Here is a 72,089-nt window from a genome sequence, read left to right on the forward strand (position 1 = left end):
GCAATTCCTGACTTTGTCTGGTTGTTTTTACTTGTGCAATGTCGTCGTCAGTCAGATTTACTTTTATTGATAATTATTGATAATTATTATTGATAATTATTGTTGATAAATGCCAAAAAAAAATTTCATAATTATTATCGAAAATTTCGGTTGACAAAAGTGACAAAATCATATATGTTACCAGGTCTCAAAGTCAGAAGTATCGTCTGTCGTTATTTGTCAGATTTACTTTTACTGATAATTATTGATAAAAAAATTATTGATAAATCCTGCATTTTTCCGCATTTTGATTGATAATTATCGATAAAAATTTTGCAGGTGTTCTTCCGGGTGAGGAAAGTAGCAAAATCATATATAATATTTGTAATTTTTGCTACTTTCCACTAAAAGCATACAGGTCTCAGATTAGCAATCCGAAGTATCATATCGACTAATACTCGTTATAAATGAAATTTCAGTCATCACTGGTCTCTATGTCCATTTGTGGAAAGTAGCAAAAATTACAAATATTATATATGATTTTGCTACTTTCCACAACACTGATACAGGTCTTAGATTAGCAATCTGAAGTATCGTATCGACTAAACCATTTATTAATGCTCCATATATGAAATTTTAACCATGTAGTATGATCATCAACTGCGGCTATATCACTGTCATCATCTTGATCAGTTCTCCATTTTTGATCGTCGAAACAATCTGGCTTAGGCCAACATGGATAGTATAATGTGTAATCGTTTCTACTAGCATTTCTTTTGTCATTATGTTTTAATTCTGCACCAAATCCCTTATATATCAATTTGATCTTTTCAATGATATTTTTCACAGTTAATGTTTTTGATTGCAGTCGCCGCGCGTCTGGAAATATATGGCTGAAATGTTTCACTAACAGATCATACTTTTCGCGTTGATTTTGCAACATCATGTCGATATTTTTCAAGAGATCATCTCTGATTACCGGTATTGTTAACTTACTCAAGTCGTCAGGAACTATATCAGGAAGCGCTAACACTTCAAGGACATCATTGGTTATTTTCAGTTGTTGCCGTGGAGGTAATTTATCAGATCTAAAAGATTGTACTTCTATTGTTTTACTGCCAGTGAATTTGTCCATGATGCTTCGCTGTGCTCGCTGTAATTGTAATGACTTCTTGTGCAGTTGTTCAATCTCTTCTGTGTCAAGTTTACTAATATCACACTGAAACACATGACTGAGGTATTTTAACTTCTGCTGATATGGTGGTAATATTTCCTCCGAATCGTATTTGTAGTATTTCAGATCACCGTCTTGGTTAGTCTCACCTAGAATGTTCTGCAAAATCTCAGACAGATCATCATCTATGACACTTGAATCATCAACTTGTCCAGCTTGTTTTATCCGCGTGCCAACACTTGTCTTTAAGAACTCATCAACGGCCGGATTCTGATTTATTTCTGCAGGCTCAGTTTTCACGATCTTTTTTTTATTTTCCAAATTTCATACTCGTCGGGAACAGTCTGAATGATTTCATAACCAGTGTTTCGCATCATTGTGATCAATCTTGGAGTAAAGTAACATTTGGAATCGTTCTCATCGATAACATGGCTGATAAATGCGTGTCCGCACGTGGTATTAATCTCACCCAGGCTCGGTGTCCTGAATAGTTTCTCATTCGTGTTTAAGTCACGTTTGTTTTCGATAATCCTTGCTATGATATCATCCCTGGTTAATGGTAAACAAGTATTTGATGCTCGCTGTGCTGCCGAGTAGTGAATTTCAGTAATATTTCTGAATCTATGGATCGCCTGCTTAGTGGCCTCGACTGATCCTACTTCCTCTTAAATCACAAATAAATGTCGAAATCGGTCATTGACAATACTAACACCTGCTTCTAACGTCAGATTAAAGATCACTGCGTCAACGTCATTGAATGCGTTATCAGCGTCAGAAAAGTCTTCTCATTTCTGTTCTGAGTCAGTATCCGCGTGATAATATTTTACATGATATTTCATGTGTTGTAATTGCCGTACCAAATTCTCGACAGAATAACTGCCGTTAATTTTATTATGAGTGAATACCGTGACACAATTTCCCGCCGCTAGACAATCTAACAATTTAGCGTGATTGTCCTTGTGAGAAACCTCGACTATAAATTTCTTATCATGATCAGGTTTAAAATCATCAATGACAAATTTCATGTCAGGTTGTGCTAAGTGATCTCGAAATAAAGCCAAATCATCATTGTCCGCGTCTGCATCAAGAACAATAACTCATGAAGCCACCATAACAAGACCAGCAAATTTATCCCATTGTGCTCGACTGTGTTTCAACGAGTAACATTGTCGCCAATTACCGTGCCACTCATCAATAATGACAACATCAGGAATTCCTCGTACTCGCCACAGTGATTCCCATTGCACGACAACTCTTCTATTATTTTTAAATACAATTTCACCTGAAATATCCTGGTATGATTCAATGTGGTAATCTGATTTTATTTTCGCGGTTAATGTTTTTCGGTATGAAATATACAGCACAGATTGTTCTTCTCTGATGGATCTCCAACACGCAATAGATTTTCCCATTCCACAAGCTCATCCATCAATATAATCTTCATCTGAAATTACTCTGCAACCAGGACCAGATTCATGTAATGGTAACTCTGTATAATATTCGTCTGCGTGCTTGTCAGAAAACTCTCCCGGATAAGTGCTACGGCGATAATTCGAAGACGTCAAATATTTTATGTACTCAGGATCTCTTTGACTCTCCGGCAAACTTTCAACAACGCTAGCAATCACATTGTTAGTTGATTTTCCATTCAAGCAATCGTCGATTTGCTCATCGATGTCACTGCGATCGATTCTTATTTTTCCACGACCTCTCGGACAGACAACATCAAAATGATCCGCGTACTTGTACACAATACAATTATCACATTTTTCCTCAATATACTCACTGATATAATTGTATCTGTGTCTCTGTTCACAGATATTACAATAATGTCCTGGTTGCCGCTGAATAGTCAGTCTGTTTCCAACGGTGCTGACCACGTGAGTAACCTGGTCAGGTTCTCCAGTTAGCGCCATATAAATCTTTGTCAGAACATCATCAGAAATATCGTCACTGAAATAATAACAGCGGTAATTATTGTTGTTAATCTTGACCATACAAAACTGGATTACAATCGGACAAACGAACAATTGTGATCTGCAAGTTTGTTCTTGTGAGATAAGTGTCTTGCAAAGACTATTTTTATTCGATCGCGTCCCAGCAAGTTTAAGACTGTGTAATCCAGCTTGCCTATCAACATTCCAATCAAGATTGTCATCCGCGGCAACTTTTATCAGTTCACGATGTTGCTCTAAAGTCACAGGCGCAGTTTTGCACAACACATGATAACCATTTGTCGTTTCAAACAAGTGAACTTTGCTACAATCACATATCGTTGAAAAGTAGTCAATGATTTCCTCAGTGTTGATTTTACAACCATCGCCAGTGATTTTTGTATCCAGGTCAAACACTGGATATCTCAATCTTTCCCTTGGAATAATTTCAGTGACCACAGATTCTCCTGCAAAGTTTACTCATGAGAAATCCTCATCAGACAAAAATACGTAAAATTTCCCAAAATGTTGAATTATGATTCCCCGTAACAGAAAATCTTCAACTCTCGAACAATCAATCGCATCACTCTTTTTATCAAAAAAAAAAATCACATCGCTGAGAGATTTCACGACAACACGATTATAATATTCTCCAAACAGTTATAGGTAATTTTGTCATCCTCTAGGAGGTTCAATTTTTCTTGTGTCTTTGACTGAGACATCATTATATTATTTGGTTCATCTTTAATTGATATTTGGCGCACATTTAAGACAAAAACAAAATTAAATAAAAACATAATGTACAACCTAAATAAATGTCACTGGTTGTTGTCATCGAGAACTGATTTTTTTTGGAAAAGATTGCGTCAGAGATTTCTGTGCCACTCATGCCTATTTACTCAGAAAAAGTCCAAATGCCGGCACTAAACCCTGTCTCGGCTGTGGTGTCGACATTCACGGCAAAACACAAATTTGCAACAATTGTGGCGCACATGCTTATCATGAATTGGTTTATTATTATCAAAAAAAATCAGTCCGCAAGCCGACTCCACAAGAATTCCTTCGCGGATACAAAAAAACGTCTCCAGTGATGGCATTTTCGATGCCATCTTATTTTTGTCGATTTCAGTCTTATTTTGGTACCCCTTTTTGAATCGAGTTCTAGGTGGCCATTTGTAAAACGGCCGATATCGAAGTGAGCCAGTAAAAAAACATTAGAATTTCTCAAAATTGCTAAAAACTCATTGTACATATGGTGAGCCAGAAATTCATTCTATCTATACTACTCCACCTTATTGCCTTGGATGAGATAAATGGGTGTAGATAAATATTAATTTACCATATAAATGTATAATTAGAAAAGTATTTCTTCATAAGTTTGATGATCAGAGATGTATTATACAGCAGGCAGGACTCATTTTGTTATTGGGTATGACTTATTCAAGCTTTGTTCATATATCACTAATTTGAACAGTGAAGGAAAATGTACATTTATTTAACAGCTGTAGAGTGTATAGTAACATAGTAAGTAATTGTGATGAAATAATCAAGCACATTAGTACATTCTTCACAAAGAAAGGACATTATTATGATATACATATATACATGACGTTTATATTGTTAACATACATTATCATAATATCAGTAGTGATTGATAGCTATGGTGCTTGCACATGATTGAGGTTTTAAAGCAGATAATACTGTATTATTTGTAATAATACATGTAATTTCCTTCATGCCTATGGCTTAGTTTGCTGGTTTTTAACAGAACTTTCAACACATTAATGGCTATATCATGTTTAGAAAATGGAAGCAAAGTGCCTTTTCCAAGGGTACGCCAAGGCTGCTGACCAGAGTACTGAACCTGTAACCCTAGGATGCTCTCCCATCCGAGGTATTGCAGCTCATTTTTTGCCTAATGGAGTAGTGTCCATTCTCTTTTACCATATATAATTTATTTAATTAACAATAACAACAAACTTGATCATTTTATTAAAATTAGTAACAAACTATAAATCCGCTCGACTGTCTTGTAAATTGTATACATCAAATAAGGCAACTCAAGTAGAGGTAAATAATTATGCCATGTATTGGTTACCTCCCTTGTATATTGATTCTATGATTGTTGTTGTTGTTGTAGGGTTTAACGCCATTTTTCAGCACACGATAGGCTATACATGGTGGCCAGTATTAATGGTGGAGGAAGAACCTGGGAAAACCCCGGAAAGAACCACCGACCCACAAGAAGCTACTGGCAAGCTTTCTCACATACCCACATTAGCAGAATCCGAGACTCGAACCAATGCAGACAGAAGTGAGATGGCAGTGATCCGTAACGGAGAGTACTTTAGACCACTTGGCAACTTGGGGCCCCGATTCTATGATGGAAAGATGTGAGTAATAATAATAATAATAATGAGGACTTTATATAGCGCCTAATCTTTAGAAGCTCTAAGCTCTTTACAACATTAGACATCACCTATAAGATAAAAAACATATAATGATATGATTACAAAAACAAACACCATGAAATTAGAAAACATAAAAAAACATGCTGAGAATATTTAAGGTAGGAAACATTATTAGGTCTTTAAGTTTGTTCTTGCAGTTGAAATAAGTGAGTTTTGAGAGCACTCTTGAATGGGATCACTGTGTTTTTGTGTCTAAGTTCAGTGGGCAATTCATTCCACATTGCTGGGCCCTGGTATGCAAAAGAGTAGTAGAAAATACTTGTAAAAGGAAATCATGATACTTTCCAAATAGTAACATAAATTTCAGACTTTATATCAAGAAGAAATTTAGGACAGAAACAAGCACCATAAATAGCCTTGAGTTATGTTCTTCCAGCTGATCATGCATCAATTAGTATCACATTATCTCTCTATTCCATCAGTATTGTCAATACTTAATTTTTTCAGGTGTATAAAATATCACAGGTGTTAAAAGATCAATCATCACTTTCTAAAGTACTTAAGTTTTACAAAACATTAACAAAAATGTTCTCAGTATCAGAGAACAAAAAATAATTTATGATGATTGATGGTTTATGAAAATTAGAGCATGCAACAAAAAAGAAACAACACAATAGCTATTGTATTTGTTCTAATACAAATCAATCAAAGTTGAGAAGGATTCATATGAGCTATAAATTACTACAGTATGGGAGTATGGGAATTAAATAACAAGACAAATTAGCTGATCTAAAACATCCTGAATTTCAAGGCACTACACTTGCACTGTAAAATTATAATGTGTGTGGGCTTATATTTCTGTGGTTTTACAAAATGTTTATTTTTATTGGCACTTATGAGTTGAGGAAAGGGTTTTGCACGTTACACAGAAGGATCTTTGGTGGTACAGAAAGTTACAAGAAACTGTGCAATTGTACTTGACTGTTAGAGGAGTGATCAGATAAAAAATAGTACTTGAGTAGTACCTAATGTTAGGTAATGGGTCATTTTCATGCACAGCTCCCATTCATGGATCCCGTGCAGCTTTTAATTAACTAATTAATGACCTGACCCCATGTTATTGACACATTTAATTATTAATTTTGCAATTACAAACATTCAGTTTTAGGATTTTGAGCAAAAGCTTCATGTCAAGTATTTCTGAACATATAAGGCTAGTCCCACTTTCATTTGTTCAGCTCATTACTTGCTGTTAAATTTACACAGTGGCAAATTGAATATCAATATTTCTATTATACCCACAAGAACCAGCTTTTACCAAATTCAGGTTTAATGTAATTGTCCTATTATAACTTACAAATATACATTATGCAGAATTAGAGCAAAGCTTTTGCTCAATGTTATGCAAGTGGAATCTGGTTTGTAATTACAAATCTCTTATGGTAGAGTTTGTGCTTAACAAGTTGTAAGTAACTTGGCTTTTTAGCATCATTTTTGATTCGATGATTATAAAGCAGCTTAAACACCTGCCTGAATCTTTTATAAACTCCAGGTCTTTTCAAGTTTTGAAAAAAGGCTCAAGACACTTACTAAATATACTTGCATGCAAGTCCAACGGCAAACAACGTAGACCCTGATCTGCTACCCATGTTGTTTGTTCTACCAGTTGCTCCGAACTGACTGCAAAGAACTGGAGCTGCCAGCACAATATGAAATGACAAGTCTGGGTCATAGTACTCTGACATTAGAATATATGCAGTAGATCAAACCAGTACAAGTATGCAGTTTTGTAGTGTAACATCAAACCAGTATATGTATGCAGTTTTGTTGTATAACATCAAGCCAGTACATGTATAGAGATTTGTTGTATACACTGTAGTATTTTTTTACAGCAGTTCAGGTACTACAAGTATTTTAACACCAAGTATGCTTCAGACTTGTGGATGGTTATTCCTAATGCTTGTACTAATTTTGATGTAATTTATGGACATGCATCACTATTTTAAAATGTTGACAAGTTTACCTGAAATTTAATGTGGAAACAACACTTGCAGATGAAATAAAATCGGGGAAAAGAAACATCTGGAGAGAAAATAATAACAAAACATGTCAATGACTGTTGTTAGATATGATTTATTTCATTGGCGAAGCAGACTACATATATTTGTCAAAATATTCTAAAATATAGGCTGTAACAAAAATAAGACAATAATAATAAGTCATATAGAATAATAATAGACCAGCCAGCCTAGTCAAGCTAAATTGGTAAATGCATGGACTAATGATTAATCTTGATCCTGACCAGACATATCTATCTTTTTATCATGCACTCGACTGTGAACCTGATAAACCTGGAGCAGACATTACATATTGAGCCACTGAATCCGGGTCTATGCCGTTTATATGAAATCAAGAGTTAAATGAACACCGACATGTCAGCACATTATGTAATGACAAATCTGAGTCTACACTGTTCACAGTTGGGTCAGCATCATATGCTGGTAAATATGGTAATCAAGCCAATTATGGATTTATATCTGGATAAAAAGAAATATATTACAAAGTGATCAATCATTTTAATAAAGTAACAATTCTGCCGATTTTAAATATACATATTATGGAATCTACAAGATCAGCATTGCCTTGAATCGTCTGCTAATAAAACTGAGAAGACTGATGCCAACAAAATGTGTCATCAATGAGAAAATAGTTTTTTTAATGAAGCATTTTCATGTTACTATAACTGTAATGTGCATCATATCTAAGAAATGTTTTTAACGTATGAAACACAGACATCTGGTATGCTGATTATACCATTACAATTTATAGTTCTTGCAGGACCTCAACCACTTTTTCTGTTTTTTTTTTTGTATGTTTTTTTTTTTTACAACTGTGCACATTTTCAGAAAGGTTTATGATTCTGTAATATAATGGATGTGCTACTTGGGTATTATTAACATGTGGAAATAATAATCTTAACATGTGGAAACAATAACCAGTGTCTTCAGGTATATTTTCATGCAATAATAGGACAAGCATATTACTCCGTTTTCTTTGAATGAATGTAAGCATAACCACAAAATGTCCTTGGAAAAACAACATAATTGTTCGCTTTTTTATATAGAAAAGTGGGAGAGGAAATGTTGTACATTAGTCCTAATCTGCAAATACATAAAATAAGAATTACATTTCATGAGATCTATAACTGGTCACTGCTATAAAAATCAAACAGCCCCATATATCTAAAACATTTTAAAATCCCATTTTTTTTCTTCAAACTCTTATACTATTGAAAATATTAGAAACTGAGGTTGAACATTTTTTCAAACTATGTATCAATACCTGTAATTAATATAATTGGACAAGTAGTCAATGGTTCATTCAAGCAATGTAAAAAAAGTTCTCACACAAAACAATGCTTAAACATGGAAATTTCCTACTTTTTCAGAATATTTATCATAACTTGCCAACGGTACATTATTCTGTAGCTACATTTTCTAGATTGGAACTTGTAAATTATATCACACATATGTCTGTTGTGAATTTCTAAAACAACAAAAGCCCACACTTCATGACATTAGGGCCCTTATCTTTATTAGATTCAGCGCAGTTATCTCCCAGATGAAAGGCCCTGAAGATCTTACTAAAACTTGTTCTAATTGATCAATATTTAAATACTGGATTCTTTCCTTTTCTTTAATTTAATGGATGTCATTGGTTATTCTGTGCTCTGGTGCCTGACAAAAACTGACAATGCTGAATGATGCAACATCAGCCTGGTTAAAGAAGTGAATCAAAGATATCTCTAACCAGGCACATTTCAACTGTAGTAAAATCCTTATTTTATGGAATCATTAAAATTTTACACATTAAATACTTAATGCTGTTACCTTTTGTATTTAAATTCTTGTTCTTTTTTAAAAAAAAAACAATTATGTCTCAAATAAGATAGTAAATATGAACATATTAAATGTCCAAGATTTGAAAATCTAAGTAAAATGTTTGTGTGGACTGTGATCTACCAGCACATTATGCAATTATACATATGTACTTGAAGAAAAAAAGTGGAGAGAAATACAGAGTCTGGCTAGTAATAGGTTGTGAACTGCTTGCATGAACCATTTTCCACAACTTGAATCATATTATGCAAAGATTAATTTATTCACAGATTCAACAATCTTAATATATGCCTGCACAGTTTGTTACAAACTTTAATGTTTTTGATCAACATTCTTGAAATATACAATTCTTGCTTCTCAAATGGAAATTTGTCAAGATCAAAGTTTTATTTCTTATTAGAAGCCTCTATATTACATAGAAAAGCTATTTAAAGATTAATACGTATGACCTTTTTAACAATAATTTGAAGAAAAAAAATTTACGATATTCAACTGACCTAACAGAATGGCAGAAAATGGTTAGATTTTCAACCTGTCAGAATATGACGATCTCGTTGGCCTTAAATATGGAAGACATTTTTCGAAGTTGTGAATTTGTGGCAATTCTTTGGTATAATGGTCAAATCGTTGCTACAGTACTCATAATACTTATATAAATTTACAACCTAAGCTAAACAATTGCTAACATCAGACAACACTCATTCATTTCATCCATTAAGATATCTACATGATGAAAAATTCAAACTAAACGTATCTGACGTAAACCGGTCTCTTAGACTGACAAAGAGTTAAATGCAAACAGAGTTAATCCATGTCTACCAGGAGAGAACATGCTAAATTACAATCAACTTGCTTAAACACTAACTTTATAAAATTCACTGATTGAGAATAAATAAATTTATACAAGCGTATATCTGCAAAGACCGAAAATGAGCATCTGTAAAAGGGAAAGAAGCAAGAGTGCTTGTGATTCTAAAGAATTAATAAATAAAAAGTCACTCAAATGGAATGGCAAACTGAATTGCAACACAAAATTTTGACTGTTTAGACAGATGCATTTCTGATCTGAGAGCTAGAGAAAGTGCCAGGCTGCAATCATGATAAATAATGGACACACTTGCTTCTTGAAAGAAACAAGCCAGAGTTCCACATTTGATTTATCCATGATGTTTTTACTCTTTCACTTTATCTGGGTTTTATCACCTTTACTGCCGTCCCAAAGCTCTTCAGCACTTTTCTAGGAATCACAATAAAAATTCAACTGATTTTGTTTTGCCAAACTGTTTGACCAACATGGACAGCTTCCATTTGTTATGATGGGGAACTGGTTAAAATGTCTATATAAATTATTTGTTTAGACTGGAATTGGAATTGTCAGAACTGAAAGTGTACTTTATATCACATTTTCTTTAGAACACAATTTCTCACCCCAAAAATATGAAGCTCACCCATGCAGCTATTACTTTAAAAATAGCCTCACCATAACCCTCCCATTTTTTAACATATAGTATGTCTACTTATTAAAATGTTACTTGGAGAAGAAAAATAAGGAATGTCAGGGCTTCTGCTTCTCTCTGTGCATATTATTACAATATCTGATTGATTAAACTTTTAGGTATATTTACCATGTTTTTTGTGTTGAATAAAGTAGTCGTTTTCTTTTACATGGTACATAGAGATCACAATTTTTTAATCATTGCCCTCATTGTTACCATAAACAAACATTAGCTTGCAATTTATTTTACTTATATATTCTCCAAATGGTCAGACTATTAGTTCCAGTGGGTGGTACCAAATGACAATAATTTTATTTTGTTCATACAGGTGTGAACCAATGAAATTAAAAAAGACCTGACCAATCAAAATGCTGGAAATCTTAATGAAAAGAGGTCAAATATAATTATTGCAAATTATACTATAATGTTTGCAATCTGTGGTTCACTTTTTATTACTTGCAACATTTTGTAATTTTTGTATGGGGGTTAGAATATTTAAAGGTGAAAACACTCATTATAATGTTCTGAAGTACCTAAAATTTTCAATGTTTTGATAACAGAGCTCAAACACTTATTTCTGTTGGTTGATGGAAGATGAATTGACCTGCTGTCCAGCACAGTATCATGTGCCAGTCAACAACTAAGATGACCACTTGAGATCAGATAGAATGAAGAGGGCAGATATGATGGAGAATTATGTCATAACAAATTGGAATTGACGTTGTTCAATGTTTGGCAAACATTATCAATAAGAAACTATGGTAATTGGTGAAATCTGAGATGGAGATTACCAGGATGGCTTTTTGTACTAGTCATCCAAAAGGTAATTTCTAACCCTATTTTCTTTGAAAGAAGATCCTGATAAACCAGTCTCAAAGAAACTCACTACCCTGAATTAAATTGTGTATTGGAGATTAGTTAACATGAAGAAATCTCATCGATTCTGAATCTCTGGCACAATGGTTAATGTGCTTTTTTTTAAGGTTTATTTTCTGGTGATAAAGGGCATGCTGTTTTCCGTTATCAAAAACCTGGGTGCCAAATTTGAATAGGAGTGTACATAGGTACTGTTCCCGTTTTTCTTATCAATGAGGATTTTGTGCTATATGTTACTATCTATAACATGTGCACACCAGAAAAATAAAATGTATAATCTGAGCCAAGAACAGAAGCAATCAGTGCTTTCTACAAACAAAACATCTCTGGCAACATGCATGTATGAAAACAATAATCAGTCGTCCCTCAGAAAGTTCTTTTGAACTTGTAAACTTAATTTTGCCAGATAGAATAATCAGCAATATTAGAGGTAAAATGTGAATATTGCCATGGGGAACATCACTGTGCAAGCATTTGTCACAATTATTATCATTCTAAATAAAATCAGAAGGGTTGAAGATGATAAGGATTATAAAGTTACCATCTATACTCACTTGTAAGTCAAGCTGCAAACAACAAAGATCCTGATCTGCCATAGCATAATGCACCTGCAAATCAGGGTCTGTGTTGTTTGTTCTACTGATTACTCTTAACAAACAGCACAGACCCAGATTTGCCCACACATTATGTGATGGCAGATCTGGGTGTGTGCAGTTTGCAGTTGGACTTGTCTTATAAGTGAGTATATATGGTGGAATTAACAAATTTCATACTGGGCACAAAGCAATAGAATCTCTTACATAATGGAGAACTGACAAGCACCAATAAAAATTCATGTTCTGGTGTCCTTAGAATTCCCAGTTCCCATTATTTTTGAAGGTCTATCAAAACAAAATGTATTTCATATGTGGAATAGTTATCGTTGGTACCAATATATTCCAAATGATGTTTTTCACTTTCTAAAATATGAAAAAAGCAGTCTGCTTTATGAGTGAACCTGAAAGATAAAAAGAAAATGACTTAGTGCCCATCTGATGCACTTAGGTTAAGTAGGTCTTGATTTTAATTTGAAATGAACACACACAATGTTGCTTTTCTTAGTGTTAATTTTTTAAACAATGCATTTACTGTTACTGTTTCAATTTTAGACAAATACTAGATGTAGCCTCAATGTCAAGTAGCACCTATGTTTAAAGTAACAGTCATATTCGTTCTTGAAATATAAATAAAGCATCAACAATGAATAGTCTATCAAATAAATAGTCAAATTCATTGAAAAGATTGGCTGCTTAAAATGAAAGCAAAATGATGGGATGATTACAAACATGCCAGGCATGGAAGTGTAACCATTGCAACTTTGAACAAATTTATACCTTTTTACTGCTTTAAAATTCGTATAAAACCGAGATTTAAAAAGACACCACTCACAATGAATCTAATGAAGAGGAATATTTAAAATGAAGAAAACTAATTACACTAAAGTGTTTCACCTTAACCAAAATAAAACCTTCAAATATTAATTTGTATCCTGTGACATATTTAAAAGACTTATTTAAAAAAAAAAGACATTTGAATGGATTTCACTGAAAATTCTGCCATCTGGTTGAAAAAGACATTCTGTAAAAATTATGCATCATTTTAATACAGTCCAAAATTTTTACTGACAAAGTAAAAATTACATGATATACAAAATGTTTTGTCTCAGTTTTCAATCCTTCCAATACAACTGAAAATGTGTGCCTAAAACAAAAATAATAAATAAATAAAAAGAAAAAAAGTTGAACCAAGCTTCTGCCATGCACGTAAATGCACTTTTAAAACTAAAATTTACAACAGGTTTATCATTGATACTCTGAGATCCAAACAAATTTCAAAAATGCAATAACTATAGATGGGTTGGTAAATTTCAAGCACAAAAAAATTCATCAAAAATGGTTTTAAAAGTTAGGATACAAGTTTTAACAAGTAAATATGTGACAATCAGTTTTTTAGATGAAGTCTGCCATTTTTTCTTCTTCTGATTTTCTGAAGAAAAAAAAAAAATCTACAAAGGCTGTACAAGAATGAAGAACAATGCAGAATAAAAAAGTAGACTAGAAGTGAAATTAAAGAAACAATGTAGGTGACTTTAAAATATTTTTTAAAAAACCAACTACTTAAGCACCTTACACGAGAGATCAATTGCAGCTACATAAAAATATATGCATTATATTGTTGAAGAATTTATTTAACAAAACGTCTTGATTAAAATATACGTTTTGAAAAAAGGGCTGGACTATAATTAAGATGGTGCTTCAAATGTTTCAACAACAATTCAGTATTAAAAAAATTAGTCTATTTTCACAAGGTAGTATAAACTGTATGGCTAAGCAGATCATTTTACAATGATGATTCACTTTATTTCTTCCAAAAACCATTAGATTCAAAAATCTGCAAAAATATTTCATTTCATTTTGGTGATAGTGAAACGCAATATAGTTTCATTAATTTAATATCACTAATTCGTACTATCTTGCAGTTTTTGATTACAAAGCAATTTATTTTCTTGGAATAAAAATTGTGATTAACAGTTAAAATAAACATAAAGACAACTGCTGTTTTTATATAATTTAGAGGTATTTATGCTGTTTTACATGTTATCTTTCCAATTAAAGAAGCTTTTCATAGTAATAGAGCCCTGTAGAAACTTAATAACTATAAACAACTGAAATAAATCTACATAATTGGTACAAAGTGAAACTATAAGGAAAGTTCACAAACATTAACACTTCTTACTGCTCATAAACTGTTTGTTCTTCAAAGCCAAAAAAGTGGGGGCTTGGTCAATGCATGCTGTGGCACAAAAAACTATTGTTGGATTTGGTAACATGGCATTTTATGGGTAAGACTGCTGTAATGTTATTGAAAATTTGTAACTAAAACATTTATAAAAGTTCCAAACAGAAAAAAATTACAACATTTAAATTACAGGTAAAACAAAAAACCAAGTCAACCAGTTGTTGCATCTAATGACTGTATGTATATGTATGCCAAGTAATAGGTTATATTTACTGCTTCAATTTTCAGTGAAACTGCACTAAAAATAAATACATTTTATTTTAGGTTTCAACATCTTTTGGGTTATGAAACCATGTAATAATGTACCACAACTGATCTAAATGCTTGCTTTTCATGGAGGGATGCGTGAAGATTTTAACAAAAAAGGTAGTGCATAAAAGATACAGTTTATATTGCAATTTCCATCTATATATGTATCACAAGACTATATGCTATAGAAATTTTAAATAGATTACAAACCAGAATGTAATCAATGGTCACATAGCTCACCTCAATTAAACTTTTAAGTCTCAAGTAGCCATTGTAAACATTATCATGCAGAAAACAAATTCCATCTAAAGTGATCTCGTCAATAAAGTTTACCATTTCTCAACTTAAGCTTTTCTACAAAATTTTCATTGCTACATTTTAATTTTTGATCTTTTTAAAAATGTAACATTTAATCAGTACTATATAGCCTGTATTGTACTGACATACTGTTATGATCTATAAAAAAAGGTGCATTTCTGGTTTCAACACTAAATAAAACTCAGTTGGGGAAAACAAGATTTTTCTTTTAATTCACTTTTTGCCTTTAACTAAAACTGCATGACCTAACTATTTCTTTGAGAAACAATTATCAGAATATACATTTTATATAATTACCTATTAAACTGCTTTTGATATGACTTGCTATAAATCAAATTTTTGTATGATAGGCTATATATATAGTTGCCAGCATATCTCATGGAGGAAGAACGTGGGAAAACCCTGACCAGTAAACAGCACACAAAGGGCACCCATTAATGAATCATTATTTTCAGTCTATGTCTAGTAGGTGCATAACAATGTAGACAAAAATAGTAAGCATCATAATGAGTGTAATGCCAAATCATCTGTGAATGAATAATAGTCAAAAGACTAAAACAAAAATCTGGTGTTTGTTTCTTTAAAATTTCTGTTCTTATGATCAGAAAATCTATATGGTCTTGCAAGCTAGAATTAGGGCCAGTCAGGAAACTGGAAACAAGTTATCCATCCTTTAAGCCAAATCATAAATATTATCAACCTCAGATTAATTTAGTTTGGGTATTTTGTTTTAAAATATCATTGTTCTTTATTTTAAAAAATCTGCTTCAAAAGCTATTATCACTTTTCCATCCCATTGATGATAGATTTTACCGAGTGAAAGTCACAGGCTTTGAGTAACCTTGGAACTGCAGTCTGCAGTACAAGTAATTATCCATATTAGGTATTACAGTTCAGGCCTCATATGGTAAGTCCACTCATCTTTTTAATACACTTTACATCCTGCTGATCATCTTTTGTTGTATGGGTATAGTACCAACAGTGACACATCCAATTACAAAGTTTCAGGATTCTAACATAAGCAGCACCCATTAAGTGACCTTTAAATCTAACACTCCAACAAAGTCTCTGATACATGGATGTATGTCACAAAGAGCTTTTTTGCCAAATACGGCTGTACTACCCATCAAGATAATTCCCTGACAAGTTTCAAGATTTTATGTATAACTATGTATACAGCCGGTAAAAGTCCCAACTGGCCATAAGCTAAAGGACAGTGTATAATTTAGTAAATGTAGGTTACAAAGACCATTACTGGTAAGTGTGCTACTGACAGATATGCATATTATCACCAAGTTTTATGATTCTAGCATGTACAGTGACTGACAAATAAACCTGAGTTTGAGAACCAAAGTCAGTCAAACATGTAACTATAGTCACAGTCCTACTTTTGTGACAAATGTGCGGTACTCAGCAATACGCATCCCTCACTGCGTTTTATGACTCCAGGTATGTATTACATTGTATACAAAAATTGGAGTTAAATGCAAAAACTTAACCCAGGATGTACAACAAAATTGACATGAATAAGTTCTCTTGTAGTCTCTCTCCTGGTCATGGGTGCTATGAAATCTATTTAATCCACCCAGTTACCTAGCACTTAGGAAGAAAGAATGGTTGAGATGCAGCGAGACTGTACTTACTGTATGTATATGACTTAATCTGTGAAAACACCAATGATGACTCTGGAAGTAGTACAACAGCTCTCCTCTACTTTGTAGAGGTGAGCTAAAAATGTAAATTATTAACAAAATGAATTACTTCATAATTTTTTAATTCTGGCCACTTTTGGCTGAGAGAAGTTAAACTTTATGGACCCATGTTTTTGTTGAAATCAGTTTCTTTGTTAAATGCTACATTTCAATGAATCTTGTCAGTCAATCAAAAACAGATGACCAGAACTGTTATTTCTTCATGCCAATGCTTAAAAAAGTTCTTCTAAATATATGAGCAGTACAGATAAATGCCAGTCTGACAGCAAAAATATACAATAAAACTGACTAAACAATGAGTGTCACTGACACACTGAATAAAACTGACCATACTTCTGTACTTGATCAACCCCTTAAGTGTTATAAACAGCATAAAGAATATGGACCTAGAAGCAGAGATATACATAGAAGTCAATATATATAGATACTGAAAGATAATTAAAACTAAAATTACTTATCAAATGTATAATACAAAATCAAGTCAAACTTTAGACTGAGGTATTGAACATTTTAAAAGACTAAAAAAAATCACCTGAATTAACTGCATCAACAATGAAATGCAAATTTCACAATATGATTGGGCAACCATGCTATCACATATACAATTATCTGCATGCATTTAAAAGCGATACTAAACACTCTAAACAAAACTGGTCTATTAGAATTACTTGTACTAGGGAATTTACTGGTTATTATGTAACTGTATCAATATTAATAATATGGCAAACAGATGACAATTTCATTCAAATGAACTGATCATCATTCTTCCATGGCAGAATCTACACAGAAATGACAAAGGGCATAGCTAATGCCCATATAAAATTGTATATATATGTGTGTATGTTGGGAACTTTTACTGTTAACTCCTGTAATGTCTGTAATTTGTATACACTTTTTTCTGCATACAAATAAATATTGGTCAAAATAATAATTTTCACTTTCATTCCTTTGATATCAATTAAAATTTCACTTTTTTTAGTTTTCAAAATATGCAAAGTTTTGACAAGAAAAAATTTCTTTGTACCAAAATGCACAGGACAAAAAATAAAAAATTTCTTTTTAAATTTGATGGTGCTTGAAATATTAGTGTAGGAAGAATGACATACATTGAAGTGTATCAACTAATATTGTAAATAGGTTGTGAACTTTAATATTCTCACATTTTAATGTGGTCTCTTTTTATGAAAATGATGATGTGAATGGCAAAATTTATTTCTGTAAAGCTACCATACAATGGGCCATATTATAAAAGAGTACATGTACTAGTATGCTACATGATCTTAAGCCTACTGTTATACTATGACCTTTGACCTTTACACTAATGACTAAAATGATAACTGATAGTATCAAAATGATAAATGAATTTAGTTCATCATATCGTTATGTATAATGTGCTAATTACAGATAAAATGTCCATATCTCATATGGTAATGTATGTACCATATTTTATATGGTAATATACTCAATATAACGAAATATAGGCAACAAGAACTGTACACAAAAATCTGAACTAAACAGGTGGCATTCCCATATGAATGCTAAAAGATATGTACTCAAAAAGTGCAACATTAATGACATAACAGTTGCTAAACACATAAAAAGAACAAATTATCTTCGAACAAAATTCTGTGCATGCAAACCAATGTCAATCACACACTGTCATAGTTCAAATACAACAGAATCACTCTTTGTGTCAGCATTATGTATATATGCATATGTATATATATTCCTCCTATGAATATGGGACTCTAAATCTGAAAATGAACAAGAAAATCTACCATTTTCCAGATGTGTATGTTGTTTGAAATGAAATAAAACAATGAGACTATATACATTTTAACACATAAATGAACTTGTCTTGAATGGTCCACAGCTGGAATCTATAGCTCTTTCTACAGCATCAGAACTGAAAACTGACTTTATCAAATGAAAAGTAAATTAGTAACCATGAATAATGGCCTGAGTTATTTCACATTCTTATAATCAAATTCTCCTGTCAATGAGCAAACATTGCAAGAACAGTCTATAATGAATTACACATATCCTCATTACAAATTCTGTCAACATATATTGAAATTCTGAAGCTGTCGATACTTATTTAAAAAAATCTATGCACATGAATCTATCCTATCCTCAAAATATGTGGTTAATCCCCATTGGATTTGTTTTCCTTTTTTTCAGAATCTGTCGCTTTAGGTACATCCACTGAGCTGGATCTCACTGTCAAACTCTGCTGACCTTCAGAACTTTCACTTATGGCATTCTGGGATGCCTTGGTGGGTGTTGTAAGGCCCTTACCAGGCGTGGTTGGCAGACAGCCTACTGTAAATGTAATTGGCTTTTGAGCACTAGCAGTGCTTGTTGCAGTCACAGTAGCTTTCTGATGTTGGTATTTTTGAACTCTGACCTTGTGGGTTTCCTGTTGACAGTGAATTTTAAACTCCTGAACAGTTGACATTTTCTCTGTGCACAATTTGCACTCATATTGAATTTGCTCAAGTTTCAGGATTGGGTTCAAGTTGTCTGGTGTTTTTGTTCCCATGAAACACATAAATCTTTGATGAGTGATACAAGCCTCTTTCACTGGGTAAACCATCTGACATTTTTTACAGATGTAGCCAACATCAACAGTTGCCTCCCTTACACAGCTATAATCCGTGGTTCCAACTAAAGAGCGCAAACTCGAGATTGACTTGCAATCTTGTGTATACTGTCCTACTACAGCTTTGGGATCAGAGAGCTTAGTACTGACATCCTTGATGGCTTGTTGAGGTATCTGTAATAAAGGTAAAGGGGTTCCAAATGTCATAGGGTCGTACGCTAGTAACTGTTCAGCTCCTGAAACAAGGTAGAAGAAAAAGCAACATTTTAGATGGTCAAATATATTTGCATATTGAATACAATTAAGTATTATTAAATATAAAGGCATACTTAATAATTTCTTCTACATTCTGGACATACTGGTTCAATTATTTATATTTATTTATAATTTATATATACTGGTATAATCTGACATCATTGCTTCCAAGTATAACATTTTTTAACAATTGAAATTACATTTTAAAAAATCATCTGCAATGATCACTGTACTGTGATATTTTGTTTTTATAGATGTAATTTGTGCTAAAAGAAAATGTCTTCCTGATACAGCAAACAGCAAAACAAATGAGGACATATGGTGTCAGATGTCAGGCAGAGACAGGTGGACTGACAAGTAGGCAGAAAGAAAACACAAAAAGACAGAAGATCTTACCTGACAGAAAGCCACCAGGCTGAAGAAATGGCATTCCCATCCCTGGAAAAAACCCTGACATGCCTGGGTACATGAAGGGTAAAATATTTGGGTCCATCCCAGGTAGACAGGCGCCTAAGGGTGGGAAGAAACCCCCTGTCTGCATATGCATGAAGTCTGCTGGAGCCATGTCACCCCCCTTTCTCTTACTTGAATCTGAAGAAATAGATGAAATACAAACCTGTGACTCTAATACAGAGAATTACAACAAAAGCTACATATTACCAGTTTTTCCATTCCTTAATAAATGTGAACTAAAATTATGACTATTTTAAAACTGATAGAGGAGCAACAATATTTTTGTTCATTATGGTGAAGACTGCATGGCTGTGGTCCACCATGCAATCTTGCTGACAAGACAAGTCCAACTGCAAACATGGACCCATACCCAAGTAATTTCTTTTCACTTAAATAGAAGTTTGACTATATGACTAAAAGCTTTTACTTACTAATAATTATTTTATATTTTATTGCTTACTTTAACATATTGATTCTTAAGTGTGAATTACTTACATGTTCTACTTGACAAAGATAGTCTTCTAAAAACAGTAAAAGAAATTACTTGACAATTTTCTTACTTAATTCTCGTAAAAGTTTTACAACTGGATTACTAAATTTGACTTAATCTTTACTGAGTTAAACATGGCTATTTTCAACAAACTGAAGTTAATAAAATCAATGACTGGAAACTATTAATAAGTAATCAAATTACTTTATTTTGGGAATAAATGACAAAATTTATTTGAAAAGACATATTACTTAAAGGAATATAAAAAAATGTATTAGACTCAACTACTCAGAAATTTTTAAATTATTACCTTACAACAATACAACAATTCGATGCCCTGAATAGCATAAATGGTGCTATTGGCTTGGGACTCTTGCTTTAGCATCTATATAAATAATGAAGGCTTATACCTGCAGCTTGCCACTTTTAGCATGGTATATCCCCCCTTACAGAAATACAGTATGCACTAGAAGTGCAGTCACACTGTACTTATGCTGGTCAAACGCTGCATCACATTTTTAGCATAAACATGTACCGATGCTATAATCCAGCATGATGCAGTCATACTAAACTGATTAAAATATATCACAATTCTGCTTTCAAGGAAGAACTGCTGTCATGTTAAAGTTGCAAGCTGCAGTCATGCGGAACAACTTTTATAATTTCAATAATTCGGTGTTCCATTATGTACTTATTTAATAACAAATGTTCAACAAAATTAAATGCACATTTTTTTTGCCATAAAGGTGTATAGTAAAAGATTTTGTTCTAGCAAGTACACGTTGCTGTGATCTATTTCAGTGGATGGCCTCTGAACCATAAAAGCAGGGGAGGATGCAGGTTTTTATTCTGAGAGGATTTGTTGAGAAGAGGTCACTGATTGTACTTCAAATGGCCAACAATTTTTCACCTATGTGGTATACTGAATCTAATCATCTGAAAACATACCTGCTGATGAAGAAATGAATTTTCATACTGAAGTGAAATAAAATGAACATAATGTCACTTGAGAAATGATGTGAAGAGTTTTCCTCATACTGTGAAAATGGATGTAGAAGTTTCTGCCAGTGTTTCTAAAGAACCATTGGTGACAATGATTCTTTCTTCAGCAATGCTGAATGAGGCTGCTGAAAAATGTCAGTATGCAAGGCTATGGTTACTACTGACATAGCTTTCTGTGCAAAAGATTCCAGTGTTTTCACTGGAAGGTGAGCCCAGGTCCCCAGAGAAATACCCACCTGAGCTGCCTCAGTGTCCTAAGTGGGAGGTGTAGAAGGCCAAAAGGTACGAACCTTATTGTTAGAAGCAGCTACCAAAGGTCACAACATGGAGGTGGAGTTGGGGTGAAGACAGACAATCCCCCATATTTTCAAGTAAAACTTTGACCCTTGCTAAATATTTGAAAGAACTCCTTGACAATACCTGATTGAGAAAGGAGCAAGAGATCTGGTTGACAGTTGGCCCTGGAAAGATCTTCCAAACTGGCAAGAATCTGAAGTCACCAGAACATGAAGGCATGGGACACAGATTGCAAGCGAACAGGTAGTAAACTTCATTTACCACCTTATCGAACAACCAGGATTTCTCCTTCTGTCTCCTTAACTGAAAAGAAGGGGCGAGGACCAAAAAAGGAGGGGCTAACATATCAGCCTGATGTGTCAAACTTGTGTATTCAAAAAGCACAGAAAGAACATCTTCTTCCTGCATTCATGTCTGGGAGGTCTATGTGACCAAGACCTCTCTTTTCTGGGGGAGAATTGGGGAGTTGGAGTAAAAGGACTGTTTACAGCAGTGACCTCTGCTGGTGGTTAGAAGTTACTCTCTATCTGCCTGGAGTAAAAGGTATATCTAATGATATGGTTCAACTGTAATCCATAGCTGGTTCCAAACTCTCTCTCAACCCAGAATAAGGCAAAGACGGGGAAAATAGGGAAAAGTGAGTGTAGTTTTACAAGATTTTAGAATATTAAAACTGTTGCTCAGAACAGCAGTATACTAAACCTTTGAACCAAACAGTATATTAAAAACAAAATAATACTCGTGAAACTATATGAAAACTTCAAATTTTATGTTAAATCTCATGCAGTAAATTTGCTTAATTACTTCAGTTTTGCAACAGAATGTAAGCTCATAAATATGTTATAATCTAAAACAGGTGAAAGATATCGAGGTACAACTCTCTTCCAATTACTACTGGATGAAATATGAAATAAACCAGTGTACCTATATTAGCAAGCAGCCTATAAATGTCCACATAATAACAATTTGCTCCTGATTAGACTACATATGCATGTAATTTTTACATGTCTCTTCATTTGTGAAGTTTTGTAGTGAAGCTCAAATATTAAGACATAGTTACAGAGATAAATATTTATTATACTGACAAAAAAGTTTATCTAAAGCATGAAAACATCATGCTAAACAGTTTTACATTGCTCCTGAACAGGAAGAAAAGCCAAGAGTTGACCTCACACTCTGAAGATGAATGCATTTGATGGCCAAAATGGGCAAGGTCTGAAAACATCAACTTGAATTTTTTTTTGCAAAATCCTGTTTGCTGTGCATTTGGAAAAATGACAGGCAATGGAGGTGACTATTTTATCTAAATTATCCTCAGTATGGACTCTGCCATACCAAGATTTTATATAATTTTCAACACAAAATTGACACCACCATAATTTTCAAAAACATGACAAACCAAAATACATCCTGCTTACCATCAGCTTTCTTGTTAGTATCTTTTGCTTCTTTGGTTGACCCTTCCTTCCTCTTGACTTCTGAGAAAAACTCTTCAGGATTGCGCATACCAGCTCCAATTCCTAAAACCAAGAAATTCCAAGGAAATTAAATAGATGCATCATGACAAAAGGCTTCAAGACCTAAACATGCAGACATTAGTATAAACTTAAAGAGTGTTGAAATATTAACTTTCCATAACTGAAGTTACTATATACTGATGATAACAATATGAACAATTGACAATACAGTCAAACCAGTCCTAAAGGTGACCTTTACTCCAGTCAACATTTTACAATGGCCATCCTAATTTCCCCCTAGCAAGTTTCCTACATAAATGTACTGTAAGTAATAGTCACCTACCTTCCATAGTCAATGGTTTTTCATTGCCTTAAGTGGTCATTGGCATGTATTAATAGTGACCATTCAGTCAATACAGCGTAACTCACAGATCTCAATATGAAGTTCTTTTTTCTGGCAGGGGTGGGGGTGGGTGAACTAATTTTCATTTGTAATACTCAGCTGTTGCTATTGCATAGTAAGTAATTTTCTGGGAGGAATGACACAAATTTCATGTAAACCACACATTGGTGTGTGCCAGCATTTCTTTGATTATTTTGAGGGAGTGGACTAACTTTGTGGGACATCAGTGCAGGGCGGGAACAGAGAATTTGGCAATATCAAAAGGCAAGTATTGCATGATTAAAATTAGATTTAGCCCTCCCCTACTGTATTTTAATATCAGTAATACTTTATCTTTGCTACTCCATAGCTGAATCTGTTTGGTGGGAGGCTGATCCCACAACTGGCAAATGAAAAAAGGTACACAAAAAGTAAACTAAAACCATCAACAACAACAACCCCCACCCCCCACCCCCCGGGAATACTCACCTTCACAGAGAAGGAGACTACTGCAGGATGGAATTCACATGGACCACTTTATGAGCAATGAAAATTTAGGGCCAAGAGAGAAAAATGTCTTCACTTTGGTGGGCTAATGAAAGAAGGTAAATGGGGGTATAAAGCAGTGTGACAGTGCCAAAATGTAGTTTTTATAACATCCTCCAAAGATGAATGAGTTAGACAAGCCCATGGCATGAGTTTCATGGGGTTTAATTTTCATGACAGACAAGTTCTTATCAGTAAGGAACTGGTAAGCTCTCTTGATAGTCAATGCAATCCACCTAGAAATGGTGGAAGCCGACATATCAGCTGAACCTTTAATTAGAAGGAAAAGATGCATCCAACTCTTTCTTCTCTCTTTACAGGCTGCCAAGTAAAATTGTAGAGCTCTAACTGGACATAAAAGTCTATCTTGGTCATCCCCAGCACAGATATGTCTGAGATTGGGGATCTCAATCAGAAGTTGAGCAACAAAAGGAAGCTGGGTATTTTTCTGCTAAAAATACCTATTTGGCAAAGAAGAGTAACTCATTCATACTTCTCACGGAACTGGATAAAGCCCTGCCCTATGGTTTGGGCACAGACGAACAGCAAGAGTTACATCTTTTCTATAACACCAATCACAAAAGATTCTCCATTTGGTATCATACACTCATACACCTTAAACATCAATCTATCCCTGGACTGAGTGATGCACTCGGCAGTTCTATCAAAACCCTTTCTTGCACAGAAATCATCTGATGGCCAAGCATGACGTGGATATCTCGGCTATTGTGTAGGAGATGGCCCATGTTGGGACAGCAGGTCCGTCCTCTGAGAAAGGTCCTGGGATGTCCACCACCACCATGAACCACAACAGCTGGAACCATAAAGGGCAATCAAAATGAGCTTAGCAATGGAGCCCTTCTTTTTGTGTAGCATCATCCTGAAGGATGTGAAGGTTTAAAGCATACATACAATCCCCCTTCAGCCTAAAAGCGTTCACTAATCAGACCCTCTGGTCATGAACTGGGGAAACAAAAAGGGGAGCTTGTTCAGTTTGATGCCAAAGAAGTCCATCAAAGGAGTTGTCCAAAGTTTGATTATGGAGTCTGTTATGGTTTGGTGAAGCAATCAGGATTTCTCCTCCTCTGCATCCTTAAACTTAAGAGTAAGGAGGAACAGGAGATCCAGAAAGTAGAAATAAGAAGTGGAAATAATCACATTCCCTATTTATGTACCATAGGGGTGCCAAAGACCAGTACCCGGTGTCTGGGCCACAACTCAACAGGCAACTGATTTGTAGTAAGTTCCAACCCCACATCCAATATACTTAGATCTGAGCTATTCCACTGTCAGAAGGCTCAACCATGCCTAAAACAACTAGTCCCTGGGACTGAAAGGGTGCTTCTCCTCACAATCAACCCTTGCTGCACTGTGGGTCAGTAGAGGGTGCTGCTCCCCCTCTGGCAACTCACTTTCTGCTATTTTGGATGTGAGAGGTTGTGGCTCCTACCTGAATGGAAGGGCATGACTTGTTCACTATCCTGTTGGTCAAAAGAGGATGCTGGTCCTCTCTCATGGGATGGTGTGACTGACTTGCTCTCTGTCCTCATGGAATGGGGACAGTGCTACTCTGCTCTTTCAGGAGTGTGTCACTCTCCAAGCATTTATAACCTCACTTCCTTTAGGAAGGTGCCCACTACGAGTCTTTGGGGAGATTTGGGACTCGGAGAAAACTCCAATGAAGACACCTTCTTCCTCACTTGGCAGGTTTCTTGATTCTCCAAGTCTTGTCAGATCAAAGGCTACACAGAATGGGCAGCAGTCTGTCCTCTTACAGCAGGTACTGGATAAACAAGTGGGTTGTAAATTGTAAATGCATGGATAGGGAAATTAAAATAAACTACCTACCCTTAGAAATTGTTCCAAGAATAACAAAAACAAAGAAATATGAGACTTTTATGCTCTGAGGATGGTTAATAAGGTCAAATTAAAAACATATTCCTTCAGTACAGAACAAAAGTCTATAAAAATCCCTCAAGAGAGCTTTAAAGAAATAGTGATGAGAATCATGTAGGGTATAATCCTAACAATTAAGATGAAAACAGCACACAATAATATCCTTGTTGACCCTTTTTACGAAAGCAAATACTGAAGTTACCAGATGTTGACCCTAAAAATAATGAAGAGACACTGGCACCCAACACAATATGTGTGGGGTTCTCATGCAGGGGTGGACTTTCTACTTGCGTCACAAAACACAGAGGGAAACACATACATTTTATGACCCAATTTTTTTTATGATAAAAATTTACTGGTTGTTGGAACCAGATTTTATGTCCAGACTTTATATCTTGTGACCTGAGACCTAAGGCAGACTGGTCTGAACTGCACACAGGCTAACCTTTGCAAAAAGTAGGATAACTCTGAGGTTTGGGGTAAAAAGTTGCCAGGATACAAAAATAATGGGTCCAAAAAGAAAAAGAATTTTATTTTGAAAAGGGGTCATTTAATATATAATCTTCTCCATAAAGGTAGGTGAAGTTCAGATTCAATGATTGAGATATACAGTTTCTTATTATTTCCCATTCATCACAGGCTTCTCAGATAAGATGACAATCTTTTGATCTCAGTGGCTAACTAAGATATTTTTAAAGCATGAACAGCAGTTTACAAGCCTAACTTTTGCAAGTTTGCTGACCAGTCCTTTTTTGCATGTCCCATGCGAACTGTCAATCAATAGTAAAATTAAGTGTTTTCTAATGGTGCACATAACAAAATTATATCAGTGATTGTTTTAAGTCAGTCATGATTTAATTTACTGGATGGATTAAAGTAATCCTGTATGGAACCACAGATACATTTTATAATTTCCTTGAACAGTACACATAAAACAACATTAATAATAATAATAATAATAATAATAATAATACTAATAACAACAAAAATAATAACAACAATAATAATAACTGGTGAACATGTGTACATAGGTCACCCATGTACAAAGGCCAGCTTTGCCTTTTCCCACCAGTGACTGCTATTGACACGTTTGGTTGTATATTCATAATTGTTTAGCACACATCATTAAATTTTATTGAATGAATTTGTTACTTATTTAAAGACAGATTAAAACAAAATGCATTTAAGAGGATTTCAAGGTTCAGGGGCTAATAATAGCCCTTGATCACAATAAAACTAAATTCCAATCTCAAATTCATATATTTCAAAACCATTCTGAATTCTCAATTTAGCAAATCTTACAGCATATATTTCCAAATAAGCAACTAGGCCCCCCCATGACATCCCATGGATCATTCCTAATAACTTTATAAAAATATCATCGAGTTTTCAAGTTTAGATATCATAGTGAAAGAATGGAAGCATCTGTACCTGAAAAAGCACCTGGTGGAAGAGTGAGGGGGTTAATCCCCATGGCTTGTAGTTGTGCGATTTGATTCTGGGTACTGTTTTCCTCCAATGCTTTCCTCATACGGTCCATATCTGCCTGCTGCTGTTGCAACACTTGTGACATTCCCTGCATGTTGCTTGAGCTGCTCAACTCGCGCTCTGCCTCTGACTGTGACTGGATGAATGTCCTCAATTTTTCAATGTGCTTTTTGGTAAAGATATGGTCCTGGATTGTGTATTTGTGAGAATACTTAAAACTGCAAAGTACACATTCCTCTGGTGGTTTTGGAAAGTCCATATCGTGGCCAAAAGTTTTACTCATGTTCAGTTTTGCTTTCTTCTCCTTTGCTCTTGCATTCTGGAACCAGACTTGCACTACTCTCTTAGCTAGGCCAATTTCTCTTCCCAACATTTCACATTCTGCCATAGTGGGCGTTTTGTAGTCTTGGAAAATACTCTTCATGATCTTGACCTGGAGACTTGTCATCTGTGTACGGTACCGTTTAGCATTGCTTCCTCCTGATTGTAGATAGATACTACCCTGTGGGGAGGAAGGATTACTACTTATATTGGAGCTTTCTTCATCATGAGCTTCTGAATATGTTTCAGACATGGAATCATCTAAGCCATATTGCTTGAATGATGTGTTATGACTGTCTGAAGTACTTCGATCACTTACAGGTGTGCTGCTAGTTCGTGCAGTTGCCTTACTGTCATGGTCTTTGTTGACTTTGAGCGGTTTGCTGAGATCAAGAGGAGTGTCATGGTCATTGTTTAATGGGGTGGTTGAACTCTTTGGTTTTACAAGTGAGTGTTGAGATGACTCAATGGAATGGCTATTTTTCTGAAGGTGGCTGGTGGAGCTAAGTTCACTGATATACTTCTTGAAAGAGTCTTCATAGAACTGTTTCATGGACAGTTGAATCGGGTCAGCCACCGATGGGAATCCCATTGCCAGACCAGAAGGAGGTAACAGAGGGAGGAAGTTCTGCATCCCTGGTGGAGTGAGCAGCCTGCCGACATCAGAAACTGGTGGTATCATTCCAGGAGATGAATGAGGAGTAGATGGACTTCCATCCATAGTAGCATCTGGTAATGTATCAACATTGATATCCCCTTTTGCCATTTCTTCTGGATGTTTTGTAGCAAGATGAGATTCCAATGCTGACTTGGCGCGGAACAATGCCCGACAAATTGGACATCGCTTGTGAATAAGCTGCTGATGTGCTCTGTATTGTCCTTTACGTTCACGTGCTCGTGTGTTCTGGAACCAGACCTGGACAACCCTCTTCTTCAATCCAACTTCATGTGAGATGGTCTCAAGCTGTTTACGACTTGGGTTGCAATCAATCTGATATTTCTGGTACAGGTAGTCAAGCTGTTCGGGAAGAATTGTGGTGCGCAGTCTCTTGTCTCGGGGCTGGTCATCCTGTTCATCATCTCGATCATCTTCAATTTTTCGCTTTAATGGAGACTTGTCATCTGCAGTCTGCTGCTGCTGCTGTTGAACAACTGCCATGTTTTGAAGAACTCCAAAAGCACTGCTGGAAGAAAAGTTCAGGAACAGACCTGGATTCATACTATGAACATTCTGATGCTCTCGCCACTGTTCCAGTTGATCAAATGATAGATTACATTTTTCACACTTAAATGGCAGATCTTGACGACTTTCTTTGGCAGAATTTCGCTCAGTTTCAATGGTGGATGCTACTGACCCTGTTTCTGACATATTGGTATCATCCATTGACATATCATGTGACAACGAATCACTGTCCTCATCTGTATATGTGTTCTCTAGCTGATCACTGTCAACATAGCACTGCTTCTTGTGATGGCGAATTAGATCATAATATCTCTGAAATACTGCATTACACTTCTTGCATTGATAGTTCAACCCTGTTGTACGCTGAAAAGAAGTTGACCCACTTCCATCCTTCATATCAACTGCAGGCTGATTTTCATAGATTTTTCTGGCTTTCTGACGAGCATTTTGGAACCAGACAACAATAACACGAGGACTGAGACTTAGTATTTTGGATAAATGCTCAAGTTCATCATCTTTTGGGTATGCATTCTGCTCAAAGTACTCCTGAAGGACCTTGATCTGGAAATCTGTGAATCGAGTACGGTTAGCCCTTCTGCCACTAGAACCAGACTGAGGTGACTGTTCTGGTATCTGCTGTGGATCATCATACATTGAAGCCAAAGTATAGTGCAAACTATTTGTTGGGGTTGAGGTGAGAACTGAAGAAGACATATTTGAGAAGGCATCTGAATCCATGCTATTATTATTGGTACTGTTAATACTTGAATTCAAGTCTGGAGCAGAAATGGCTATTTTAGGTTCAGGAACTGGACTGGAAGAAGGCTGATTTTCAGTTTTAAATACAGGTTTGAGTTTCTCCTCCTTCACTTCTTCTTTCTTCTCAACATGTTCTTGCTTGATTTCTGGCTCCTCTTTTTTTGTACTGGCTACTGACTCAGTTGATGCTAAAGATTCTTGTACAACTGGAAGTCTTCCAGTCTTCTCATACTCTTCAAGGTCAAGGGTAGTTGCAGGGGGAACACTAAAATTGTATGGAGAATCCTTATTCCGTTGTCTTTCTTTGAACAGAGTGTTGCGGAACCAATGCTTAATAACTTTGGTTGGCAGACCTGACTGTTCTGACATAACATTGACCTGTTCCTCACTTGGAGAATTATTAATGTCAAAATGGGCTCTAAGAATCTTCAGCTGCTCATCATTAATCCTTGTCCTAGCTCTCTTCTGGTTCTGAAGAGCATTCTGTTGGAGCTGTTTTTGTGCAGCAGAAAGAGTCTGATTATCCATTACAGGTAGTGGAGACATCATATTGGGATCAAGTCCCTGTGGCATGAACATGGGCATCAGAGAAGACTGTAAATTCATTGCCATGTTCATGTTCACTGAAAGAGGCATTGGCATCATTCCAAACATATTCATTAGCTGTGACATGTCCATCTGAGGCTGATGAGGTGGAGGAGGAGGTGGCATTTCTTGTTTCACTACTTCCTCATTTACTGTATTGGCTGGAGTTGAAGGATTAGCAGCAGGTACTGATATTGGAATTTCAACATCCTTTGGCTGCTTTTTCTCATAATCACTCCTGAACTGCTCACCAAAATCTTCAACAACATCGACTGGAATCATCTCCTTATGAACCTCCTCCTGGTGAGACTTCAGCACCCATACACTTGAAAACTCCTTCCCACAAGTGACACATATGCATTTGTTCATCTCTGGAAGATCACTGCCACAGTCCCTTTCTTCTTTTTTCATCTTGACAAAATCCTTGCTCCTGTCTTTATCCTCTTCAGTGCTCTTCTCATCTTTTTCAGTGCCAGAGTCTTTGTCCTCTACTTCATTCCTCACTTGGCTTGGCTGGTTGAACTCATTGAACTGCATTACACACTCAAATCCAATGTTTTCCAACAAGTTCTTTTGTACCTGAGGTTTAGAGCGGCAAGGAATTATCCTAGAGGTGCGAACCTGAGATTGGTGAGGTGAGGTGAGGCAGGAGGCAGCAGTAGCAGCTGATACTATTGAACTATTAAGTATAGTATCACTTCCTGAGGTGCACATATTGCAGAACAGCTGATGCTGGATAAAGGATTCTTGGTTGGCAAATACAGCACTACAGCGGTGGCAGACATGCAGATTCCCTGAAAGTGTGGTTTGGGCTTTGTTGGCATGGCCTTGTGATGAGGACAGGGACAATGGCATCATCATAAACTCAATTATATCAGACTGTTTTGAGACTGCAACAGCTTCGCTGACTGACATCTGGGAGGAAGCTGATGGTGCTTTTGAGTAAATTGACGTCTGGGCTGTGCTTTGAGAACCCAAGGAACTGGATGTAATGACAGCCCCAGCAAGAGACACGGGGGCCAGACCTGGGGGTAGAGCTGATAGATAGGGAGGCAGGCCATGGATCCCAGATAGTCCCTGGAACAGCAAGGGTGGCTGTGTAAGGGAAATACTTGATTGCTTCTGGAGAATGTCTGCCAGGAGTTTTTGCTGTTGTTGTTGGGCAGTCTTCTGTGGGTCTGTAGGCTCCTCAATCAGGGGTTTAGTTATATCTACCTCCCCACTCATGACAAGCTCATGAAGCTTGCTGGTTCGTGTCTGATGCGCAACAGAACGGATGTGGATGTCAAGAGTAGATCCTTGGCTATAAGCTACTTTACAGATATTACATTTGTAGGGGCGCATGCTTTCATCTTCATATTCACGAACAACTTTTTTGGCAGGTTTGTCTGCATGTGTTGAGGCAGTTGCTGAGGCTGAGGTACTAGTAGGTGCTGGGGTCACAGGAGGAACACTTGTTGAGGAAGGCTGACTTGACTGAACTGGTGTCAGTGGGGGTGTGGTACTGACTGGGAGCGTCCCCTGCTGTGTAGCCTGTTTTACTTTGTGAAGATGAGACACAGAATTGTAGTGAACAAGAAGAATATTCTTCTGAGTAAAGGATTCTTTGCAGATGTCACACTTGAAGGGCCTATTTGGATCCAGATATTTTTCCATTGGATAACTCAGTCTGTCTCCTTTCCTATGCATCAAAGTCTTGTTGTGTGCTGTCAGGTAGTGCTGCTTAGTGAATGCAACCTTGCACCTATGACACTTGTACTTCCTTGATGGATCTTCATAACTACCTTCTGCAATTGCAGGATTGTTAATATAATCCTCAAAGAACTGTTGTTCTTTGTAGCTTAAATCATTTGGATCTTCCTTTTCATCTGATTCTCCTTGATCCAAGCCTTCTGGAGATTTACTGTCTTCATGGCCATTTTCCTGAATACCAAAAGATGAAATTTTGTCATCCAGAAAATCTGAAGTATCCATTTTCATGTCATCTTCATTTTCCTTGATCTGCTTGGCACTGATGTCTTTTCCAACCCTGGTCCCCTCCAACTCTTTTCCAGAATTTGACTGATTTGAGGAAGCTGACTCCCCTAGTTTTAACACTGATGTTTTCCCACTGTTTAGGAACAAGTCTAAACTAGAATTGCCTAGAATTGCAGCCACTGCAGCAGTGTTGGTATTGACTGTAGCTTGATACTGTTCCAACTCCTGATCATTCAGGTCATGTAATGTTTCAACATGCTTCTTCAAAGCTGAAATTGAAGAGAATGTCCTTGTACAAAATGTACATCTAAGTACTGACTTTATCAGGTGAAAATGGGTGTGAAGCTGAAGTTTGTCTGCACTCTTGAAAGCCAACGTACATTGTGAGCATTTGAATTTATATACACTTTGCTCCAATGTACTCATATTCTGCCGTTTGGCATGGATTTCACGGAAATGGATTTGCAATGCTTGAGCAGTTTTAAAATACTGATTACAACCCTTCTTCCAGCAGAGATAACCTGGACCCCTTGGGGTCTGCTTGAGCTCCAGGTGGCCTAATTCATTCTGGTGAGCATACAGTGTGTCAATGTTACAGAAGGTCCTGGAACAGGTCTGGCATCTGAATTGATCCTCTGTTTCCTTATCACTGCCTAGTAAAGCTGTATCGATAGCTGAAATGAAAAGGAGAAAAAAGCTCAATTACAGAAAAATATCAACACAGAATGAAAGAGTAGATGGATATGACTGCATGATATAGCAATGACATTAATGGGGATGAACTTGTATTTATTTTTACATATCTTCTTTATCAGAATTGCAAAATAATTACTGAAGATATTTCCTTTTTCTATGTTAATAATGGATATATTTCTTAATGTTGTATAACAAAATTTTAATGTGTGGTAAAGCCATGAATTAATATAATATTTTGGTACCAAAGATGAAATATATTAGGTATTTGCAGAAGATAAGAAAATTTTAGTTTTGTATATTAAGCTTGCTTTTAAATCAAAACAAAGAAGGATAAATTCATCCTTCAGCACACCACCCCCACCATCCTTTTCAAATGTTTAGCTCAATTTCAATCACATTTATATTATTGATCATAAAATATTAGTGATTTGAGACAATCAGATTTGGTGCGATAAATTAAATTTTTGACATTTTGCAAACTTTTTTACCCTATCTTACTGCAAAAGAAAGTCCAACTGAGCTATGCAGCATTGGAATTTTAACACTGTTGTTCAAGGGACATAACTTCACAAAGAAGCAAACTGGCCTAAAAATAATTTCCATGTCTGAAACGCTAACACAGTTTCTATGTATAGTTCCTGCACACAAAAGGATAATTTTTCTTGTTGCAATTATAGCCTCTACAGCACACACAGTCAAGTGTAGCAAGGCATGATGGGAAATCTTGTATTTTACATGTAAAAATATAAGGATTAAAAATGTATGAAAGATATACCACCAATTATGTTTTAAATTTCACCAATAATTTGTCTATGAAAAATTCTGAATGTCATATCTGAACCTTTCTAATGTAACTAAAGAAAAAGTGAAAATAAATACTTAAAAAATCATAATAGATTTTGTTGGCGAGATGCTATTATGATCATTTATAGCAATGCATTCTCTCTACAATTCTCTTTCTCTATTAACCGGGTTTAATCACACACTTTTTACTATTCATCCAGATCTGTCCCCTTGTGAAGTGAATAAATTCTATGGCATTATATAACAAGCTCTTTCATATTTCCATCATTGATACTAATGTCGATTGTTAGAATGCCACAATTTCACAATTAGTTTGGCTTTGAATTGAAATATAAAAAGATACAAAATGTTGCCTGAAATCAGAAACCTTTTGAATAGGACAGCAATCTGAAAACACTTTCCAAAATATATCAATACGCTTTCTGTGAAAAAGAAGGCCATATGGAAAATATAAGCACTTACCCTCTTCCGTGGCTAGCCTGCTGGCCTCTGCCTCAAAAGCTTCTAGGTTGACTTCTTCCATTTCACCCTGAGACAAGCTGCTGGGAGTCATGATCTGATTTCCTACAGTGGGAGGCATTGTCCAGCTACCTTCAACCATCAACATCAACCGCTGCAATGCTTCTGCTTTTACCTGATGTATGGAAATGAGATGTCTTTCAAGTTTGGACTTTTCTTTAAATGCTTCCTGGCACAGTGGACATCCAACTTCCTGTAACTGCTGGGATAGAGGATGCTGGGATAGAATGTGGGCCTGTATGTGCATCTCAGTACCAGAGCTGAAGTTGCAGTATGGACATGGATGAAGTTGGTTCTCAGCCTTGGAGTTACCTGAAATAAAAGAAAACTTTACCTGTGAACATAATTCTATAACAAGAAGGTAAAAAATGGGGAAAGATTCTGAATAAAATGCAAGAGTCACTCTTTATTTAGCCAAGTAAAAACATTTTTTCTGGAAATCTATGCAACACTTACATGGAGGGATTTTCCCAGCTGCCTATCATCTTCACTAGCCATGGTTCTGATATGATAACCCTATCTACACTTTGGCAGATCGAACAGATATATTGGTGTTTTGTCCCACTGTTATCCATTGGCTATATTGAGTTTCCTCCCTTAGTATGCATTGCCAGCTAACCAATAGCATGATGCACTGTACATTGGCCAAAGGATACTTTGTATGTTTAGTATCAAAATTATGACTATGTACCAGAGGAAAGCCATTACAGGTCTATTTGAGTGAAAGATATTTCAGCAAACATGGACCGGCAGTGGAAAACTGCTTATTTATCAGTCCATTAAAGTTGCCTGTTCCCCTTGCCTTAATCATGTAAGAGTAGTGTTCAAATTTTAACAATTTAATTTTAATTGGATGCAGTGGCATTCTGCTGTATCCAATGAAATTCACACACCCGAAGCACAGAAATATCTGCTCGATACACCAAGGTGTTGATAGGGTTATTAGTTATTACATTTGAACCTTGGCTACTGAAGATGGTTGCTTATATGTATGTATACAATTGATATCACAGAAAAAATTCAGACCAAACTGCGCAGTAAGTCCTTTAAACTTGTTCATGAATAATTTATATGACCCTGTGTGTTCCTCATGCCTCTTACCAAAAGTAATACATACAGTAATGTAACTTGTACATACAAGGTTTAATTGAGGCACAATTACAACCAGAAGTGTTTCATGGCAACAAGGACGCTACAGTCAATGTAATGGCAAAGTTGTCACTAACAGGGACCATAACTCTGACAATTCAACTTGACTTGCCATATTTTGGTTCAAATTCATGAAAGATCTTCACAAGTTAATGAACAGAAATGAAACTATAATTGATGGGCCAAGTTGTAAAAGTATCTGGGGAGATAACTTCATTGAATTTTATTTTGAAAATGGTCGAAACTTAACATGGGTTATTCTAATTTAAAGCCTTCTTCCAAATTTGGCTTGAATCCATAAAGTGCTTAAAACATAATTGAGACAAAACGAAACACTGGCATAAAAGAAAAGGAAATTTAAGTCAATCAGTGACTGTAATTCATGAAATTTTTCTGACAATGGTATAAATCAAACTTAAGATAGATCTTTCTAATAATAAGCTTTATACTAAAAACTGTTTGAAATCCACAAAGTCATGCAAAGGTTAAATTCAGAGGAAATGAAATTATGCTGAAAATAATGCGGAACTTCAAAGTCAAACATTTTTATGTTAAATTACGCTGAAAAATGATGACAACTGAACATGGATCTTCTAAAATTAAATCCTCTTATCAAACTTGATTGACATACATTTCAAGTTCTTAACAGATACCAAATGGAAACAAAACTGTGACACAAATGAAGGGGAAACTTCCATGCAAATAAGGGGTTCTATTCGATGAATTTTTGTTGAAAAGTGAACTTGATCTAGATCTTCTCTGTAAGAAGACTTGCGTGAATTTTTTTTGTTGAATTCTCTAGTCCTTAAAAAATACAAAGCAGATTCAAAAGTTGTAGGACATGACATATGGTCAGATGGGATGAACGGATATAGACAATACCATATGCCCCTACACAGATATGGCAGAAACATAAAGGCAATAGGATTTTATGCAGTAAAGGATGAATGTTGCTTAAAATTTTATAGTTAATTCTTCCAAATGATTTTTCAGACAAAAACTGTTTTAGGGATGCATTAATTCTGGAACTCATCCTAACAATGAAAAATATCATAAAAGTGCATGATTACTAAATGAGAACATTGCTCTCACTCAAGTAATCTCTAAAAGATTATTAAATGCTATACTAATAACAATAACAAATTTAAAGCATGGCCATAAAGTATCTGTCTCGCATGGCCACCATGCCTTAATGACTTTCAAAAGTTCATGAACAACAAGAACAACGTTTAACAACAATAATAATGATAATGATTGTGATGATATCTTCAACTAGAAATTTAATGTAATGTCAAGATTTTCTAAACAAACTTTACGGAATTGTACAAGTTAAAAAGTAAAAAAACTGCAAAACAACACAACTGACAACTGGTGCTCATTTTAAGTGATGTTAAGTAAATTTACATACTCTTCTAATGAAATAATGATAACATTCTGCTTCAGATTCTCCAAGGAATTTCACATTATGATATACACCAGTTCAGCATGCATTTTACATTTTATAACACACACTTCTTTGCAATAACCATGACACATTATTACTGTATACCGGTAATGAGAATCTGATACCTAATTAGAGTTTTAGCTTGTAAATAAACATCATTACTTGCTCTCATGAAATAATGTGTGCATGTTCAAAACCTTTTCCTTTAGTGAATAACCCAATAAATAAAACATACATCTCCAGACCTCACCTGTAAGTTTTCATATTAAAAGATCTCTGGAGCAAAGAAATTTCAGTATCATCAATTATAATCATAGTAATATGCAACTGATAAAAACAAGCTTACACTGAAAACATGGTCCATCTATCAAAGTGATTGACTGTATCTCAGCTTTCTCAGAAAACAATTCTATTTGGGTGGTATGTACATGCTGTTAGCTCAGTCTGTTCTGCAGCCATTACCACACTCGTCTAATTACTTAAGGTGTAATCTATTTCAAATTAATTATCAACCAACCTACTTACATGAAGAACAAGAGGCTGACTGGAATATGGGAGGCAGTACATTCCATGGCCTGGAATGGAATCTGGAATAGTAGTATTACCTCCATTTCCTGCATCAGCTTCATTAAGCTAGTCAAACCTAAACAACTTGCTTTTTTGCCAGATACTTCTAGTGTTGTACATCTCTCCCTGGTAGGTGGAGTTAGGCCAAATCACCATTATCTCCAGTCATAGGCATCAATTAATAGAAGGAAGGGGTAATTATCTTTGGCTATTATGAGGAATAATTTCTTTATTTCAATTTTATTAGCTCATTTCTGTATAATTATCTTTCAAAATATGCCTACTTCCCACTGCTGAAGGACCTAGTCTCAACAGTCTTACTGATTAGAGATCTAGATTCCTCAAATTTGTGTGCCAGAGCTGAATTGGCAATGAATGCTACAAGTAATTAACTTTGTAAATTCAAGTGGAATTTTCCCTTATTACCTCATGTAGATAATTGTTTACTTCTGAATGCTAAGTGGTTTTGCTTATACATAGCTATAAAAATCTTAAATAAACCTCTTAGCAGAATGATTATAGAACAATAATTATTCTGATGAATTTTCAGTCTTGTATGTATAATGACCATTAGTGCCAAAATATTATTTTAATCAGCCAAGTGAAATTACTGATCTTACCAATACTGAATTTACATTTTCACTTACTTTTCATTTCTTTATTTTTTCATCCAGAAACTGAGGTGAAATTTGGAAGAGCAACATAGTCCCAACCTCCCTGAAATTTGATCTTTCTTATATCCATGTTCATTTAAACATTATTATATCTACAATATTCAATGGGACTGACATTCTCAGTCAAAGAATCTGAGATAAGGTCATTTCTTCTCTTTAATTGGTGAATGTTCCAACCATCTCTGACATTCTTAAACCATGGAAAGATTTTCAAATTGGTTGCTATGGCAATTTCATTCATTACCAACCAGGTATCATTAAAAGTCTTTTGCTGAAAACCTTGTGTCAAAATTAGCATCTATTCTGGAGAAGTAGCAATAACATTATTTAGAAGTTGGTTCACATGATGGTCAGTCACAATGGACATAAGGTCAGCATACCATTCATTTAGGTCCAGCATGAAGTCTTGTGGTATAAAAATGGCTCTGTTTAGTAGCAATAATACATTTTAATTTTCAAGCTGGCTGCAATAGTGGCCATAGTGGATGTAAGATTGGAATCATATTCATTTTGGATCAAACATATATCATAAGGAGTCTTTGGTAAAAAGCCAAGGTTAATATGACCATCCATCAAGCCACAAGATTTCATGATTTCTACTGTGTCATCAAGCCACAACAAGATTTTCATGATTTCTACTGTGTCAGCTATATTGAACATCAGCTTGGGACCATTTTTATTTATGACCAGAGACATTACAACAAGATTTTAATGAAAACTCCATGTTGATATGACCATCCATTTAAGAGTAGCATTAATAAGATTTTCATGAAGTTCACTATGATGGCCATATTGGACGTCAGAGGCATCATTTTCATTTAGGAACAACTTGACCATGAGATGAGTGTGTGTGTAAAGTTTCATGGCAATGAAAGAATATCCCAAAAGAAATCGAATCAGGTTATTAAATGGATGAAATCTAAGTCTTAATTATTACTACAAGGCCCATCCACCTCCTCCAGCTACTTTCTGTATATACTTCTGTATATAAGCATATTTTGGTATGTTTTATGCACTAGCTTAATTTTGAACAATGAAAACTTTATAGTAGTTTCATCTGCTAAGTGTGTACATAATATACATGGATAACTAGTCTGGGTCTGTAATTTCTATGTATATGAATGTACATGTTTAAGCATATATATATATATATATATATATATATATATATATATATATATATATATATATATACACTCACAGAAGAAATTTGCAAACATATATAAATCACCACGTGGAATAAATTGCCTTTACATCTTAGACACAGTGATCTTATTCAAGAGTGCTCTTAAAACTTTGACAACAAAAATGGACTAAAAGACTGAATGTTTATTTCTTTAATTATTGTCTTCCTTGTTTTGTTTTGTAATTTCATTAGTTCTTTGTTTTTGTAATTTTGTCTTTGTATGTGTTATCTAATATTAAAAAGCACTTGGAGCTTCCAAAGATTAGGTGCTGTACCAAGTCCATGTTATTATTATTACAAGTTAATATATGTAAACATATGTGTAAGATGGTTTGTAATTAACTGCAATCTGTACATATTTGTACATATATATTAGTGGCCTTTTTATTATTATCCTTAAAATAGTATAAGAGTTATACAAATCTTGATGGATGGAAGAGGGACAACAGACAACAGGCCACCCCATAAACTCTTTGGTCTATGATCAGTAGATTGTAATGTCCTTTTTGTAAGAAGAATGCCCACAAGTTGTGTCACATTACGTAACACTGTGACTGCTTACACAATACCATTGTTAACAGTCATCCCACTGGCTCTAGGTTACAAAGGAATTAAGTTGATTTATATATCATAAAGGTATATTACATTCTCTACTTCCATAAAAACAAGGGGACTATGAAAGTGAAAGCAATCCCCTCCCCCCCCCCCCCCCGAGAACAAATGGAAAATCTCCCTTATGCTTATTATGGATCTTTTTTACTGTATACAATTATACATACTCACATTCCTATGCATATGATTGTAGTTTCCAGGACATAACACTGGAGCAGGATAGCTCTATTCTGCCCCTATGTGACCTTTATCCTGACTCATGGACTATTTTAACTGTCTACTATGATTCCAGTTTACTAACTGAAGAAAAAACTTCCCAATTTCAATCAACATTTTTTCACAATAATCAAGATGCACATTAAATGTAACACATTTATGTAGTAAAATTAGCAGTGGTTGAATTGCTCCACGATCAGGCCATTCTGCATTCATCGGATTAGCCAAGTGTATGGTTTCTGTAATCCACCCAAAAATTAGTTTTTGTGAATGCTATTTAAACATATTCATGTTCTAAGTATTATTTGTGAAGAGTAAACTGATTTTAAATCCAAGCTGAATTGAAGACTATTTCATTATTTTTATCTGTAAAAAAGCACATGGATGAAAGCAAACTATTTTTAGACCTGTTCACATCTTTATCACTGCACATGCTTAATTCAAATGCTGTGTAATACCATGAATGTAGCCATTTCAACCCCTGTACTTTGAAAGCTATAATGTGTTTAAACATAATTTAAACTCTACACTTCATGTTTTTCAGTTTAAACTTTATTTCTATGCTCTATCTATGGGTAAGTAAACTTTCAATTTGGTTGGTTGCTGTAAGAAAGTTACAGCAGTGTTTGGCATGCACCATTTTTAGTCTGGCCTTCATTTTTTGTTCAGATTTGCAAGAAGAAGAATACATCATTAAGCGTCAGACACTCTGTACTGCCTCAAGTATGACGCAAAATTCTAAATCCAAGAGGGGCCCCGAGTGGCCGAGTAGTCTACAGCGCTCACCATTATGGATCACTGCCATCTCACCTCTGTCTGCATGAGTTTGATTCTCAGATTCAGCTAACGTGGTTATGTGAGAAAGCTTGCCAGTAGCTTCTCGTGGGTTGGTGGTTCTTTCTGGGGGTTTCCCAGGTTCTTCCTCCACCATTTATACTGGCCGCCATGAATAGCCTATCTTGTGGTGAAAAATGGTGTTAAACCCTACAACGACAACAACAACGTTAATCCAAGATGAATTTTCCTATCCCACTCTGATGCATATGACATACAGGGATGAGAACAATTTTAACTGTATGAAGTGACTTCTTATGGGAGGTAGAGTACTGAGACCAAAGTGGAGAAACGTGTTCAGTCTTCCTGAGAGAAAAGTCATCCACTGCTTCTCATTATGTATGTGTGTGTGTGTGTTCTGGATTTGTAATGTAGCTTTAAATCAGTAATATTGCTACGTTGTCTGCAGTGTGGCAGTTTATAGTGATGTCTAGCAATGGGGCATCATGCCGCAGACATATAGCATGATGTTCCACCTAGTCACATTGTCATGACACCAGGCTTACCAGTCTTAACACTGATCTCTTAATGCTGAGTGTCTAGCAAGGCAGCTGTTAATACCATATTTGTATAAGTCTTTGGTATGACTCAGCCAGGGTTCGAACATGCGACCTCCCACATCTGTGGTGGACACTACAACCACTAGGCCACTAGAGCGGTCTAAGACCAAATGAAGAAATGAGATGGAATGCAAACCATACTGGATAGGAAAGTGATTTATAGATGGTATGTAACCATTAGGAGGGATCAGACTTTATTTTAGAAAATCTCTGGGAACTAACAGAAAGTGTACATGTACATCATTATCAATGTACTAATGGGGAATTACTTACCACGGTACTAATAAATGAGGAATAACTGGTTCTGTTCACAACACCTATGATTCATATTTTTGGTACCTTCTGACAGTAATGTATTTCTGATAAATAGGTCAGACATTATCTTACAGCCAAAGTAGAAACTTACATTACAATTAAGAATGCAGACTTTTTGAGCTTTTATGATATGTTGGCATCAAAAGTACTACAGAAAATATGTTTATTATAGGGGGAATAAAGATCGCCCATTTCTTCTAGCATTTGAAAAAGTATGCTCACTTTAATCATAATTATGTGATGGCTGAAAAGGAAGAAATAACTTGACATCAGTTGGTCTTATCTAACTCTACAAGAGGAAAACAGTGATATGCATATGGAGTGTTTATTAATAAGAAATCTTTCTTCAACTACTTGAGAGTCTTTCAATGTTTTGAAATGATATACTAATGAGGGGTGCTGTCATGGGTAATGCTAATGAGGAGGCCCCTTTTGGGGACTGTGCAGTTTGCTTGGTATGATTTTAAAACAGAGGTATGAAGTTTCATACCCTAGAGTGTTCATTTCCCTTTATCAAGGGTCAAGAAAGTTAACATTATCTACACTTGATGGGAAAAAGTTGTTCAGAGGGAGATATCATTCAATCACAAATGATTCATGTGCCAAGCTGTTTACACAAGGCAAGGCTGGGAAATTAATTAGAATTAAGGATTGGCCTGCTTCAACTCTCTACAAAAAAGATAACATTTTTCTGTGTGAGGAAAATGAGCCATTAAAAAAAGTGAGCCAGGTTAGATAGCTCTGGGGAGTGAGAGATATAATGAGATTTCCACCAGACCATCATATTAAAGGATCCTTGTTTTGTTGTCAAATGAATTTAAAAATTTGACATTTTTGGGGGATTCCTGCCCCATAGCTTTGCTCCAGTCTTTGTAAGTTATAAATGATAAGAACATAAGAACAGCCTTACTAAAATTTCATGAACCAAGTTTATTTTTACCTCATTAATTAAACACTATGATCTGGACTTCTACTTCCAAAGAAATAAGTAAGTACCAGCATTTACTGTAAACTCAGCACAATAATGGTTACATGGCACAAGCAAAAAATAAAGCTTGAAAAATGTAAAAATTATTTTGACTGTTTCATATTTTTTTAAATGTCTGATACAGTTGCCTTGATTTTTTAGGCCAGTAATTTCATATGATACTTTACGCGAATTTAATAGCGCAGTATGAACTTAACCAAGAGGCACAAAATCTTCATGTTTTCCTCTTCCTCTTGCTAAAGGTATGATCAGCTTTAGATCAGAACTGTATATATAGCATTTATTCACATTTTCTGTTGTTGGATTGGCACTGAAATGTTAAAGGACCTCCCTAATTGCACATTTGCAAGCATTATCATTCCATGGTATATAAGAAAAGCCAATACTACACTTTCAGACAAAGTAGGGACACGTTTTAATAACTCAAAATTTGTATCTGATCACAATGCAATTCTGATAACTATTTTTACAACAAAGAACAGTGGTCCCTCACTAAAAACCCCCTAAAGTTGTCAAATTTTACTCATCAATCCTTGTGATCGGTTACCCAGGTCTCACAACAATGTGGTTAACAAATATCCTACTATGCTGTAGTTTACTCGATTAATCTCACTATACTGTGGTTTGTACCATTAATCTCATTATACTTTGGTTTATACCATTAATCTCACTATACTGTGGTTTGTACCATTAATCTCATTATACTTTGGTTTGTACCATTAATCTCACTATACTGTGGTTTACACCAATAATCTCACTATACTGTGGTTTGATCCGTTAATTTCACTATATTGTAGTTTACACCATTAATCTCACTATATTGTGGTTTATACCATTAATCTCACTATACTGTGGTTTATACCATTAATCTCACTATATTGTAGTTTACACCATTAATCTCACTATATTGTGGTTTATACCATTAATCTCACTATACTGTAGTTTACACCATTAATCTCACTATATTGTGATTTGTAAAATTAATCTCACTATATTGTGGTTTATACCATTAATCTCACTATATTGTAGTTACACCATCTCATTATATCATGATTTGTAAAAAATAATCTCACTATATTGTGGTTTGTAAAACTAATCTTACTATATTGTGGTTTATACCATTAATCTCACTATATTGTAGTTTACACCATTAATCTCACTATACTGTAGTTTACACCATTAATCTCACTATATTGTAGTTTGTAAAATTAATCTCACTATACTGTGGTTTATACCATTAATCTCACTATACTGTGGTTTATACCATTAATCTCACTATAATGTTGTTTATACCATTAATCTCACTATATTGTGGTTTACACCATTAATCTCACTATATTGTGGTTTACACCATTAATCTCACTATATTGTGGTTTACACCATTAATCTCACTATACTGTGGTTTACACCATTAATCTCACTATATTGTGGTTTACACCATCAATCTCACTATATTGTGGTTTACACCATTAATCTCACTATATTGTGGTTTACACCATTAATCTCACTATATTGTGGTTTACACCATTAATCTCACTATCCTGTGGTTTACACCATTAATCTCACTATATTGTGGTTTACACCATTAAATAACTCCATTTTGGTGTCTGTTTGCTATGACATATACTTGGAACATAGCTCAGTCTTTAAGGTAGCCTAACTTTTAATACAATCATTTTTTAATTTAATGAACAACCTTACAAAGTGGAAGCAAACACTGTACTCTTAAGAGCATAGATGGTGGTATTAACAAATCTTTAAGGCTGAGGAAAAATAGAAACACATTCATCATCATGGATCGATACACACTGTCATAGCATGTGGTGATTTCTGGGAAGTAAGCAATGGTGTTTAGAAAAGCAAAACAAATGTGTAATCACAAAGCTATCTATGCTGCACAATATCGTGCAGGTGCAATGCAACATCTCTTCATGTGGTACTTATGTACACAGCAGCACATACATGAAGGTAATTTTGTGCTGTGGCATCTGGAGTTAAGTGTCTTGCTTAGGCCATGTACCCTGGTACCAGACATGGACTGGTTCTATGGCAGGATTTAACCCATACCCTTTCATGTGCAAGCCAAGCACACTTACCAACCAATATGGCTCCTGCCCCATATCTCTAGGAGTTAATTACATACCAGTGTTTCCTGGATTCTCTGAGGTCTGATCTGTAGTATTCTTGATGGTGTTGTTATTATTGTTGACAATGGCCCCAGATTGCTGAGATATGGTCCTTGCTTCTTCTCCTTTTGCACCTTTAGCATCCTGGTCTACCTGTGCCACATTTGAATCATCTTCGCAATCCCCATCTGAAATGAAGAAGGAAATGTACCAGACTTTTTATTTCAAGAACTTGTATCCAAGACAGCTTTAATCAATGTTATAAATATAAAACATATTTTCTTCAGATGATCTGTACATAAAACTGATATATTTGATAAAAAGCACACAACTTGTTTTCTTTTTCTAAAATCTCCAAGAAGTAAATTGGTTCCTGTGATCAAAACATAGAGGAATAAACCAAAGGAAACAAATGAGTCACAAATATTTCTGTCTTTAAAAAAAAAATCCAAAAAGCACTGCTTGTTCTGTTACAAAATTATTTTTGCTTGATGTTTCAGTTATGAATTTTGAAATAATGCTTCAGTGAACAATAGAATTCATTATAATTTTTTTCACCAACCGTGGTTTTTGAGAAAAAAAAATCTCTCACAGGCATACAAGCTTATCTGATTTCCAAAAGCTCTTAATACGACTATTTCTATGGGAAATGTCAGATCAGCATTTCCTCATTGTGGGCAAATTTGACTAAAACATCACCGTGTAGTCCAAAGTGTGGGTAATATTGAGTTAAAAAACCAAAAACCATTGAGTCAGTACTGGGATCAATTAAAACTTTGCGGGTCTGATGAACATATGAGGGTAAAGGGAAATTTAAAGATGCATCACAGCTTGAACTAAAACTATTAGCATTTTATCTTCATCCATTTAATATATTTGTCAAAAAATTACTTGTTATTCTTCAAAAAATTATGATAATTTTGTATGCTTCTTTTATCACTTTATATAAAGGAAAAATGAAAAACATCTGAAGCTTTATGCATGCTATTCTAAAAAAAGCATAAATCTGATTTTTCATACAACTCATAAATTGTTTACTTTTCTTTTTACACTTGAAAGACACTGAACTTTTATATCATAAAAGGTTTTTCATCTACTTAATGTATAATTATTTACTGTATAATTATGTGATTTTAGCAACTATGTTAAAACCTCCCATTCCAACCACCTCCAAAAAAAGACCACTCCCTTAAAAACACCCATGAAAAAGTTCAAACATGCCCTATGAAGTTTGACCACCTCTGATTAGTCCCTTTTACCAGGCAAAACAGGAAACATCCTCTTATCAGTCATAATAGATGTTTTAATGAATTTTCATGAATTCTAATAGATGTCTCATCAAGACATATAGTTCATTAAACATTCCTACCCCCCCCCCATTAAATGGAAGGGGAATGTTGGAAAGATAAGAGTAAGATTGATGGTAACTGAGAATGAGCTGGAGAAAGCATAATCATATAAAAAGCTTCCCAGATCATAACCATCAATATATTTTTTTCATAATACATTACTGGTCAGATAATACACTTCCCACTTGATAATAAAAACCAGTAGTATATACATCTCCACTGCACCCTCCCTTGTCTTTCTAAGCTTTCAGTCAACTCTGCACCAGCCTAATGAAGTCATGGCCCCCTATAACCCAACGGCAAAAAAACAATATTCCTCTACTAGGAAGACTATTAGTTCCTGCCTGTCATTGTTTACAGTTCATGGGCTGCTAACAAAATGTAGTTAAGAGAGGTCCTCCCCTTACACAGCATCCAAGTGGTGATAAACAGGCTTCTGGAATCATAGGGAGGTGCTCCCATGGTTGATAGTAATGCATTTGCCACTGATTACAGCTGATTAAAAGTAAGTGTTAAAAGGTTCTCAAGTCAGGACAAGTTTAGTAGAGATAGTACAAAAAAATTTTACGGGGGGGGGGGGGGTATAGTATGCTTATATTCTGAAACCTTGAATTTGGAGTATTTTCTTCTTTTAAAAAAACAACAGATTATTGTAAATTTCATTATTTAAAACTGGGTTGTGTTCATGTCAGTCTTTCAATGTACTGGTTAAGCAAAAATGCTTTATAACTGGCATAGCACATGTTAATTTATATGAAAAAGATTAATGTAAATCACTTGCTCCTATTATTTTGTATATAACAATGTGTCAAAGGGACTGAGGTTCTACTGGCTAATAAGATCAGATCACTTCTTCTTATGTGCTAAATGTTTAAAGCTTTTTAAATATTCTTCAGAGACAACAAAAATTTATAAGATGGCTGCCATGGTGACCATACTGTAAATCAGCTCAGCACTATTTCAATTTAGGACCAAAGAAATCTGGTGAAAACTCTTATCGATATGACATAATGATACTGTTCAGGAGGAGTAGCAATAAGATTTTCAAGATGGCTGCCATTGTGATCTTAACTGATGCTATATTGGCACCATTTTCATTTCAGAGCAACAAGACATTGGAAGAAGTCTTGCAGTGGCAACCTCATGCTGATAAAACCTTATATCCAGGATGAGTAGCACAAAAGTTTTCAAGCTGGCCACATTGGTGGTCATAATGCATGTCTGAATGGCACCAGATCATTCAGACACCATAAGAAGTCTTTTGGTGAAAAGCCAATGTTGCTATGACCTTCTGATCAGAAGCACCATAGTATCACTGTTATGGTTTTTAAGACGGCTAACATGGTGGCCTTGATGCATGTCAGACTTGCACTGTTTTCATTAAGGACAAACTAGACATCATAAGAAGTCTTTTAATGTAAACCCCATGATGATATGATGATATATTCTGGAGGAGTTGCAAAAAGACTTTCAATCTGGCTGCAGTAGTGGCCATATTTGTTGTCCCAGTGGCAACATTTTCATTTAGGACTACACTTTTGAATTAATGTTTGTGTGTAAATATGCAAGTCAAGGCAGCCTTACAAGCAGGTTAGGAGTAGCAATGACAATCTGTTTGCGAGAAATAGCAATAACAAAATTTTCATGCTGGCTGCAGTGGTGGCGATATTGGATGTCTACTTTTTGCTCAATCATATGTCATATGCAGTGAAATCAGTTTCTAAAAATAGCATGTAACTTGATTAATGACTGGCAGAGATATTATGTCTGTTACTGTTCATATTGAAAATATTGTACCAGGCATTAAATATTCATCTGATTATAAATGATCATTCCAATACTCAGTTACAGTGACTGTTACAATGTGGAGGCTTGTACAAGACGGGAAACCGTAGCATATTGTTTAAAAGGTGGGCCGGGAATACATATAAACAACTGTCGGGCATATAGCCACTTTAAGGTGCCAGAGTCTCAGGCACATAGTCATTCTGAGGTACCAGATCATCTGTATATATCGTCATTTTGAGATGCCCAGCTGTTAAGTAAATAATGTTCCAAAATTATGATATACATGACAAAAGTTATTTATTACAGAAATGCTAGCATGAATTTCTAGGGATGTTCTACAACGATATATGCAACAAACTGAATTTTCATAATACATCTCATACAATGCCCATTTTGTTTTTGGGTTTGGTGGGTTCAAATTAATTATAGGCTAAATATTCCATTAACTGATCTTTCCTTGTTCCAGTCGGTTAAGCAGTCAATACAAGTATGTAGAGAAACATCATGGAATGTGTTATTAACATTTAGCCAGTAATCATTTTGTTTATTATTAATCCCAGTTCCACAGAAATAAAAATGATTATGTAAAAAGAAAATCTTGCTGTTATTGGTTTATATTGCTAGCAAATTTAAGATTGTTGGACAATATACCAGTATGCAAGTTTCAGTGAAAGCATTCAACAAATGCTCAAGGTTCATTTTTTTTTAATTTTAAAGGAAGGTGAGAAAAGTGTCTAACCATTAAGTGCACCGATATTTGAAAACATGTATGAAGAACCTGATACATTGATAACGTTGAATAATGTGTCATCACTTAGCAATGCATTCTTTGGGTGATTTAAAGCTGCACGTGGTAATATTATTGTTATTATTACGATCATTATTATTGAGAATTATACAAGTTACTACACTGTGTTATTATACATGTTGATGTTGTTTTTGCTACTTTTTAAAAATCTTATTATTATTATTTTCATCACTAACGACCAAGTCCAAGGCTGTGGGAAACAAAGATATAGCTGATGTAGGCAGCGATAAATGGTATCAGATAAAGTTAATAGAATCTACACATCGCTGAATGCTTCATCTAAAATACAGAGAACAGAAATCAGCTGCAGAGAATGACATCTTGAACTACTTTTAACACAAGGATGATTTCAGTACAAGTATCATAGCACCATTATCATCTAGGACCAACTAGACATTGGGATGAACGTGTCTAAACACAAGGATGATTTCAGTACAAGTATCATAGCACCATTATCATCTAGGATCAACTAGACCTTGAGACAAATGTGTCTAAAAATTCATGGAAATCTTCCAAATAGTTTAGGATGCAGACTAAAAACCAATTTATGCTAAAAGACTGACCAACAGAGTTAACATATGCTTCAATTTTTATCAGATCATGACAAACTGTGACTCAGCTTATATAAAGGAAATATCAACAGTGTCACCATGACTCCATTAGTTGTCAGGTGGCAGCATGTCCTATGCAACATCCCCATGCCTACTGAAGACTTATAAAGGCAAACTACTTTAAGGGAAAGGGAGAAAATTGCAAAGTAACATGCTTAATATATCTAAAACAAAACAAAATTTTTCAAATTAAATTAGGCAGAAATCAACCTCTTTGAAGCTTATAGTTTTAAGCAAAGAATGCCAGATTAACATTGTGTCTGTGCATATCTAGCAGAAACGAATGCTGAAATCTGGTCTGAAGATCATAAAATTCAGAGACTGAGCTCGATATATATAGTTCTCTATCAGCCAATCAAAAGTATTGTTTCTAAAGAAAAGTGATTTTTGATACACTAACACAAAATCTCAAGTTCAACAGCTTCATCATCTGCAGGCCTGCTGTTCAAATTGTCAATCAAACCAATTGTTCTGTGGAAAGCTAACCTGCTTGATAAACCAGCTGGTTTATGATATAAACCCTTACACTAAAACCTAAATGTAAAATATATAGTAAAATCCATCTTGAAGAATACTGCTATGGAACAACTTGTCGTGAGAGACCATATTCTCAATGCACATACTTACTGATTACATCATATTATGAACAGTCATGGCAGACTATTAGTCTTGAGAGACCATATTTTTTTGGCAGAATAGATAATCTTTCATAAAAAATTCAAAGGTACATGTATAACCTCACTGTACTATGATGTTACTCCACTGATATAACCCACACCACTGTATGATGGTATACCCCACTATCGTAGGATGTATAAATTTGTAACCCCAATGTACAATAATGCAACCCAACTGTACACAATATAAACCCAATGATGATACAACCCCACTATTTTATAATGTAAACTCACTGATATAACCCACACCACTGTATGATGATAAACCCCACTATCGTAGGATATATAAAATTGTAACCCCACTGTATAATAATGCAACCCAACTGTACATGATATAAACCAAATGATGATACAACCCCACTATTTTATAATGTAACCTCACTGATATAACCCACTCCACTGTATGATACTAAACCACCACTACTGTATGATGCAAGTAACTGTAGTCCCACTGTACAATGATGCAACCCCCTTGATAACCCACTCTATTGTATGATGATGTAACACCACTACTTTATGATGTAAGTAATTGTAACTCCACTGTACAAAGATGTAACCCCATTGTCCTCTGATGTAACCCAACTGTAGAAGATATAACCTTATGAGCATACAACCAAACTGTTCTATGATGTAACCCAATTAGATATGGTATAAAAACAATGTACAGTACATAACCTTTAAAACTAGACCAACCATGATGCAACAACCAAAAAGTGACACAGGTCCAAGTTATCTATCCTCTACAGTAAGATAAATTAAATCTGGCTGGACTCAAAACAATTAACATCTTTCAGATAAAATTCAACAAACTGCATCAAAAGAGAAAGACATCACCCTAAGAAAATGAGGTGTCCTCTCTTACAAGGAACATCACAGGTTATGTGAGTTATGTGTGTGAGGAACCACTGTTACTAGTCAAAAACCCTTTCCCAACTTATTATTGACACTGGTACTACAACCATTAATCTCTGATAGTTAACTTCGATCACCACCTCTGCTTACAAAAATAGAATTTCATATTTAAAGATGCAAACAAATGAATTCTCGCATATTGTCCATCTAAAGGCTGCACAAAAAATATCGTTGATATAGACAACTTCTAGTTAAGTTATAAAATTGAAAAATGTATGATATTTGTGCATTAAGAGTCCAACTGGCTTTGCTAAGCAGGACCTAAATTATTATTACTGAAAAAGTGGAAGGGTACGGTTGCTTTGTACTGCTTTCCATAGCAGTTAACTTTGAATAACAAAAAAGACTACACTTTTACATTTTACAACTGCAAAACGAAACTACTGTTATCAATGTACAAAATATCCTTCACCAAGCTAATTAAAAAATCTTCAGAGCAATTGTTAGTAGATGTTGACCAGAACTCTAAATTTTAGATTATTAAACACACAAAACAAACGACCCAGATCAATCAAACTGCTACATGTAAATATTAGTGACTGTTGCAAAACTACTTGCTCCTACAGATACAGCTGTGAAATTTTGAAAAACACATCTACACCAAAAATGTTTGTCCTTGTCCCTAGATAATTGACACAATTTACCTGACCATGCTTGCAGACTTGTTTCCCCATGTCTCTTGAAGAAATCAATACACAGTTCAGTAGGCATTTATATATACTGTTTACAATTTTTTTTAAAAACAAACTAGTAAATGTAATAAAATTTACAACTCTCTGATTGACACAAAAGCTAACTGGTTTTAAATCAAAGATACAACTTAGGAAAAATCATTCTTCAGAGGAACAAAAGCTTTCTACTTAGCTGTTTATGTGCACATGTTCTACTGTCAGCTATGCAATGACAACTTTGCTAAATTGCATTACTTACATATTTACTTACCCTGACTCCTAATTGCTTCGAGCCTTTGTTCATTCAATTCTGGCAATCCCTGATCAATCAACGTCCACAACAACCAATTATTTCCTTTTCACCATAATGAGCCAACTTCCTATGCACTTATTAAACCCCAGTCACCAGTTTTAATATAAATTCCTGCAGCCTTTAATTACTCCCTTTATCACAAGGTTCTAATTATTTGGGCGCCATTAAGCTGACTACCATTTCCTGCTGATCATTAAGCTAATTACATTTCCTTAATGGGGGATGTCTTCTGAACAAAAGCATCATGCTCAGACCCAAGTTTTTACCATTCACAACCCATACCCTTGACTAACACAATAATTATCAACTATCCCAAGTAATACCTGATTATGCTGGATAGCAATGTATGTAGTACCCCAGGCTGTTTTGGCTTCTACATTGTCTCCATTAATATAATAGGTAAATATATATGATTATTAAGATATATAACTTAGCTGTCTGTAAAAAAGAAAAAGTAAAACAGTTTACTGAGATATCAAATTCCAAACCAGTCTGCCTAATGGAGGGAACACCTATTAGTGTTCCATATTAGTGCCTGGTTGGATCATGCAGTAAAACCTGTCTTGAATGATCACCCATTCTGCTGAATAAAAAAGAGGTGGTCTCTCATTACAGGTCACAACACTATATAACCTGGTCTCTCAAGACAGTTGGTCTCACAGCAGTGGTCTCTCAAGACAGGTTTTACTCTGTTTCTGACACAAAGCATCAATAAAGTAATGAATAAAAGTAATTTTTGGAATCACTTTCTCAGATAAACTCTGGGGGCCCCGAGTGGCCGAGTGGTCTAAAGCGCTCTCCGTTACAGATCACTGCCATCTCACCTCTGTCTGCGTAGGTTCGAGTCTCGGATTCAGCCAATGTGGGTATGTGAGAAAGCTTGCCAGTAGCTTCTCGAGGGTAGGTGGTTCTTTCCGGGGATTTCCTAGGTTCTTCCTCCACCATTAATACTGGCCGCCATGTATAGCCTATCGTGTGCTGAAAAATGCCGTTAAACCCTACAACAACAATAACAACAACAACAACAACAGATAAACTCTCTTCAATATATAAACAAAAATGCTTCAAAGTTTTTTGGAATTCCTGATATAAAACATAATTAGGTTTCCACAAGGTTAACAGTCATAAAAAAAAATTGTGTGGGGCTTAATGCCATTTTTGAGCAGATGATAGGGCTTATACATGACAGCCAGTATATTTGGTGGAGGAAGAACCCTTGAAGAACCAATGACCCATGGGAAGGTACTGGAAAGGTTTTTCAAACATCCATTTTGGTTAAGCTGAGACTTAACTTGTGCTGACAGGGGTGAGATGTGTGAAGGGTGAGTTACTTGTAAAGGCAAGCTCCTTAGACCACTTGGCCAAGGGGGGGGAGGGGGGAGGAGACATAAATTTGTATACATATGATATTGGATAAAAGTACTCATTTATTTCACAAAATTGTTTTTGTTTTTATATTACGTTTTTGAGGTTAACAATTTAATTACTGGCTGGCATTTATTTTACAATAATTGTTCTGTTGTAAAATTATTTTATAAAATTTCAGATTTTTGTCCATATTAAAAAAAAATTAATTCTATATAGCCTTAGAAAGAATTCATGTTCTAACATTGTTTCTATCAGCAATCTCATTCCAATGTCATTTAAAAAATTTCCGTACATCAATTCCCTAGCATTAAATTAATTAAATGAATCATAATGCTCTGTGTCATTTATGTGTAATGCTTGCATTTGGTCATTTATGTTGAACAGATGTGGATGGCAATAAAATGAATTGATACTCATTTGAAAGAGAATTTTGATTAATTCATGAAAAGATCATTTTTTCTTTTTAAAAGCTGAGTGCTGAAACTATCTTTCCAGTGATACATATTTTCTAGAACTATCTTCATTCAGAAATTAAAAAAGGAAAACAAGAGCCACTTTTGTCATGTTTTAAACTCACAATCTGTGACCATCTACTGCAGAAAATCATTTTCTTTCACATCAAATGACTGTTGGCCTATGTGGGTATGTGAAAAAAGTTTGCCAGTAGCTTCCCATGAGTCGGTGATTCTAGCAAGGTTTTCAAGAGTTTTTTTTCCACCACTTATAAGGGTTGCCATGTATAGGCTAATCACCTACTTAAAAACGAATTTAACACTCACACCCCCACCACTAATTTAACTTTGCAATAAATACATGTTTACATCAGCAGCTAGTTGGCTTATTCTGAATGATACACATAACTAGCCTTAGTCAAGGAAGGTAATGTACTGCTGGTGGTAATTTTGAAGCATCTAATTCTTTATTAATTGTAATTCACTACAGAAACTGATTTTTTAGTCTACATTGTTCTACAAAAAGATCCCTTGTTTCATTTTGAAAATTTAATTCCATTGCTTTTTTTAAAAAAATAATAAGGATTATGAAAATGCATTATCAGGGCCACAGTGGTTGAACTTGAAAGATGTTCATGTAAAGAGCCCCACCCCACCCCACACTTGCCATGAAAGTTTTGCAATGGTTTTAAAATTATAGTAGGCAGGTTAACCATGGGGAAAAAAGTCCTATGGTTGGCAATGAGAAATAGGGATGGTCCTCTGACAGGAAACATTTTTTGTGTGTGCCTAACATAGATGTCATTACAATCTGTATGAAATGATGTAAATGCAAACCATTGACCAATTAGTATAATGGAAGGATGGGTGTACAGACAGGAGCATGGGTAACACTATATGCCCCACCACCCCTACCACAGTCATGGTGGAGCATAAACACCCAAAGTATTGCAAGCTCTGACATACCACAATATTTATTGGCTAGAGTCAAATGTATTTACTTAAAAACTTCCATTTCCTTGTAATATTCACTGACATTTGTTCAACATGTCAAGATGGTAAACATATATGCAAAGGGGCTTAACTTGATTTTCAGTCTGTACCTATGGATTGCATCACTACGACATTGTTTAAGGAGCAACTTCACTGTCATGTGCAAGTAAGATTTTAATCTATTTCATGCCCTGCATGTATAGGCATTCAGTAGTTATTTTGAAGATAAGATTTTGAAATCTGATCAGTTGGGTATGCAGTATGAAAATAAAGACAAAACCTTAAAATGCAGATCATCCTGAAAGTGAAAATAATTTTCTGGCCTAGTGATTTCTCCTGACTGCTTACAAATTATACAATGAGTCTGAGGAAGAAAATAAGATCAACGCAGTGGACTAACAACTTAATTTGTTCTGCCTAGTGTTTGAGACAAAAATTTTCATTAGAGCAGATGCAAAATTCATTCCCTTAATTGCAGTTTGGCAGCAAAGTAATTAATGGTGGGATTATCAAACAAGATGAGTGTCTGACAGCTTGACTTGGAAACTTGCAGGATTTTAAGATCAAAATGATAACGTTGAGAAAATTAGCACAAAAAAGGCAAAATTCCATTTTCTATAATGACTACAATTATTTGAGGAAGAAAGGCTTTACAATGGACATTGAATTTGGGATCTCAAATAAAAATGTTGTTTCAGTCCATTAAAGCTGACAGTTTCTGAACAAAAGAAAATTCAAAAGAAAGACTGACACTCTCATGAAGGTTGGAAATATCCAAATCAATACAGATAATATACTTGCTATCTGTTAAAATGCTTCATTTGGAAAAGACTGAATGGGAAATGAAATGAAATGTTTGGTACCAATATGTTCAATAAATATGTAGGTATATGATTTTTTTTTGGATATACTTTATTCAGAACATGCTAGTATGAAAGTTAAGTTCCAACCCCCCATTTATGCAGCAACTTAAATCTGAAAAATATTTTTTTTAAACAAAAAGAAATGATATTAATTCATTCAGAAGTCAACTTGCACATGTTAAAAAAATTAAAATCTTCTAGATGTTGATTTTTAACAATTACAGACGTAAAATAACTTTATATTATATCTAATATCATTTATGTAGTAAACATTCTTCATTCAGCAAAAATATTTTATGTTAACCATTTTTTTAACCAAATTTTTTTAAAACATTGAACTTTTCTTTCGCTTTTTTTTAATGCCTTCGTTAAGAGATTTTAGTTTGTAAACCATTTCATTAATGCACAATTTATTTTCCTTCTCAAAGCAGGTACAATAAGCAGAATCACTGCATTGTATCATAAAAAATTATCTTTCTGTCTGAAAACAGTAACAAAGATTAATTGTACTTTTATGAAATATATTTATTACAATAACCACTCACCCCCTCCATCTGAAAGGGTCTATTGTTAAAACTGTATTCATAAGTTTATATTGTAATTTGTAATGCACTTTCTTACAATTTCATTTGATTCTTATATATATATTTATGTACACACCCCCAACAAACCAAATATTGTGAATGACACATTATATTGCCACCTTGTATTTAACAGTCATCTATGCAGATAACTGTTTTTGTCCATAAACTATTTTTCTTCATTTGCTTACAGTGACACTGACTGTGATGTTTTGAAGGGTATAGGCTTGAACTATATCTGTCTCTTCATTCAAGGTTGCAACCTTCTTAAAGCTCCAACTCAACATTGCATCACTTAAACTATATCTGAATTTGTTCACTTATGGCCATTCATGCATTGTGCAATCAATTCTCAATATTTCATTTGTTTTAAATGAAGCGATAGCAGGACCATTTTAGAAATAAATGGGGGGAAAAAGTAGGACTAAGTAGGAAAAGCAGGACAACTATGGCTGCTAGAAAGACTGATGGGTACAAGATGCAGAACTAATGTTACTATGCAGAAACCACTTTTCTTTGTGGTGTGTTGGTTTGTTATGCTGCCACTGTGGAGGTGTGTTATGGTTGGGGTGGGGTGCTCCCAATATTCTATTGAAATTATTATAGAAGTCAAACCCAGGCTCGATTTTGGTTGAAAGTTAAATTAGTGAAAGATATATGTAAAGCTCCGAGCCCCCAGTCAGCAATGCCAACAGTTAAATGACTGAATATACAAAAAAGTGAAATTCAACAAATATCAATTTAATAACAATTTAATAGTCAAGTTCTTCAAATTTCTCAAGTACCCTCCTTGCGTTTGACATGGTGATAGTCTACTGTATCCCTTGATTAGTAGTGCGAGATAGATTTCCACATGCCCTTGTATTCTACTCATCTGTGTATTCTTCTCTCCTATTCCTCCAGACTTTCTCCAAATTCCTTCTCTCCACTCCTCCTCCTTCTCCATCCCTTTTCCTCCTCTTCCTCGACTCTCTCCACCGAATAGACTTGTTGACTACAGCTGCTCTGCTAGTCTCACTTCCGTCTCCCCTCTTAGAGACTCAGAACTTAATTGAACTGGAAGTCCTGTCCCCCAAAAAGCATCCTTTACGAAGCTTTGTCTTTCCTTAGAATCTCCAAAGTTTTACCAACAAATTATGAGTGGCTTCCTTAGGTAACCCTACATTGCTCAGCAATCTTCCTAGGTGAGACCTAATTTTCGCTTGCTAGTTAGAAGTTATAATTTGGACTGAAACTGTTATCACACCATCTATTTCAATTCCGACTGGGTGTCACTTGACCGGATCCAATCACACTTGGCAGACCATGTCCTTCTTGCTGTCTGTCCATGTGGGGACAGATTTAAAACATGCCCCAGTCCCTCATGGGTTCCTCTGGTCTTATGACTAAGCTGTAACACATAGGTAGTAAGTCACACGATCTAATGCTTGTGCCGAGACTTCTGGTCATGGTAACCTTGATTAACTCTAACCGCAGCAATGTAGATATTAAACCATGGCTTGTTAATAATACCTTAGTTTATACACGACTTACTAACTGGGGCTGAGCAAACATGATACCCTTCTTAAAATCAGTGTGACCTTGACCGTGGACCTTTTGACTCTATAAGTGGCAGTCTTCACCCTTATTCTAAGTGCAAGCAATCTGCAAAGCTTGGTAACTATAGATGGTTCTGAAGTTACTATGCAGAAACCAAATGTCTTGTTTCAATCATTGTAACCTGAACCATTTAGCTTTGGAGTCTTCCTAACCCCAAGTGAATATTATTATCCGCAAAATTAGGTAACTGTACAGTGTGGACAAGTTGACTTGCTATGCAGAAATGAAACTGTAACAGATGGGTGGACAGTTGGATAACACTGCTGAAAAATGCCGTTAAAATACAGTCCATCTTAATGCAGGTGTAATAGAATAAATATTCCATGTATCAAAGTTTAATGTACATAATATATTTCTGTTATGGCTAGAGGGTGCATAACAATTAGAATGTACACAAATTTCAGACAATATACTACTGCCTTCCTCATTTTGCATCGTAGTTCCAATGAATTTACACTCCATCCCCAAACACGTACAAAGTATAAATGATTTTATACAAACCTATCTCATCATACAAATACATAACCATCTCTTGATGATATTTGTTATACTCTTGCACACCTACACCTCTAAAGCCATCACTGTATACATATCGTTCTCAGGGAACTAATTAGTTTACAAGCTATGGAACAAGCCTATGTGTAATGGAATTACTAACTGAAAATGTAAGCCATGCAACATATCATTTTCATCATTTTTTTTAAAATTCAGTGTTGGAATGATAATGCATAGGATATATGTGTGTTTTGTGATCTTACAACAAAAGTATAGTAATTCTGCAAAACATTAACATGATGGACTATGGGAATGACGCCCTGTGATGTAGATAAGATTTCTAAACCTTTAAGCCTCATGTACTGTATTTTACCCTTGTAGAGCGGCAAATGGCCTATACCTTACACTCAACTCTGTAGGACATAAACATCCATCTGTCTGCATATGAAGCACCAGCAGATCATAAAGATCATGCTGTTTGTCCTAATCAGCACTTGGCAGAAATAGGGTAACCTTTTTCCAACAAAGTTCTCATCACTGACATGTGACACTGTTGACTTTCTATTCCTTTCCAAGCAGTGTTTTATCCTGTCAATTTCACAAGCAGCAGTGTTCTATGGACCGGTTGCTGCCTAAGCACTGCAGGGAAGATATCAGTCTTGACAGGTCAGATGCATGAAATGAACATTAGAGATTGTTGATGGGTTTTCATAACAAAATTAAAACTATGCTGGCCACATTTTGATGTGAACATTGCAGACCCTGATCTGCCAGTGTGAAATGTGACAGCAGATGTGGGGCTATCTTGCTTGCAATTTGGAGTACATAATACACATGTAAACTCTAGAGATGCAGCTTAATTAGATAACATCTAGTCTGGATAATAGATGAGAAAAGGTAAATTTCTGAGAAATGTATTTTATAATAACCATGAGCTCATCATTTCAGACTTGTCTATTGTCATAAAATATTGATGATCATCTACTGCAGATCAGACACTGGGTCCTGACTGAGGTCCGATATCATGTATTAGACAAAACTAGTAATCAGAAGCGTTGCAAAACAAAGACAAATTTCTAATTTTACTAATGCTATCTTGATTTCTAAATAAGAAACAGTATTGATTGAAGAATCACAACTTAATGGCCACAACGATAAAACTGAAGCTATTCCGTTTGGCTACAGTGGCGATTTTGCATAGATACAGAAGCATATTTTCTTATTTTTGATCTGCATAGTGATATAATTAACTTAGCCAGACAGTCCATATTGATTTTTTTTGCAACACAAAATGGTTCATTATACAGCAACATACAGAATTGGATGTCTGTAACAGTACATATTTCGATATGCTCATTAAATGGCAACACAGACCTGAATTAAGAACCACTGCACAATTGCTTGGAGATGATGAATAGAAAATCAAAATAAAGATACAACACAAAATAGCATGCTTTTGAGTCATCCATTTTGTATGCAAATAAATACCTTTATACTTCCAAGACAAGAGTATAGACCCTGATTTACCAGTGTAGTATGTGATAGAAGATTTGGGTTTAATATATATAACCCCCCTCCCCCATTCAAATGTGCAGTTTTCTACATATTTCATCATGTTACACGGCATGCAATTTCTTGGAAGTATGCAAATGTGAACACGATAAGTTCTTTTTGTATCCCTTATTTGTGTATTCCCTTTGAATTACAGTAACAGAAATGAAACTCAATTGCTTCAGGCAGCCTTTCCTTTTCATTATTTAATTAATAAATGAGCTAGGTATGTGTATCTATTCCAACTGAATAATACCCTTTTTCATGTTAACATTTTAAATAATCCCCAAGCGTGCCAGAGATGTTATTGGAAAGTTATATCATAAAGAGTGTTACCCTGTGACAGACATGGTCTCCAGTTTCTAGTCTTAGATTTTAGATTTCAAAACTGGGTCCCAAGTGTGATGGTTTATAGTGATGTCTACCACTAGGGCATCATGGCACAGAGATGTAGCGTGTCCCACCCAGTCACATTATCCTGACACTAGTCGTAAAACTAGCCCCAAAATGCTGAGCGCCTAGTGAGGCAGTTGCTAGTACCATTTTTATAAGTCTGGTATGACTTGGCCAGGTTTGAACCGACGACCTCGCTGGGTCCCATATCCAAGGTGGACACTCTAACCACTAGGCCATCTGAGCAGTACTGTAACAAGTAATGCCTCATAATTATCATTAATTATCTGTAATAAGACAAGTACCTACTGCTTGAAAAGATTCAATCTCAGCAGGTAATCTTGATATACATCACCTTTATAATGGGTGGCCGGGTGGTCTAAGGCATTCATCTCAACTCACACACCCAACCTCTGTGTCAGTTTGAGTCCTGGTTTGTCCAACTTGGATAAGTGAGAAAGACTGCCAGTACCTTCCCATGGAGTTGATGGTTCTTTCTCAATATATACTGGACATAATGTATAGCCTATCTCTAAATGAAACACTTATAATGCTGATGTTTGGATACTATGATCAGGGGGTCCCGAGTGGTCTAAAGCGCTCTCCGTAACAGATCAGTGCCATCTCACCTCTGTCTGTGTGGGTTTGAATCTCAGATTCGGCCAATGTGGGTATGTGAGAAAGCTTGCCAGTAGCTTCTCGTGGGTCGGTGGTTCTTTCCGGGGTTTTCCCGGGTTCTTACTCCAACATTAATACTGGCCACCATGTATAGCCTATTGTGTGCTGAAAAATGGGGTTAAACCCTACAACAACAACAACTATGATCAGGCATTGATTTGTTGATGTACCTGGTCAAATCTTACAATAAAAACAAAAGCAATCTTCAAAAATCATGGTTAACAATAATTAGAATCAGCTTATAAGGGGTATCTTTTATGAACTAATAAAATCTCTGAAGCCTTCATTTGAGTATATCTGTGTAATAGTCTCTGATGCAGATCTACAAAGCAAATGGTGAAGGATATTGTCTGATGATATCTAGTCAATCAACCTCCATCATAATTCATGTATTAGGGCATCATGGCATTTACTGAACATAAAATGAAGTTAATTTGATGTACAGGTGGTCATTTCAGGCCAATCCTCTCTCAATGACCCCATCCTGCAGATAACATCTCATGCTGGAAATAAATGAGCAGGAAGTTAATTACCTCTTGCTATGTTGTTCTTTTTTTGTGTTCAAATGTCCAGTGTTTGAATGCAAATTGAACAAATCTTGCCTGGTGTACTTGCCATGCTTTTTTGTGTGCAGATATCCAGTGTTCGAATACCAATTCAACAAATCTTGTCTGGTGTACTTACCATGCTTTTTTGTGTGCAGATGTCCAGTGTTCGAATACCAATTCAACAAATCTTGTCTGGTGTACTTGCCATGCTTTTTTGTGTGCAGATGTCCAGTGTTCGAATACCAATTCAACAAATCTTGTCTGGTGTACTTGCCATGCATTCCATTGCTTTTGCTCAATAATAAGTTTTGGAAACCCTTCTGAACTGGTTTGGTTTGGTCTTTCAGGGCACATCAAAATGAGTGCAACTGAGTAGTTTATTTACTGTCACTGCCATTGGAGAAGAGCATGGCAGCTAACCTGGGATGATCAGATAGTAGGATTAAAACTTGCACTCTTTCGGATGCATGTACAGCATGCTAACCACTACACCTTCTGTACTAAAGTACCACATACACTTGCTTACAATTTGAGTCCAACTGCAACCTGCACTGATCCAGATCTGCAGTCATATGTGCTGTCAGATCAGGGTCTATGCAATCTGCCAGCTCATCATGCAAAAAAAAAAAAAAAAAAAAATCAGGGTCCATGATGTTTGCAATTTGACTCATAAGTGAGTACAAGCCATGAATTCTTTCATGATTTTTTTATAGAGTAGCAACATTTTTGTTGAAAATTTGTCATCTGTAATAAAAATGCCAAATGACTCTTCCAATAAATAGCATTCATAAATTTTTATTTTTATTTAATTTTAATGCAAGATATGGTTTGCAGAAAATGGAAAAACTATTGAAAAAAATAATCATAGTACAAGCACTGCAATTTCAAGCTCAGCTTTCTTGATGTATGGAGCCATAATAGCTAAGTTGGTCGAGTGCTACCTGGGTCACAAGCTCGATACTTTCTCACATCAGCTCTGATTGGCTGCCTTTGTGTTACCTTTCGAAAAGGTACTTAGCTAATAGTCCTTTGGAGTGATATAGCAAATAATGAGTTGAAAGTGCCATTAAAAACTAAACAACCAACTCTCTTGATGTCCAGTAATTCAACATTTTTTTTGTCATCGATTATTGATGTCTATGATAAAGCATTTTATATATGCATTTACAAATCATCTTAAAAACCAAATGGAAGCAATTTAACTTGTGAGCTAATTATACTAATTTTGACACCCTTTTAAAAATAAAACAGGACAAAAGGGGTAATAGACTAAACTGATGTGGAATCAGTTGTATAGATGAATCACAGTGAAGGGGAAAAATTAGTGGAGAGTGCTAATTCAAAGTTAATAACTGTCTTATATTTATTGGGTATTGGGAAGGTAGAAAAAGGAAAACTTGTGTGCAATATGGCAGAATCTTGTAGGATTTTTAAAAAATAATAGATTTTGATCATATTTCACACAGACTGGAGGTATTTTAGTTATTGAACATACCTTGAAATAAGGTAATTGATTTATTAAGCCAACTTGTGACCTAGACAAACTGACTATCTAATAGTACTCTAATAACAATATGTATGCTCGATGTTCCACATCAAAGAGTGAATACTGCATAGTAATAACTGCTGGCATTGTTTCATCATTTTTGCATGGTTTTCAGTGCTTTTGGCATTCAGGGAAAGACAGGAAGGTCCTACATGGCATGTCTTCAAGTTATGAAGATGCAATGTAAAGATGCAATCAAGACATAAATAATGATCAGACAAAAACAAAATGTGCATTTCTGGTCTGCCAACTATCTCTGGTTTTTTGCTGTCAAACTTTGCACTTTTTTACCACAGGTTTAAAAAAATCCTGAAATTGTTTTGTGCATCTAAATAAGCCAGTTTATCCCAGTACCTGAAGCATTTAGATTATATATGTACTAATCATTATATTTTTAAAAAAAATAATCTTAAAACAGTGCAATAGGAAACACACATTTTCTCTTTTGGTCTAACAAAGTATATTTTACTCTCATACAAACAAACTAATACTGATATATAACAAGTTTGTGGATTGATTTTAATTTGCAAAATTTTAGCCACATTTATCCCAAAAATTAAGAAAAAATACTTTCTATGTGTATTTTCTGGACAACATTCAAAAACAGTAATGTAAAATCTTGAGCACAGTTAATGAAAGTGCATATGTACCTTTCCTGGATCTATTCAAGGATGTAGGATTAAGTAGTTTTTGTTTTAAAAAACATTAGAACACCATCTCTCAGTACAGGATAGGCTATACATGGTGGCCAGTATAAATGGTGAAGAAAGAACCCAGAATAATCCTGGTAAAAACCACCATGGAAAACTACTGGCAGCTTGCTAACATACCCAAATTGTTCAAACATGTGACTTTAACACATTAACCCCTAGTGACGAGTTAACATGGCAGGAGGTAGTAGCCTACTGCTGAGCTCTGTAGCATCATGGACATGCATGATACACTAAAGTGGGTAGTATTATAAAAAGGAAGACAGATGTAGCTCTACAATGATACAAAATAATCTGGATTGTCTAGTTGCACTACAAAATATAGAGGGAAAAACCTCATTTTTTGGACCCTATTTTTTTCTACCCAAATTTTGCCCACGGTCATGATCTGGATTTTTTATCCGGATTTCAGACTTTTTGGTCTCAGATCTAAGGCAAACTGTTATGAACTGCAAACAGACAGATGAACCTTTGCAAAAAGTAGGATAAGATGGGCATTTGGAATAAACAGTGGTCTCGATACAAAAATAATGGCTCCGTTTAGCAAAAAAAGAAAAGAAAAGAAAAGAAAAGAAAAGAACTCCAACTTTTACCCTTCTGCTCATGCACGAGCCAAATAGCCAGTGAAAAATGATGTTTCTAACACAGCTAGGCAGTATGTTCTTGAAAGATCACCTGGAATTTGGTGTTTTTGAATCTATTCAGGAACAGCTTTCAAAATGTGTTTCCTACTCGAATTTCAGGCAAAAACAACAAAAACCTCCAGGGATTAATGTGTTAACCCACATGGACAGAGGTGAGATGGCAATGAAAAGTAAAGGCAAGCACCTTACATCACTCTGACACTGTGGCCCCATGGAATTCTTGCTAACATCTATGAACTGTTGCGAAAATATCAACTGAATGTTTGAAGACTGCAGATTATATTTTCAAGCCCTACCTTTATTTCCTCAGTAAATCCCTACTATATTCAGAAATTTCTCTTTCAAATGGAGGGCATGATAATCCGTTCCCCTATTTTAAAATAGGCTGTGTTTCTTCACCAAGATTAAAAACATTAAAACTAAAGTGGGGAAATGCCAAAATAAATTTAATATTTAACTGAGTCACATGTTAGTGTCATGAAATTTGCACTAATTTGGTACATTTATTACAAATTTTACTTATTTGCCTGTTGGCAACACACATGTTGTATTTTTATGTTGCTATGCACATGTATTTTTTCTTTCTTCCTGATTACTTACAATAAATTAGTTCTCTTACTAAATTCATTCGGTTTCTAATCATCATGGGTTTTTTCATAGTTTGATTTAATAGAAAAGAAATAGACACTATCAATTTTTTTGATCTGTGATACAAACAGATGCTTTTATTACTTGAATAATCTGACTTGATAATCATTCTACCATGAGCGTTTAATCAGCAATACACAAGGCAGATGGTACAGCTATTTTTTCTTCTTCCTAAGATGTCATTTGTACGCATTTCCATCTTATTTTCTTATATTCATGACAGCGTAAAGAAACAGTGAACTAAGATTATGAACCAGTTGTGAACAGAGAAATACTATACCTGTATGACTCCTATCATTATCATTTGTGTCTATTTAATTGGGGGGGGGGCATTTTAAAAAAATCGTATTTTATTAGACTGTATCTGTCAATTGCATCCAAAAATAAACATTTGTATGTGCAATCATTGTAAAAACATGGTTTTCTGGTTACAACTTTTTTGTGTTACAATAGTTATAATTTTTACATGTAAGGATATGATTCATAGTTGAATTTGAGAAGAAATAAATTCCATTAAAGTATAAAATGACTATTGTTATTAACATTTAAATAACATGTGTCTTGAGAAAAATTAACTTGTTTTGGTTGGTTTCATTCTATTGCTATGATTATCTGTCTCTAGGTATGAAAATGAGAGCTACTGTCAACTGCAACAAACAGGTAATGATACTAATGACACAGTAAAGACTGTAAAAGTTAAACATTAAGGAATAACAATTTCATTTTTTTCCTGTATTAACACGTAACTTTTTTATTAAAAGATGTTGAAATTGGTTTAAATGTTAGGGATTTTTTTATTATTTTGTTCCGTGTAAGAAATTGGTGTTATACAATAAATGAACACCAAGTCACATGTGGTAAAGAGAAGAAATAATCTGCATCTGACTTTATCATGGAGACAACTCTATTCCATTTCCCTGGCCGAGTCATACCAGACTGATAAAAATGGTACTAACAGTTGCCTCGCTTGGCGCTTGACATTAAGAGGTTAGTTTTAGGACTGGTCAGCCTCAGGTGGAAGGATAATGTGATTGGGTGGGACATCATGTTACATGTCTGTGGCACGATGCCCCAGTGCTAGACATCACTATAAACTGCCACACTGTAGACATCATAGCAATATGACTGACAAATTGTTAAAGCTACATTTAAAAAACTCCAAATCACAACACACACACACACACAATTCCATCTATTGATTTTTTAAATATCTATCTTGTTTGAAGAGTTGTATACGTGTCACATAAAACATGCTCTCCAGGTTTGTAAAGGTTGGCAAACTATTGAGGCAATATAAAAGCAAAAGAAATGATAGCTTCTGTCTTTTATTATCATTATATTCGATAACTCTGAAGACCATACTATTTCCTATTTAAATTTAGAAGTTTTAACAACAAATATTTAAAGACATTTTTTGAAGTCTGATTTTAATTCTAAGAGTGCTTGCTACCATTTGCAGAAGAATGGCTTCAAAACTTGCAGAAGCCCAATGTCACTACAAAAATGAACAAATTCCCATGAAGAATCAGTGTATATTACAGTTTCTTATTAAAATATATCTTACAATACATGTCAGCCAAGCACTTTATTTCACTCAGCCTACTAGGACAAGACTGCACTATAAACCTGGACCTAGGTATACCCTGAGCTGCCTTCAAGGAAAGTTGCTGGTTATTGGATCTGACTGGCCAGGTTGCCTGGCTTGCTATATTACAACAGTCATTTAGAGGTGAGACTTAACACAAGATTGATCACCCATCAATTTTAATTGGTGAAGTGGGGACTGGTGGTGGAAGCCCAAGGACACTGTGCACCAAAAGTCAGCCTGAGGTGCTTGGTTTTTCACACCATATTTCAAAATTTGTATGACCATATCCCAATCAGTATTAATAGTGAATATGTTCAGTCTTCATTCTGACCTAAGAAACTTCTAGAATGGAAAATTTCATTAGTGATTATTTTCAGAAAATGGTAATTGTGACCTAGGTCAAGCAGAGGTGTCTATAATATTGTTTACCTAAGAATTATTCATTCTTGTTCATTTTTTCATTAGGGTGGATTTATTTATTCAAATTATTATTCACTGGAATTTCAAAGTGCTCAATAATATTCCTGGACAGAAACATTACTTTGAATTATAGTGAATTCAGACAAGAACATTTTGGCTTTTGGTGATACATCAAAAGACTGCTAGCAATCAACACTCTCCAGACCACTGGCACATTAGCATATTTAATATTGGAACTTATTTGGAATACCACTGGCACTCAATTGCAAATTAGAATATAGACTTGTGATAGAACTTTTAGGACTATTTGGGATTTAATTTACAATACTGTAAGTTCTGTTTCACTTTGTATTATATTCCCTATAATATAAATATTGTATTATATTCCCTATAAGATAAATTATACCTTGAATATTACAAAACTTGTTTTTCGCACTATTCTCTCAGTTTATACCCTTTATAACCCAACTGGTTGGTATACAAACTTTTCCTTGTAGCATTCTTATTACTTATAAGAGTCCATCATTGCAAAACACTGGCAAAAATCTGCTATACTCTCTTGTTACCCGTGACTGCCTGTGACAAGATTTCCTCATTTCTCATATATCTGCATAATCTGCTTAAGCAATAAATGCAACTAAGAGTAAACTTTTCTTGTAGTGTTGACAGAACAAGGCCTTTCATGTTGGCTGAATGAGCCAATCAAAGTTTTTCTTTCAGAGTCACTTATCAACTCATAAATAGGGCCCTATTACTGATCTGTATAAGACTGGAACACTGTATTGTTCATGATGAATTTTTATTTTTTCATACTCATGAAATATTGGGCTATCTCAATGTAGGCTGCTGTAGGTGAAAAAGGGGTACATTGGACTGTCTTCTGTGGCTTGTGACATAATAGTTGAACTGAAAGAATCATAAATTGACATTCTTGTATACTGTTGGCTATTCTACAATACACATTTTGGCTATTCTGGAATACACATTTAAGTGTAGTACTGCTGGTGATGTACAACTCGAACAATTTTAACAGGTCACTCTGATGTTCATCTTTGACTTTATAAATAAATCTTGAATTGAAAGTTCATTTTCCCAAACCCTAGTCTGTGTTTCTTTTTTACCTTTCCCACCCACGTTAGATATCCTGATAGTTATGTTGGGGTGGGTGGTCAGATCATATCTTATATGAAAAAGGAATCTGCTTAAAGTGAGCAAGACTGGCATAGGGTAGCAACTTCCTACCATGTCTAGCACAGATATGAGACCGTACATCAAGCCCTACCTAAATGAAACATAGGATTTAAAGAAAACTACAGATGATTTATTTTCACAGATATAACAATCTGAACATGTTAATCTCTTTGTCGCCAACATTTTCCTTTATGGCAGAGGTCCAATGATCACAAGATGCAAACAACCTATGACAGGAACAGGCTGATGTAAATTTTGTATGCATACAATTAAGTAGGCTGTAATGTTTGGTGATCTAATCAATGCTGTACATCTGAGTAGAAGTTGTTCATAATTAGTGGATAATTAGCCAGAACAATAGCTTATTCAATGACAAATTATTTTCAGAATAAATATTCAACTTCTAATTCTGGCAGCTAGGGTTCGATACAGGGTCATTTAATTAAAGACGTCCTTAAATAAAGCAAATATATGCCACAACCACATGGTTTCATCAAGTTCAGACTTTTTAATTGGGAGGGTGCCTTGAAATTTCCACTCCAACATAAATGTCCAAATATTTAACACAGAGTGGGAAAGGTCAGAGGAAACCTCAGTGCACAGTTAACACACATTTACAATGGTCATCAGAAATGCTATGGAAATCAAATAACCACAGCAAAATTATTTTTTATACTCTGACGTTCTGGTGACCTAGACCTTTTGGGACTTTAGTTTCTTACTTGTAAATACAAGCTCAATGTAGAATGGGTCAAAGAAATTGAATACTTGTTTCAACACATAAATGCTACATTCAACAATCCCCTTCCTCCATTTCAGCGAGGAAAGGTTAAAATGAAAATCCACTTTTAGCATACTGATTGACAATGTATACTAAAACAAGTGATAAGGAGAAGAAAAAAAGAGTTTCCCATTATACTGATTTAAAAATTAAGGTATATCATAATGTTATTTTTTGTGAATTTTATTTTATTTTGTACCATGGGGGATAATAGTGCTAGGGTTGAAAATGAGAAACTGGGATGGTGGGTGAACTGGAAACATATTTTGTGCATAATGTATCTCTTATATGACCTGTTATTACTCACATCCAAACAAATTTGTTCAATTTCGAAAATGCATAAACATTCAGAACAATCAATATAACGGTTTAAAAAATGGTGACAACAGTGTAAATAAATATTTTCCTTTTCTTGTACAGCAAATGAAAAATGTATGACCTCCACACATGATACTGGTTTAACATAATGTATCAATGATCCAATGCTGGAGATCAATTAATTTACATCAAAACATTATATACCAGTATATTCATTCTAAGATGTAACCTACACTCTGGTTATGAAACGATTTTTGAACACAGTATGCATTCTTAAAATACAATGGCAGCTGCGATGATTATTTATATCAAAATCTTTTCTGTATCTCAAAAAATGATTCAGACATACAGGATCTATGAATGAAGCACGCGTATTGAAAGTTAGCGACATAACTGACACATGAATAGGATAAGCACTGATGTTAAATTCATAAAGAATTAAGTAGCTATGTCCCCTTCCCATTTTCCAAAATCATTTCAAGAAATTAACACTACGAGTTGTTATAACAATCCAAGTTTTCGTGCTGGCGCCAATATAATTTAGAAATAATATTTACTACATATTTAATGATACAGCTATGTAAAATCATTTGCACGTTTAAAGATTAAATGCCAAGAACGAAATTTGAAGAAAAAAGTACCAGCCTGTATTTGAAGTTGCAATTCCGACTGCTAAGCAAACTCCTCTGCAGCATTTGTGGAAGAAAACCTATTTAATGTATTTGTTTTCCAAACTTCGAGTTAATTGAGGTTCTTCGTGTATATAGAAGTTACTTGGGTATGCTTTGCTAGTAATTATCATTCCCAAAGTTTTTACCTTCACGTCAGGTTGTCTAAAACACAGGCTTGGCCAATTAAGCCTTAGTCAATAAATCTGGCCTTTCTCTATGCCACTTGTTCAACTAGATTAAACAAAAGATCTTAACATACCTAGCCTATGTTTACTTGTTAATTGGTCGATTTGCTGGTTGGTTGTTATTCCACTTGAAAAGACAATATCCACTGTTAATATAATTACACATCAGTCTTTAGCTGGCGAATGACACGGGCAACGTACAGGATGTCAAACTCACCAAATTAGTTTAATTTGTCTCCATGATCATTCAGGTATTCAAAGTGAAGGAAGCATTTTTCAAATGAATCCATCCTGGGTAGAAACGTACACTGTAATCAATTACTGTGATAAATTCACATTTATCTGATTCATTTGTTAAAACTTGTCTTCCTTACCTTTTGTTTAGTTTCAGCCCTGGGCTACACATGTACATGGGTGCTCTTTTTTATTTTGTTTTCTCCTCATTTGATAGGATCAGTGGGTAATTTCAATCCAGGGGCATCATACGGGGGAACGTTGCACTATAATGCAAATGTATTTGACGAATCACTAATTAATCTGCTGGAGACATTACAGCCCGATTTCTCAAGTCCTAGCACAAATTTCCTGTCAATTGTTTCCATTAAATAGAAACTTGCCTAATCCTGGGTAGAACCCCTCAGGTGGCAGGCATTATAAATGGAGGTTTTGTTAAGAAAACAATATAGCAAGTCATCACAAAATCTTGTTTCAACTTTCCCCTGATACCTCCTGTAATTACCTGGTAGGTCAGGTCCAATCAGTGACCTTTTTTAAATGAGGTGCCGAAGTTGCTCAAGCATAACAATGACAAGTTCTCATGCATATCAAAGACAAACTGTAGCAGACGACATTGAAAACAAAAACTCTCATATAATCACTTGCTGTAAGTATGACTAAAATATAACTTAAGACAGGTATTATTTTCATATATTTCTACACACATTTAAATTTTGATAATACTATAAGGACGTTTTGTCAACGTATATTTAATCATCCTATCAGATTTTCAATCAATGCATTTGTTTGCCACCTGTTGTTGGGCAAAGTAATCACTGCCAGTGTGACAATAGTTTCTTTACCCTGCGTGTTATAACTCTCATCTTTAGTCGCGTTATCTTACTGTACCAAATTCATTGGGTATATTTAGCTATTGCAAATTGGAACATTTTATTACCGTGCATGTACATTTATAAATATAAAAAGAGTGAGCTTTCTTTCTGCTGTAATAAATCTAATAAGCAGTTACAGTTGGCATTATGTGATACAAGTAACATCCTGCTTTTTCTCACAGCCAATAAACATCTGAACAATATTCAGTGATCTCAACAAAACAGGGATTATGATAACATCTTTACCAGGTTTATATTTTAATTCTCTTTAGATTTTTTTTTATTGTATGCACTAGACTTGGGATAGCCTGCAATCACCATAATGAATCAGAAGGCAATATGTTATGTTAAGTTACCCT

At 35.0% G+C, this 72,089-nt stretch overlaps 1 protein-coding gene across 1 annotated transcript; it reads right to left on the minus strand.

Annotated features, from left to right (window-relative positions):
• Positions 1 to 7,611: 7,611 nt before the first annotated feature.
• On the minus strand, positions 7,612 to 46,562 carry LOC149780879 (zinc finger homeobox protein 3-like). Its single transcript, XM_089936241.1, has 7 exons — positions 46,529 to 46,562; positions 45,287 to 45,457; positions 34,542 to 34,910; positions 27,698 to 33,253; positions 23,404 to 23,505; positions 20,140 to 20,334; positions 7,612 to 19,724 (listed from the first exon to the last, which is right to left on the minus strand). Exons 1-7 carry the CDS (start codon positions 46,560 to 46,562, stop codon positions 19,033 to 19,035), a joined length of 7,119 nt encoding a protein of 2,372 aa, XP_089792367.1. The 3' UTR covers positions 7,612 to 19,032.
• Positions 46,563 to 72,089: the final 25,527 nt, after the last annotated feature.

The sequence above is a fragment of the Sinohyriopsis cumingii genome, chromosome 16 (genome assembly GCF_028554795.1).
Source record: "Sinohyriopsis cumingii isolate HCF-2022 chromosome 16, ASM2855479v2, whole genome shotgun sequence".
Taxonomy (NCBI): Eukaryota; Metazoa; Mollusca; class Bivalvia; order Unionida; family Unionidae; genus Sinohyriopsis; species Sinohyriopsis cumingii.

Excerpts from the sequence above, each read along its gene's own strand:
- LOC149780879 (XM_089936241.1), bottom strand. The coding sequence starts at position 46,562 with ATGACTGATAAGAGGATGTTTCCTGTTTTGCCTG. Across the intron at positions 45,458-46,528 it reads GATGTTTCCTGTTTTGCCTG|ATGGGGATTGCGAAGATGAT; the intron begins GTAAAAGGGACT and ends TCTTCATTTCAG. Across the intron at positions 19,725-20,139 it reads GCCTGGTGGCTTTCTGTCAG|GAGCTGAACAGTTACTAGCG; the intron begins GTAAGATCTTCT and ends ACCTTGTTTCAG.